We start from the raw sequence: 72,089 nt of genomic DNA on the forward strand, positions 1-72,089 counted from the left end.
CATTTAATCTGTCCTTCTTTCAACTCTATCACAAATTGACCGTATGGTTCCTTCCTTGTCATTTCATTTGCCTGCATGTTTAACTGCCTTGGAAGCAGCTGGTGTTAAGGAAGGATCAGACATTTTGAGAAGGCATGTGCATCAGAGAGGATTCAATGTTCGTGTATAAGTTCATTTATGTTGACATTATTTTATTGGAAAACACCATGTTCAATTAAAAATTTGGAAAACTAAACCTGGATTCTCTGAATCTGAAAGATCATTGGATAAACAATTATCTGTTTGAAAAAGCAGATAGCATACGACAGGGTGAACCCAGCTAACAGACTAACATGCCAAATTCAATACCGGCAGTCAATTTACTGAAGACCAACCAGTGGAGCAATTAGCCTCATCCCCTAATAAGTAATGCCATCCATTATCCAGAAACAGTCATGGAAATTTGGTTTTAATAGAAACATAACTCGTAATTCAATCTATTTGACGCATGTTTGCAGAACAGAGGAGTGCGATACGCGATTGTTGTCATCGAATTCTTGACAGAAAAATATTCTTCTGCTCTTCACTTCATCAGGAAGTTTTCAAAGGTAAAATTTCTAAATGTAATGACTGTGCTTTGGAAGCCACTGTTTGGTTTGACAATGGAACGCTTAACAGGTAGAAATCTGTGAAATAGCTCACACATCTACGCAAATGATCCCAACCAACTGCTGACTAAGCAATTACCTCTCTCACTACCTGACTATCTCCTAATGTCCCAAACGAATGCCCGACATTCCTAGTCATGGATTTGGAGACAGTGAGTTAAAAATCCCCACCATTGATTCCCACGTCTTCATGACTGTAGATGTTTCAGAAACAGTATTAATGAAGCATTTGTTGCAAACAAAACAATGACATTTTCAATCGGGACTAAATATGCTCAAAATATGTGGCTTCACTGCCTGAAATCTTCGCGAATCTCGTTAATATTTGTTTTGAAAATGTTGAACTTCGTCTAATTCCGTTCTCTTTTTGGCTAAAGAAATATTATCATTCAAAATGTTATCTTCATTGACACCATAAACGAATATGCACCCTCACCCTCTCCTTTTGAGTCCAGTAAAAAAGTAAGAATCATTCCATATCATTACGCAATCTTAGACTGCATTACTAGCCATATTTCTGCGTAATATCAATTTGTCGCTTAAACAATCAAAAGTTACCAACTGAAAATTCAATAAGTTTGCAGATATCCTCGTGAAACAATTTGGCAAATAAACCAATCTGAAACCATCGATTTCTAACTAAAGAATCACAGAAAATTGCTTGTTAGTGTTGACTTTGTACCTTCGCTGCCAATCTGCATGTAGTCCTTCCAAGTGTTCTAGTTTCCTCCCACAATCCAAAGGTACGCAGTTATGGTGAATCGGCCAAATTAAATTGTTCAAACTGTTCAGGCATGCGTATATGAAGTGCATTAGTCACTGGCAAATATGGAATAATAGGGTAGTGAACTGGGTCTGGATGGGTTACCCTACGGAGGGTCGGCATTGATATGCTTGGCCAAATTGTTTCTCACCATAGGCATTATATGACTTCTATGATTCTATGCATTTGTCATTACCAGGGCGCAAACAATTGATACTGACCTGTGAATATGTATCGAAAGAATCAGTTCTGGCATACATTGTAATAGTGATTGCAACATTGCAAAGGATAGAAACTGATATAACGTAAATGTCAAGACCATGTTAAGATACACATCTAAATTCAACTTTACTGCGTGGTTTTACTGACGACAACTAAAAGCACAAGCCTGCCTCATTTCGAATCAACACACACTGATCCTGAATCAACAATAATGAAGGAATAAGATTTTCAACTTGTCGCTGTGCTCTTTCAAACCAAGCAATTTAGCAGCTGTTAGGGATGTTTGTTATAAAATAAGTTTGGATAGATTGAGATATTTGCCGCTGGAACGTAGCGAATTAAGAGGTTAACTTAAAGGGGTTTATAATACCATGATGGATATAGATAGTATTAATAGTCGTTGTCTTTTCCATTATACTGGGCTTTCAAAACTAGAGAGCATATATGTAATGTGAGTCGAGAGAGGGATTGAAGAAAGACATGCTAGACTACTTATTTTGTACTGAGGCAGTTTCGCGCGTGGATTTCACCTTCTGATTATGTGGTTGATGTGGAAGAGCTGCACCTTTTACAAGAAACGAAGTTTAGTACGAAATGCTGAAGTGTTTGGATGGATATAGGGAAGAAGCCGGCCGCTGGGATTCGTGTAGGTTGGGATTCTGTTCGGCCAGACAATTTTGACTGAAGGGGCTGTTTCCATTCTGTATGACTCTGTGACATTACATCTGCGTATGTAGTAACATGGTGGCTTTGTTGGAAATTATTGGGCCTCTTAGAAGCATGAAATTAATCTTCTATTGTAGCTTCTTGGCATTTCTGCACGAGAACTGCTATTGGACAATTACATTCATCCATTCTTTCCAGATGTCCAATTCACAGACACAAAAATTTGAATTGTCAGAAAGGCAACTTCCCAATACTATCTTTCTGAAATGTAACTGAGAACGTAGCTCCTGACAATGTGAAGCAATTTCAAATATGATTTAGTTCTGTTTTCATATTAACATCATAATTCTTACATAAAGTTTTGTTACCTTCCTTTGTTTTCTTTTAAATGATGAGGTTTTTCTTTACCAATTATATCATCACCTTGATGACATGCATTCCAAATATTGTTTTTAAAAAAGGGGGCAAGAAGCGTATGCCATAATTGTTAGAGGAATTAACACAGTTAGCACTTCTTTCAGGTCAGCTCTGGGGATTCGGTCCAAAACGTCAAAAAAAGATTCAGCTGCAAGTATACAATATCTGAGCGGATTTAACAACTGCTGAGAATTGTGCAAATGTCAGTGGGCATATCGAATGCTTACCTTATGAAGAATGAAATTGATTTGATAAAGCTGATTACACATATCTCACACTCTCATGATCACCAATCCAGACATTGGAAAGACTGGGTGGATTTGTCCCTAGCATCAAACTCTACCTTGCTCGTGCTAGGTATGACATTTTCTGGAAGTTTAATTTTAACCTGATTCTCTATGACCTGCATTGCACGTGCACCTGTATTTGCGGCACTCAGTCAAATTGATCCTTATAGTGTCATAGATACTAAGAGATCTACAGCATGGGAACAGACCCTTCGGGTCCAACCCGTCCATGCTGACCAGATACTCTAACCCAATCTACTCCCACGAGCCAACACCTAGCCCATATCCCTCCAAACGCTTGCTATTCGTATTCCATCCAGATGTCTTTTAAATGTTGCAATTTTACCAGCCTATACCACTTCCTCTGAAAACTCATTCCATACATGTACCATCCTCTGCTTTAAAAAATGTTATCCCTTAGGACTTCTTTGCATCTTCCCCTTCTCACCTTAAAACTATACCCCCTAGTTCTGGACTCCCCCAACTCAGGGAAAAGACTCTATCTGTATTTTTCTATCCATGCCCCTCATAATTTTGTAAACATCTATAAGGTCACCCCTCAGCCTGCGACGCTCCAGGGAAAAAAGCCCCAGCCTGTTCAGCCTCTCCATATAGCTCAAGTCCTCCAACCCTGGCAACATCCTTGTAAATCTTTTCTGAATCATTTCAAGTTTCACAACATATTTCCATTAGGAAGGAGACCAGAATTGAAATATTCGAAAAGAAGCCTAACCAATGTCCTGTACAGCCGCAACATGACCTCCCAAATCCCTGTACTCAATACTCTGACCAATAAAGGAAAGCATACCAAACGCATTATTCACTATCCTATCTAGCTGCGACTCCACTTTCAAGCAGCTATGAACCCGCACTCCAAAATCTCTATGTTCAGCAACACTCCCTAGGACCTTACCATTAAGTGTATAAGTTCTGCTAAGATTTGCTTTCACATAATGCAGATCCTCCCATTTCTGAATTAAACTCCAAATGCCACTTTTCAGCCCATTGGCCCTTCATTCGAAATGAGTTATTCTCACTCTCTATATGTGGTTCACGCAGCCATATGTTTTCAAGAATTAATTAGCAAAGCAAAGGACACATTTCTGGACGGTAGAGTGGTTAGTCAGGTTGGCTTACATGGAATACAGGCAGAGTTGATAGTTGGTTACAAATTCGCTTGGAGATCGGGTGCAGATGACTGCGGTGGAGAGTTATTTTTCAGATTGGAGACCTGTGACCATAATATGCCACAGGTATCGCTACGACATCCACTGATTATTTGACATTTACATAACTGATTTTTTTTCTGAATATACGAAACTAATAAATATCCTTTGCAGAAAAGGGAGAAAGAGAGAGCTTTTGATCCATCAAATTGGAACCTGTAACGTTAAGGTCGAACAAAAATGAAATGGTTTAAAATTTATTACCTGAATCAAACAAAATTGAAGTGGAAGAGCAGAGAGTTGAACTTGCAAAATTAGCATTGAATTCTCTGATGATTATGACTTAGGTAAAAAAAATCACCGATTGGCTTCCGATATCAATATCAATCTGCGTTTTGTTGAAATTGGTCAAAAGATAAATCCTTGGAAAGGTAGGGAAAAGAAGATGTCTTTGAAAGTAGTAAGAATAATTGACCACAGATAAGAAATGAAACATCTGAGGCAGAATTCATTTTGGATGAATTCACTGGCTCATGTTAAGACACATTTCGTCGCTGTGTTGGTGGGAAGACGGATGTGGAAAACAGTGTAAGCCAATGAGTTTGCGAAAATGGTAAAGGAAAGTACAGTGATAGCTAGAAAGCTGAAAAAAGAATATACAGACTGTCCAAGCATTAGTTCAGATAGAAGTGTAATATCTCATTTCTGAAATTACAGGCCTGGCAAACGATTATTCAGTACCAGTAGGAGCATGTAATGTAAATAAGATTTTAAGAGATGCATGAGCAAGTCAATGTTTGATGGTGCAAAATTAGGGCACATGTAATTCAGAAGACATGTTGACGGAAAAGATGGTAACTTGCAGAATTCGTGGTTTGAAAAACAGCGTTTTATCATGTAAAGGAGATTGCAGACACCGGTGAAAAATGACGAATTAATGGTTCGAGTAGTGGAGAGATTCTCCATTCCAGAAACCAGTTTATCCTCGGTAATGATATAACTTTATCACAAGTGGGACAGATGCCTATTCTGCTTGAAAAATCCGTTAAAAAGCAGGCACCTGATGCATTACACATCTATGTCCTCGGCATTTTCCTGATGGTGTTGTATAAAGGTCACAAAACCATTGGTGGAAACAGGAGGAGAAATCAAAGAGTAAAGATAAATAATTTGAGGTTTAGTTATCAGAAACGATGGTTGATCAAATGGTTGAGAAGTAAAGGAGAACCGTTGGAACACAAGTCTATATTACTACTTCACAGAAAATACCTAAATTACAAAGGAAACATGCAAAACTAAAACCGTTGTATCATAAAGCATAAATGGAAGAAGAATCCGAGCATACCGTAGAATTTTGCGAACTTAAAAATGAAAGCTTGTTCGGATAATTTGAGACCATCACCAGTTTATGCACATGCAAACTTGGCGGACGTTCGTCAAACTCTTTGACTGGTGGTTTACAAAAAAGACGTTGCTGCGGATCCCTGGCTCTGTCAGAAAGAAGACAACAATAAAATCGTTTGGAACGTATTACTTCTGAATTATGTGCTACACTCATTTCCAGTAGAATGCTATAATCATTTCAGGTTCACATATCTCCACAGCTATTCTGTCAAAACTAGTCACACTTAAGCAAGAAGTTTTGAACATCTGTTGTAATGTTGCTACTTGAGCATAGACGTTCAATTCACACATTGATTACAATTGATTTCGGTGCTATCTTTGATCATGAAGGAAACCATTCCAAAATAGTGCAATATTCAAATGCGTCGTCATCCACCTGAAATAAATGGCAAACCAGAGCAAGATGCCATTAAGGTCACAAAAGCAAATGACGTTCAGGGAAGTTTGAAATGTACCATAAAGAACAATATGACAAATATGTTGCAAAGTGTCGATCAAACTGAAGATGAGGCTTTGCTGGCGAAACGTGCGAGTGTGAGGAAGACAGAGAGGTCTGTCGGGGCGAGAGACAAGGTTAAACAACAATAATCAGTGAGTTGTTAATATCTTGCACGGCAACAACTCTGCAGTTGTTTTCAACTTGCACAAGAACGAGTTCATTTCTTTTTTAATACGGCAGTAACATGGAAGAAATGGAAAGAAGGTATGCATTGCAGGAGTTGTTTAGATGTTGATGGCTAGTACTGCTCTTTTAAAAGAGAGTGAATAATGTTCTGAGCTGAGATCGTAGTAACACCTGCGTTGTAAGAATAGATGGCAGTCTCAGAGTGAACTGGAAATTTGGCTACATACAACATTTGGCTGTAAAATTTGTGGCTGAATTGGTTACTGTTTTGACAACAATTCGAATTTAAACAATCTGCTTAAATTATACATCGGGATGCGAAAACCATAGCGTGTTTCGACTTATTGTTTTGCTAACATTTAAAAAATGAGAGCACCTGATGTTGGGTATATCAAAATGGAGGCTTTTTGAAAATTGAGGACAGAGCAATTGACATCAACACTGATCCAAAACATTAAGAAACACTTTCAATAATTGGTGACTTATCATATGAAATATATTCGATTAGATTACAGTGTGGAAACAGGCCCTTTGGCCCAACAAGTCCACACTGACCCGCCGAAGCGCAACCCACCCATACCCCTACACTTACCCCTTACCTAACATTATGGGCAATTTAGCATGGCCAATTCATCTGGCCCGCACTTCTTTGGACTGTGGGAGGAAACCAGAGCACCCGGAGGAGAACGGGGAGAACGTGCAAACTCCACACAGTCAGTCGCCTGAGTCGGGAATTGAACCCGAGTCTCGGGTGCTGTGAAGAAGCAGTGCTAACCACTGTGCCACAGTGCCGCCCACAAATTCGTAGTAAGAAAGAAAGGAACGTCCCAGGGAGATCTACAGACGGAAGAAGAAAGACACCAACGACCACAGCCGCTTCAGTGTTTTTGAAATTAAGTGGATTGAATTTGAAGAGCATATTGTTACAGCTTTCGAGGAAGGTTCAGAGAAGTTAAGAGAAAGCGGGTATTGGAATTGTGAATGATTGTATTTCATATTCGCATTTAGAGTGAAAGAGTAAATTAGTATTGTTTTCTTTAAATAGTGGAATTTGGCAGTTTCCTGCAACTTATCTTTTAACAGAATTCAGGATATGGTGAGCTTTTCTGGGTTTTGAGTGAATTATCAGAGGGGTCCACTACTGTGTCGAAATAGTGCAGATCAACAAGTTTAGGAATACGTTGTGAGAGCACTCAGAATAGTAAAACATGGGAATTGTTCTTTCTATAGACAGAATCATTTTCAGCAGAAAGCAGGTGGAGGCAGGGACAGAAAAGAAATATCTGAAGGTGGAATACACGATCTATGAGAGGGAGATCTTAAGAAATAAAGGGGTCTAACATTGTTGCTAAGATAGTTTAAACATAAGTCTGGAAATGGTGAACAATGAACATGTATAGCGCAGCATCAGCAGCAAGTATATAACATTTGTAGAATGATTACAGAATGGATGCTATTTATTCAGGATCAGCGGATACTTGCAAAGATAAATGCTGAACAAAGAAATGGCAGTGGACACCAATGAGAACATCTATGCCTACCGGCGTCCTTACTGCCACACAGGCTTGCGTATCACTTGAAAAAATACAAAATATTTGACCCATTCATGCAAATTGTATTTGGCGCTGCAATGCGTCATGTCTCTTCAGTGATCCATTTTTCACTCAACGTTTGCAGTCATACTTGAACACAGCAACCTGACTAAAACGTTGAAGCGAGTAATTACTGATTCGCAGTTAACCTATTTTCCAGAAAAGTTAAGATTGTTAAAAAGGTTTTGGATTAAACCCGAATGTTCACTGAAACAACACAAGTTTGGCACTCAGAATATGAAGCACTATCAAGCATGGGGATTGTTTTGCGGTGCTGATATCTACTGATGGTACTAGGACACTGAATTCAAATGTCTGTCTCGTAGGAATGACTCAAATAAAATACGATCCTGTGAAAATGTCTACTACTATCAACTTTTTCGTGAATCATATGTCAATAGTAAACAATGAAACAAATTAATTCAAAGGCGACAGTTTCAAAGAGACATTATACATGCCAGGAAACAAAGTGCAGCTTACTGTATAGTCGTCCTTCAAATGATTATGCAAAACATTTAACTTGAAAGGAAACTTCGTTTTTTCATAAATTTGGTGAAAAGGATAACATACAGAATTTGAGAATCACAAACATGCAACACTAATTGCAATGAAGACTTAAGCAACATAAACGTCTGACTGATTAATACTTAAATCTGTATTGGAAACATTTCAAATGCTACTTAGAAAACTTGCAAAATCGTTTTTTTTTTACGTAGTAATACAAACCAAATACACACAGTTTACAATACACAGCAGGCGTCATGGATGAAAGACGTGTAACCTTGTTTGTAAGATGCCCCACAGATCCAAAGCCTTACAAGTGATACCAATAGCTGCGAGCACTGGGTAGTAAAATCTTTCTGTTTGAAAGATCAGTGGAAACTCCATTATCTGCATGAAATATCTACTTTCATGTGACTCGGTGATTCCAGTTGGAAAATTAACACGGCAGATTTAACACAGCCAATATATATATATATATATATAGTTGTGTCAACTCTCGTGATGTAATTATTCTCTTTCCCTCACAAATAATATCTATATTTCAAAAATCGTGAGGGAACCCTATCGTAAATGTCACAATCCGGACATGATTCAATCGAGTTTGAGAAACTTTGTGTCACGTTTTGAATTTTAATAAGGAGGGAGTACGGTGGAAAGGACAGACATAAATATGAGTAACATTTTAGATATCTCTGTTAATGACTTTGATCAGCCAGTGACTAGACAGTCAACTCCCCATCTTCCTGTTTATTGCAGAATGCCCCAATCCGATGGTTGAATCTCATTCTCCCTAATGTGACGACAATCCCTAAAACCAAAGCGTGCCCCCGACTGGTTATGTAAAGGCAGAGTGTGTGCGAAAGAGAAACTGTGATAGAGAGACAGAAAGACTGCATGTGAACAACGCTAAGTGAGAGACCGAGAGGCGGTGTGTGTGAGAGAGAGAGAGACACGCGTGTGTGCGTGGCAGAAAGTGAGTGAGAGACTGAGACACCGTGTGTGTGTGTCTGTGTGTGTCTGTGTGTGTCTGTGTGTGTGTTTGTGTGAAAGAGAGAGAGAGAGAGATACTGTGTGTGAGAGAGAGGGACTGTGTGCGACAAACAGAGTGACGGGGTGTGAGTGACAGAGAAAGTGTACGTATGTAAGAATCGGTGTGCATGAGATAGAGAGACTGTGTGAGAGTCAGTGTGTGAGACAGAAAAGCCAACGTGTGAGACCAAGAGACAGTGATTGAGAGTCGGTGTGTGTCAGAGGTAGAAACTGCGATGCAGTACAGAGATCGTGTGTGTGCGACAGAGAGTGTGTGTGAAGAGAGAGAGAGAGAGAGAGAGAGAGACTGTGTATGAAACATAAGTGAATATGAGAGCGAGCGAGAGAGAATGAATGTCAGAATCAGCGTGTGTGAGACACAGAGAGACAGTGCCAGGGAGACAGAGAGACTGTGTGTGGAAGTTAGCGTGAGGGAGCGACACAGCCTATGTTTGCGAGACGGAGCGAGACTGCATGAGAGAGACAGATGAACTGTGTGTGACAGATAGAGAGACTGCGTATGAGACAGAGAGACATTTAGAGACAGCATGTGTGTTTGTGTGTGCATGCGTCTGTGTCTGTGCGTGGATGTATGTGTGTGTGCGTGTTTGTGCGCATGCGTAGGTTAGAGAGAGAGTGTGCGTATGCGCATCAATATGTGTCAGTGAGTGTGAGAGTGCATGGTTGTATGCACGAGTGTATTTGTTAGTGTGTGCGTCAGACAGAGAACATGTATGTATATTTGAGTGTGTGTAAATATGTGTGCTTTTGTAGAAGAATGAGTATGCATCTGACAGATTGAGTGAGAGTGTATCTATATGTGTGTATGTGCAAGTGTGTGTATGAGGTGAGTCTGTACAATTGTGTGCGAGAGTGTGTGTTTACGCGCGCGTGTGTGCGTGTGGGAGACAGTCTCAATATTCATTTGTCAGTGAGTGTGTGGAAGAGAGTCTGTGTCAGTGTATCTGACCATGCATGTGTGTTTCTGTGCGAGTGCGAGTGAAGAATTCCTGAGTAAGTGTATGTGAGTGCTTAGGAAAAGAGTCTGTGTCAGTGTGTGTGAGTGTGTGTGTGTGAGTTAGGACTGTGTAGTGTACGTGAATGTGTGTTTGTGAGGGGCAGGGTCGGTGTAGGTGCGTGTCAGCGTGTGTGTGTGGGTGGACGATCTGTGTCTGTGTGTGAGTGTGTGTGTACATATGAATAAGTGTGAGATTGAGCCTATGGGAGCATGTTCTGTGTCAGTGTGTGCGATTATGTGTGTGTTGGGGGATTGGGTCTGTGTCAGTGTGTGTGAACGTGTGTCTAAATGTGAGTGTATGTCAGTGTGAGTCGGCGGGAGGAGGGTCAGTGTCACTCTCTATGATTGTGTGGGGGACAGGTTGTGTGTAAGTGTGTGTGCTTTATAGGAGTGTCTCTGTTAGTGTTTATGAGTGTGTGTGGATATGAGAGTTCGTGTCAGTGTGTGTGGAAGTTGGGTCTGTGTAAGTGTATGCGAATGTTTGTTGATATATATTAGTGGGTGTGAATGTGAGTGTGTGAATGAGGGTCTGTGTAAATGTAAGAGTACATGAGTATGTGTGATTGTGAGTGGGTGGGAGAAGGGTCTGTGTAAGAGTTTGTCAGTGTGTGGGTGAGATTCTGTGTAAGCATGTATGACAGTGTGTGCGTGCATGTATTGGTCTGTGTGTAGGAGTGTGGATGTATGTATATGTCTGTATTTGCAAGCGGACGTCACACAGTGTGTGTGAATGTGAGTGCTTGTTGCAAGGTCTATTTTAGCGTGTGTGAGCATGTGTGTATATATCTGAGTGTGCGTGAGTGCGAGTGCTTGGGAAAAGGGCGTATGTAAGTGTTTGTGCTAAAGTGTGTTGGAAGAAGAATCATGCAAAAGTGTGTGTGAGTGCAAGTGAGAGTGAGGAGGGTCTGTGTCAGCTGTGAATGAGCGTCTCTATGTGAGAGTGGGTGAGAATGTGAGTGTGTGGGAGAAGGGTATGTGTAAGTACATATGAGCATGTCTGTTGGAGGAGGGACCGTGTAAGTGCGGATGCGTGTGTGTATGCATATGTGAGTGTCAGCGGGCGTGAGTGAGATAGCATCTGTGCACATGTGCGTGATTGTCTTGGCATGGGAGGAAGGTCTCTGTCAGAGTGTGTTTGTGAGAGTGGAAATATGAGTGCATGTGAGTGTGTGTGTGTGCGTGTAGAAAGAGGATCTTTGTACGTTTGCATGAGCATTTGTGAGCTTGTGTGGCGGGAATGGTTCCATGTAAGCGTTTGTCAGTGTATGGGGGAAAGATTCCCTGTAAGCATGTGTGACTGTGTGTGCGTTTTTGTGTGTGGGGTAGGAGGGGTGTGTGTATGTGTGTACGGTGTTTATATGAGTGCATGTGTGTATTTGTGCATGAGTTTGAAATTGTGTGCGAGACTGTGTATTCATGTGTCTCTGAGTGTGTGTATGCGTGTGTTCAGGTGTTAAGAGTGCGTGTGAGAGAGTATCTGTGTGTGTGTATACATGTGTTTAAATGTGCACGTGCGTGTTTGTTCATGTGCGTGTGTAGGTGTGTTGGGCTGTGCGTGTGACTGTGTGTGGGGTTGCGTCTGTGTCAGTTTGTGTAAGTGTGAATGTATGTAGGAACAGTGTCTGTCAAATTGTATGTGACTGTGTGGGGGAGGATTTGTGTAATTGTATGCGACAGTGTGTGTGTGTCGGAGTTGGATCAGCGTGGTTGTATGTGAAAACGTGTGTGTGTGTGTATATATATATATATACACACACACACACATACATGCATATATATATGAGTGTGTGTGAGTTTCTGGAAGTGGATTTGTGTGTGTGTTTGTAAGTGTGTGTGAACGAGTCTATGTAAGTATGTAGGGGAGAATGGTCTGGTTCACTATGCGTGAGTATGGGTGAACAAGGGAGGAATTTCTGTCTTAAAGTGTGTGTGTTGGACAGTGTCTGTAAGTGTATGTGACTGTAGGTATGTGGGACAGCGTCTATGCAAGTGTGTGTGAACGAATCTGTGGGAGGCTGAAATGCATAAATACGTGTGTACATGTATGTGTGAATGTGAGAGTGTGCGAAATAGTCTTTGCAAGTGTGGGAGTGTGTGTGTGGCAGGATTGTCTGTGTCTTCGAGCTTGTGCATATATCTGAGTATTTGCGAGTGTGAGTGTGTGGGTGGTTAGACTGTGTATGTGCGTGTCACAGTTTGTGCATTGATTTGAGTGTGCGTGAGTGTGGGTTTGAATATTTATGCATCAGTGAGTGAGAATGTATGGGAGAGGAGCTTTGAACGTATGGGTGACTGTGTGTGGGAGAAGGGTCCGGGAAAGTGCGCTTAGGAGATGGTATGTGTGAGTGTACGTGTGTGTATGCGAGTGTGTGTGGAGGAGAGGGTTTGTGAAAGATGTTGAGTGAATGTATGGGAGAATGATTGATGTTGGTGTGTGTGGGAGAGGGTCTGTGTTAGTGGGTGTGAGTGTGTCAGTGTCAATGTAAGAAGACTGTCTATATAAGTCTGTGTGTGTGAAATTGCATGCAAGTTTGTGTGTGCGTAAGTGTGTGTACATATGTTAGTGTGCGTGTGAGTGAAAAGGAGAGAGTCTGTGTAAGTGTGTGTGAGTGTGAGTAGAGGGTCTGTGTAAGAGTGTGTATGAGTCTGTGAATGTGAGTGTGTGCATGTGGATATGTGAGCGTGTGAGAGTGTGTGAGTGTGGGAGGGGGTTCTGTGCAAGTGTGTGATTTAGTGAGTGTGTGTATATGAAAGGTCTGAGTAAGTGTATACGAATGTGTGAGTGTCTGTGTCAATCAGTGGGAGAGTGTCTATATAAGTGTGTGTGAGTGTGTGTGAGTATGTGTGAGCGTTTGTACGTGTGTGGGTTAAGGGTTGATGTAAGTGAATGTGTGGTAAATGTGAGGGTATTTGAGTGTATGTGAGAAAAAAGTCTGCATAAATGTGATGGAATACATTTAATTGTGTGTTTGTGTGTGTGTAGATGTGGGAAGGGTGATGTGGGTCTGTGTCGGTGCGGTTGTGTGCTTGAGTGTGGGAGGCAGTCTCTTTTGTTGTATGTATATGCATGAGAGTGTGTGTCTATGGGAGGAGGCATGTGCAGGTGGATGTGCATGTGCGTGAGTGTGTGGAATGATTGTCTGTGTAAATCTCATGAGTGTGTGAGTGCACGTGAGTGCCATTTTGTGGGAAAGGTTTTGAGTCAATGTGTGTGAGTGTGAATATTTGGGAGAAAGGTCTGTGTAAATACATGTGAGTACATCGCAGCAGCATCTGACTGAGTGTGTGCAAATGTGTGTCGGGGAGGAAGGTCTGTCCAAGTGTGTGTGATTGGGTGCGAGTGTGTGTGGAAGAGCACGTGTGAATTTGTGAAGGGGTGGGTCAATGTAAGTGTGCGTGAGTGTGCGTGTGTGTGAGTGGATGAGGAGGGTCTGCTTAGTGTGTGTGAATCTCTGTGAGTGTATGTATGGGAGGGGGCTTGCATAGATGTGTGATTGTGAGTGCCAGCGTGTGGTTGGAGATTCTGTGTAAGAGAAAGTGTGTGGGAGTGTGTGCTTGCATGCATGAGTGTGTGATAATGGGTGTGTGGGAAGGCATTGTCTGCAAGGGAATGTCACTGTGTCTGAATGTCTCTGTATAGGTGAATGGTCAGTACAAATGTGCATTAGGGTGTGCGTGTTTGTGTGGGAGACTGCATAATTATTCTCCCGCTACAAGCTGAAGAAGGGCTTATGCCCGAAACGTCGATTCTCCTGCTCCTTGGATGCTGCCTGACCTGCTGCGCATTTCCAGCAAAACATTTTTCAGCTCTGCATAATTATATGTGTGAGTGTGTGCGTGGGAGGAGAATCTGCGTATGTGTGTGGGTGTGCGAGTGAGGGAAGAGGGTCTGTATAACTGTGTGGGAGTGTATGTGTAGGACAGAACATGTACAGGTGCGTGATTGTATGTGGTTGAATGTGCGTGAAGGGTATGAACAGGTGTGAATATGTGAGTGTGTGGGGTGTACAATGCAAGCATATGTGAGTATGTGAGTGTCATTGAGTGGGGCGAGTGTCTGTGTAAAAGTGTGTGCTTATAATAGTGTGTGTGTGTGCGCCTTTGTGTATGAGACTGTGTGTGTAGTGTGTGAGGGAGTTTCTGCGTGAGAGTGTGTAACTGTTTTTGGGAGAGGGACAGGAAAAGTGTGTGTGAGTGCATGAGTGCAGCAGGGGGGCCTATATAAGTGTGAGTGAGGGTCTGATTGTTTAAGTGTGTGAATTTGGCAAGGAGTCTGCCGAAGTGTGTGTCTGCATGGCAGAGGGTCTGTGAAAGTTTGTCCAAGTTTATGTGTGTTAGTGTGTGTGAGAGAGAAAGGGAGAGGGTCTGTGTTAGTGGATGTGAGTGTGGGTACAAGGGAGGAAGGCAGGTCTGTCTAAATTTGAGATATTGTGTTTTGGAAAGGACCTGTATACGTGTGTGAAGGTGTGAAAGCATAGGTTCTGTGTAAGAGTGTGGATGACTGTGTGTGAGAGCGTGTGCATGTGCATATGCGAGTGTGTGAGAGTGTGTAAATACTGAAGGGGATCAGTGCATGTGGGTTAGTGAGCTTGTGCATGTGGAAGGTCTGAATGATATCGCGAGTGTGAATATTTGTGTCTACGTGGGCGAGAGTGCCTTTAAGAGTGTGCGTGTGTATGAGTGAGATAGAGAATCCGTGTGTGTGTGACTGTGTCATTGTGCATGAGTGTGTTTAAGTGTGTGTGAATATGTGTGACTGTGTGTAAGCGTGTGGGTTAAGGATCGATGTAAGTGAATGTGTGGTATATGTGAGTTCATTTGAGTGTGTGTATGTGGGAGAAGGTATGCATAAGCATACCTGCGTACATATGAGTACTTACGTACGGGATGAGAGTCTGTATAGATGTTTGAATGTATGTGAGAGGAAGGACAATGTAACTACGTATATATACATGAGACGGAGTGTATTGGTCCGGGGAATGTGCAAGTGTATGTGAGTGTTTGTGAGCATGTAGGATGAGGTTTTGTGAAAGTCTGTGTGAGTATGGGAGAGTTTGTGAGTGTGTGTGAGTGTCACTGTGTGGCATAAGTTCTGCATGTGTGAGAGAGTATGAGTATGTGGAAGAAAGGTCTCTGTAAGTATATGAGTGCGTGGGAGGAGAGTCTCTCTAACTGTGTGCGCGTGAGTGCGAGTTTGTATGCTAAAGAGTGTTTGTGTACTTGTGTTGCACGTGAGTGTAGGCGGAGAGTCTAAGTGTGTGGGAATCTCTGTGAGTGGGTGGGAGAGGACCTGAATGGGTGTTTCAGTGTAAATGTACGAGTGTGTTGGAGAGTCTGTGTAAGAGTGACTGCATGGGATTATCTTTGTGCATGCCTGAGTGTATGAGCGTGCCTGTGGGAAGGCATTTTGTGCAAGATTATGTGACTGTGTGTGAGTGCCAGTCTGTATGTAATGGGTCTGTATGAGTGAGTGTGGGGGAGGAGACATCTGTGCAAGTGTGTGTATGGGGGAGAGAATGCATAGACGTGTGAGTTTGTTTGTGAATGTGGGAGAAGAATATGTGCAACTGTCAGTATGTGTGGGGGCGCGGGTTACTGTGCGTGAGTGTGTGAGAATGAGTGTGAGTGTGAAGTAATGGGAGGAGGGTCTTTCCAAAGTTTCGTGAGTGTGTGAGTGTGTGCAAATGATGGAAGAAAGGCTGTCAAAGTTTGCTTGAGTGTGCATGTGGCAGAGAGCATGTATAGGTCTGTAAATGTGTGTGTGCATGTGGGTGGAGGGTATGTGTAATTGCGACTGCGTGTATAAGTGTATGTGCGTTTGTGTGAAAAATAAGAGTGCGAGAGTGTGTGTGGGATGACGGTCTGTGTAGTGTGTAAGTGTGTGTGTGGGAGAGGAAACATGAACGTGCACATAAGTGTTAGTTGGGAGGAATGTTTGTATGGGTCTGTGTGATTGTGCTAGTGCGGGACGAGTGCCTGTGTACGTGTGTGATTGTGTGAGCGTCAGAGTCGTGTTTGTGTAAGTGTGTGTATATCAATGTGAGTACGTGTGAGAGTGTGAATGGTGCAATAAAGTCTTTGTAATTGTTTGTGACTGTGTGCATTTGGGAGGAGTGCATGCCTACGTGTGTGCGACTGCGTGTACACGACGGGAGGCGGCTTGTGCCAGTGTACATGAGTGTAAATGTGTTGGAGGAAGATCGATACAAGTATGCGTTAGTATGTGAGCGTGATAGGGTCAGGGAGAGAGAATGTGTAAGTTTGTGAGAGTTTGCTTGGTTCTGAGTAGGAGGAGAGTCTCTTTATGTATCCATGATAGCGTGTTTGTGAATGACCGTGAGTGAGTATAAGTGAGCGTGAGTGAGTGTGCAGGTCAGGTGGAGTGTCTGTGAACCTATGTGTATATATGTGAGTTTTTCTGTGTGCGTAGGATAGCATCTGTGTAAGAATGCGTGCGTATGTGGGGGAGGAGGGTCTATATAATTGAGTGTGTGTAAGTACCTGTATCAGTGTTTAGGAGTATAGATGTAAGAGGCAGGAGTGACTGTGTAAGTGGGTGTGATTGCATGGAAGAGGCTCTGTACCTGATTGTAAGTGTGTACACAAGAGAGGAAGGAAGGTCTCCTTAAATGTGTGTTTTTTTAGTTTAGATTAGATAGCTTACAGTGTGGAAACAGGCCCTTCGGTGCAACAACTCTACACTGACCCGCCGAAGAGCAACCCAACCAGACCCATTCCCTTACATGTACCCTTTAATCTAACAGTACGGACAAATTAGCATGGCCAATTCACCTAACCTGCACATTTTTGGACGGTGGGAGGACACCGGAGCACCCGGAAAAAACACAAGCAGACACGGGGCGAATGTGCAAACTCTACACAGACAGTCGACTGAGGCGGGAGTTGAAACCGGGTCTCTGATGCTGTGAGGCAGTCGTGTAAACCACTGTGCCACGGTGCTGCCTGTGTGTGTGAGTGCTAGAATGTGTTTGATGAGGGCCTGCATAAGTGTGTGAGTGTGAATATGACAGTATTGTTAGAGGGTCTGTGCAATTGTGAGTGTGCGTAACTGCTTCTGTGTGAGTTTATGTGCATGTCAGTGTGAGACATATGTATGTGTGGGAGGGAGGTCTGTAAGTATATATGAGTGTGTATGTGCGAGCGGGTGCGTGTCCATGGAGGGTCTGTGCAATTGCAAGCAAGCGTGCTTGTGTCCGTGAGTGTGTATGAGTGCCAGCGCAATGTAGAGCGTGTAAGCATGTGTGAGTGTGTGTGAGTGCGAGTGTGCCTGTTTATATGAGATTGTAAGTGAATATGAGTGTGTGGGAAAGATTCTGTTTAAGTGTGTATGCGAGAGTGTGTGCACAGGTGGGTGTGCGTGAGTGTGTATATGACTTTGTGTTTGTGTTTGTGCATGTGAGAAGTTCTGTGTGAGCATATGGGAGGGGGTCTATGTAAGTGTGCGTCTGTGTTTGTGTTTGTGATTGTGTGAGAGTGTGTCTTTGTTGGAGTATATCTGAGTGTGTAAGTGTGTGTACATGTGAGTAGGTCTGTGCGAGTGTGTGGCTGTGTGTGTGTTTATGATTGTATGAGAGTTTGTGTTTGTGGGAGAATACCTGTTTGGTTGCCTTGGACAGTGTGAATGTGAGTTTGTAAAAACAATGACTGCAGATGCTGAAAACCAGTGTCCAGATTGTAGTGGTGCTGGAAAAGCACAACAGTTCAGGCAGCATCAAAGCAGCAGTAAAATCGACGTTTCGGGCAAAAGATCCTCATTACGAACACCGACAGAGAGCCGGAAGGATGGAGAGATAAGTGAGAGGAGAATAGGGTGGGGAAAAAGTCGCATAGAGCACAATAGGTGCGTGGGGGAAGGGATGAAGGTGATAGGTCCGGGGGGAGGGTGCATTGGATAGGTGGAAAGGAAGATAGGCAGGTAGGACAAGTCATGGGACAGTTCTGAGCTGGAAGTTTGGAACTGAAGTGAAGTGGGGAAGGGGAAATTCGGAAACGGTTAAAGTCCACATTGATGCCCCGGGGTTGAAGCGTTCTGAGGTGGAATATGAGGCGTTCTTCCTCCACGCGTCTAGTGGTGTCCCAATCAACCACACCGCCATGTGGAACAACATTTCAATTCCCCCTCCCACTCTGCATGGAGGACATGGAAGTCCTGGGCCTCTTTCACTGCCGCACTGTCACCACCAGACGCCTGGGAGAAGAACGCCTCATCTTCCGCCTCGGAGCACTTCAACCCCAGGGCTTCCATGTGGACTTCAACAGTTTCCTAATTTCCCCTTCCCCTCTTCGCCCCTGTGCTTTTCCAGAACCACTCAAATCTAGAATGTGAGTTTGTGACTGTGTTTGTGTGAGGATGTGTGTCTCTGTGTGAGGGTATGAGCGAGTGTGTCGAAGAATGGTCTGTGTAAATATATATGAGCGTTTATGAGGAGGTCTCCGTCAGTGTGATTGTGATTGGGTGATTATTCGTGCGTATGTGCAAGCGACACGGTAAGTGTTGAACATGTCGGTATGCGAGAAGAGGGTCTATGTGAGTGTGTGCGCAAATGTCTGAGTGGGTGTATGTGTGACAGTGTGCCTGTTTGGTGTGAATGCAACAGCGTGTATGTTGGAGGAATTCGTGCTTTTGGCGTTACCTGTAATGTGACATGTACCAAGATCATTGTTGAGGACATCCTGATTGGTGGGGAACTGAGCTACAGCATCTCCTGAATACCATGTGTGACTATTATCCACAGGAAACTGATTCCATCTGATCAACAGCGGGGTGTTGTGTGTGTGTGAGGTGTGTGTGAGTGTGTGTGCGTGTGGATGGGTATGGATGTACGTGTATGTGTGTGGATGGATGTGCAGTGGTGTGTGCCTGTGTGTTCGTATGTGTGTGTGGGAAGGCGTGTGTGTGAGTATGTTTCTGGGTCCGTCTTTGTCTGTGTTTGGATGAGTGTGTGGAGTGAGTGTGCATTTGTGTGTGTAGGGTGGGATGTGTGTATATCTGTGTGTGTATTTGTGTATGAGTGTGGATGTGGGGTGTTGTATTTGAATATTTATGTGTCTGGGTGTGTGAGTGACTGTGTGCGTGTGGGCGGTTGTGTAGGAGTGTGTGCATGTGAGTTGTGTTTTTGTGTGTCTCGATGTGTGTCTGTGTGTGTTTGAGAGATTGTGGTCGTGAACTGTGTCTGTGTGTCTCGGGATATGTGTGTGTGTTTCTGTGTGAGGTGCATGTGTTTGTGAACGGTGGTGTGTGTCTCAGTGTGTATCTGTGTGGATGTGGTTGTGTGGTGCTTTGTTTCTGTGTATATGTCTCCGTCTGTGTGTGTATGTGTGTGTGTATCTATCCTGTGTGCCTGTGTGTCTGCGTGACTGTATGTGTGTGTGTGTGCATGCGCATCTGTGCGTATTTGATTTTGTGTGCTTTTTGCGTTAATATTGGTGCATACATGTGTGATGATTAACCGGAGCAGACTCTCTGAGTCCATATAAACAACAGCAGTGTACCAGCCTGCTCATTGTAGCTTGGACCAATGAGCCCGATGATGTGGACATCTCCAATATTGCTTCTTGTTGCCTTGGTGCTTGCGCAGTCCAACACTGCTCACTGGGAACTGCGAGGCGGCATTTATTTTGGAGGCCAGTACAAATTGCAGGGGGCAGGAGAAAAACTGAGTCTGCCATTCTGCCCGTTCAGCCTGTGCTGCCTTTTATTTGGGTCAGAACTGCTTCGGCTTTTTTCTGCAGCATCTCAGGTCGGTTCTGTTAAGGTGAAGATGTGCAGCGCAATCAAATCCTTCGGAGCTCTCTTTTTGTGTGTCACCATGTGTTCCGTTTCTTAGCAGCATTTGAACAACTAGAAAGCTCAATGAATCGGTAAAGGAGACAGGAATCCAGAATGCTGAAGGAAATCTTCCCGCACTAAGGGGTTTCGGGAATGAGCATCCTGCCCTTTGGGGAGCTGGGGAGGTCGAACAAGAAGCGATTATTTGGAAAGGAATGAGGAAAAGGCAGCAGAATGACACTGGATGAACTGCCCACTTGCAGAGCTGGCAAGGACAAGAGGGCCGAACGGCCTCCCTCTGTATTGTGTGTGATTCCGTGACATTGTAATTTTATCTCCTTTCTGACCTCCTTCCCCCTCCCCCTACCACCAGAGGCGTTGCTGTGAATATTGCCTTTCTAAGATCGTAACGTGAAGAGACTACAAGTGGGCTGCTTGATCCATCTATGCTGCTCTGCTGTTGAAGGAAGTCATGGCTGATCAGATCGTACTCAACTCCACCCTCAGGACTTTCTCCCATACCTCGGATTCATTTCCTTAATACATATCTCCATGTCGCAGACATTTCGACACAGTGAATGACGGTAAGCGTGAAGTGCTGTACATTTGGGGAGAGTCAAATTTTAAGGACACGTATACAGGGACCTGAACAGCATTGATATATGGGGGGATCTTGGGATTCAAGTCAATAGCTCCCTGAAAGTAGACATGCCAGTAGGTAAGTTCTTTCAGAAGGAGTATGGCATGCTTGGCTTAATTGTTCAAATATTTGAACAATTGGCAGGATGCTATGTTGTACCTTTACAAGAGTTTGCTTGAGCCACACTTAGAGTGTTGCGTTCAATGTGGATCAGAACAATTACAGGAAACATATGAAGGCAATGGCGAATGTGCAGAAGAGGATTACCCAGATGCTGCCTCGATTAGAGGGAATGAACTTTAAAGGAGAGGACAGGAAAACTCAGTTAAATATCACACAACTACAGGTTATACTCCAACATATTTACTTGGAAGTACTTTGATCTTTTATGATACCTTCTGTGTCCAATGATCCTGCCCCACTAGCGAACTGACAAAGAAGCAGTGTTTCGAAATCAAAGCTTTTTAATAAATCTTTTGAACTCTAATCTGATACTGTGCGGTTTTTAATTTTGTCCACTCCAACACTAGCAACTCCACAATATAGAAAAATGATTTCCCTGGAGCGGCGGAGTCTAAAGGTCGACTTGGTCGAAGTCTATAAAGTCATGAGATGCAAAGATAGAGTTAAGAGTAGAATCGTTTTCACCAGAGTTGAAATATCTAATACCAAAGGCTATGCATTTAAGTTGAGAGGGGGCAGTAGAATGAAAACTTGCTCCGTAAATTTAATTTGAACTGTCCATCTTTCATCTCTCTCTCTCACACACACACAGTTTTTTTCTCTCTTTTAATCTCTCTCTTTCTCTGTCATTTTCTCTCCGACTCTCTCAGTCTCTCCGTTTGTGTCTATCTCTATCACCATCTCTCTCTCTCTGTTACTCCTTATGATCTATATATCTCTCCATCACTATCCCTGTCTCCGTGTCTGGGTCTCTGCATTTTCTCTCTCTTTTTCTCCCTATCTCCATACCGATCTCTCTTTTCTTCTTTTTTTATAATCTTTGTTTCCCTCTGTCACTGTCTCTGTTTCAGCTTCTCGATCTGTCTGTCTCTCTCTGCCTATGTCTCCCACTCTCTATGTCTCTCGCCGTCTACTTCTCACTCTCTATCTCTCTGCCTTGAAGACACTTCTTGTAACAAAATAATTTTGAGGCAAATCCTGGTGTGCTGTAGCAGCATTTTTGTTTAGTGGTTCTGTCACGCACCATGGGAGATTTCGTGAACTCACTGGTGCAACATGAGCTGGTCCGTTCTCCCAGAAATTTTTCCCAATCGTTTGAACTCACTCGGAGAAATGTGCACAGCTCTGATCTCCAAATTGAAATGATCGCAGCCTGTGGTCATACAGGAAAAGTAAGGTCCCACACTGAAACTTGATTGTTAAGCCAGAGGTGTCAGATTGTTTTGTTTCTGCTATCAGTGAGGCTAATCAATGGACGTATTCAGAAGCGTTTCGAAGTATAAAATTAATACGAAGGAATGGACATTTCAAAAATAGACTGACAGCTTTATCAAACAGCACAAGGATTGTTGGGAACGGGCAATTTCAAAGTTTAGTAAGAACGGTTCATACTTTTCGAAGCCGCAATAACAGACGGTTTATCACATCTCAGGTAACATTCCATCCATCTCGAAACTGAATCTTCCAATTCAACTGATTGACAAATTGTTTTCCATTTCGCATAACGGTGCATATCCACTTCATGAATCCGTGATGATAGCCTTAGAACAAGCTGCGCATTTCTGCTCCGAATATCCCTCAGTTACACCATACAGAAAACAACATGCACAATTGTTTTCTCAATGTCCCTCAATTACACCACATATAATGCACAGTGCAGAATTCTGCTCTCAATATTTCTCAGTTGCATCGCACATAAAGAACTATGCACAATTCTGCTCTCGATATCCCTCCATTACACCACACATTAAGCACAGTGCACAGTTATGTGTTCACTATTGGCTCAAAAACACATTGAGCACTCTGGATAGTTCTTCATTCTGTATCCCTCTGTTAAACTACACTGCACAGTGCGGTTCTCTGTATCACTGGGTTCCATCCTACTTGTAGTACTGTTTGTTGATAATAATGAAGTCGCGTTTTCTGTTCCCCAGGTTTCTTCATCGATTGTATGATTTTGGGTGCAACTTGAAAACAAATGCACTGTGACAACAGTGAGACTACTCTCAATGGGATATGTGCCAGGAACAACTTCTGCTGTAGGAAAGACTGCGGAGGGGTAAAACGAATGAGTAACAGAAAGAGGCATGACTGAGTTTGAACTCGTGCTGTCTGCCCGTTCTGAACTTCGGGTTCATCCCAGTTATGTAGATATGATAACTTCTGACCCACCGTTTTATGAAACAAGGGAATAAAGCACACTGCATTGATCACTGGGTATTTTCTGTCTCTCATTACTCACAGGGATCATAATGTGCTCAAACTGACCAGGAGTTAGGGGACGTGAGTGGGGTATCGTTGGGACAGGAATGCCAGAAAATGGAGGAAGCACGCTGATATTTTATAGTTTCTACCTCGTGACAATGCCAATGTCATCGCGACGTGGCAAAACGCCACGTTTACCCATTGCGTAGCCTGTTCAGCTCCAACTAGAAGCACAGGCTGGAGAAAATCATTACGAGGACTGGATGTGACCAGTCCTGTTAGAGATCAGTGTTTAGGCATCTACTCACTGCTGACGCACTCAGGACTTGCAGAGGAACAGTGCTGAGGGAGCGGACTCCATCAGAGTGTCAGTGCTGAGGTAGCACAGCACTGTCAAAAGGTCTTTACTGAGGAATCACAGCACTACCAGAGGGTAAGTGCTGAGGACGTGGGCTCTATTAATGGGTCAGCGCAGACGGAGACTTCTCTGTCAGACATTCAGTTTTGAGGAAGTAATCTCCCTTCGAGGCTCAGTGCTGGGGAAAAGGCTCAGTCAGATGGTCTGTCCTGCGCATTACAGCACTGTCGAAGGATCAGTGCTGACGACATGGGCTCAGTTAGAAGGTCAGTGGTGAGGCAGAGGGTCAGTCCTTATACGAAGTGTATTGTTTGAAGGTTCGTTCTACAGAAGCACTGTACTTTGTTACCACTGTGTTGGTGCTTTGTCAACACTGCACTGTCGGAGGGTCAGTGCTGAGGAAGTGGGCATTGATGGAGGGACACTGTTGAGGGAGAAGCCAGTATTGATTGGGCAGCGGTGTGAGTGGTTCAGCGCTATGGTAGTGTCACACTGTTGGAGGACCAACGCTGAGACTGTGGGCACTGTTGGATGGCCAGTGCTGGTGGATCCGGAAGAGTTGGAGGGTCAGCATTGATGGAGCTCCGCACTGCTGAGAGCCAGTGCTGACTGGGTGCCACACTGTCGGAGAGTCCGTGCGGAAGGAATGGAGACGGTCAGAACTTCACTACTGATGGAGTGCAGCACTGTCGGAGGGACAGTGCTGGGTGAGTGCCGCTTATTGAGAGGATCAGTTCTCAGGGTGCTTCGCATTGACGAAGTGTTGGTTCTAAGGGACTGATTCAATGTTGGAGACTCAGTATTAAGGGAGTGCCACACTGTCAGAGATACAGTGCTGGGGGATATCTCCAAAGTCGGAGGCTCAGTGCAGAGGGAATGCCACTTTGTCGGAGAGTAAGTGCTGAAAGAGCAGGAACATTCCAAAAGTCAGTGTGGAGGAGGCTCGCACTGTCAGAAGGTCAGGCGGAGGAAGTGTCAAACTGTGAAAGGCTCAGTGCTGAGGGAACCAGTAATGTCAGAGTGTCGCACTGTTGGAGGGTGAGAGCAGAGGAAATGCTGCACTGTCGAAACATCAGTGCTTCCACACTGTTGGATGGACAGTGCTGAAGCGAATATCCCACAGTCGTACGTACAGTGCTAAAGGAGCGCCGCTATGTCAGAGGTTCAGTGTTATGGGAGTGCAGCATTGTGCGAGTGCCACACAGTCGACTACTCAGTTATAAGCGTTCTCAGCACTGTCGGAGTATCAGTGTTCAGGGACTAGGCACTTTCATGCTGAGGGAATGTGGCGCTCTCAAAGGGAACATCCCGAAGGGGATGCCACACTGTTTACCGTCTATGGTGAGGGAAATCCACAAGGTCAAAAGGTCAGTGCTGAGGGAGCGCCATACTATTGGAGGATCTGTGCTCAGGAAGTGTGGCACTGTTAAATGGTCAGCCTGAGGGGATGCCACTCTGATGGAGGGTAAGTGTTGAGGGCGTGCCGCACTGTTGGAAAATCAGTGGTGAGGGAGTGCCACATAGTTTGATGATCAGTGCTGAGGGAGGTCCACACTGTCATCAGGTCAGCGTTGATGGAGTCAGCATTGTCGGAGGGTGACCACTGACGGATTGTCCTACAGTTGGAGGTTCAGTGCTGATTGAGCTCCACATGCTTGGAGGGGAAGTGCTGAGGAACGTTAGCACTCACAGAGGGTCAGTGCTGATGGCGTGCCGCACTGTTCGAGCGTCAGTGCTGACAGCGTGCCACATTGTCAAAGACTCAGCGGTGAGCGAGCCACACGCTATCGGAGTTTCAGAGTTGAGGGATCTCCACACTATTTGAGGGTACTTGCTATCCGAATTCCATACTGTCCGGGTGTCAGGGCTGAATGAGTCTGGCACTGTCGCAAAGTCAGTGCTGAAGGACCGCTGCAGTGTTGGAGAATTAGGGCTCTGGGAGTGTCACACTTTCGATGTTGCAGTGCCGAGAGAGCTCTTCACTTTCAGACTGCCAGTGCTGAGGGACAGAGGCACTGTCATAGGTTTAGTGCTGAGGAAGCTCCGAAGTTTTGATGGGTCAGTGCAGGGCGAGCTCCACACTGTCGGAACGTCGATGCTGAGGGAGTGCAGCACTGTTGTATGGTCAGTGTTGCGTGAGTTGGCACTCTTGAGCACTCAGTGACGTGGTTGTGGTCTCTTTCGGACATTCCATGCAGACGAAGTGGGCACTTTAAGAGGGTCACTCCTGAGGGCGTGTCCCACTGTTGGTTGGTCAGTGTTGAGGAAATGTCACTGTCAGGGGGTCAGTGCTGAGTGATTTCCACAATGCCGAAGAGAGAGTACTGAGGGAACTCTGCACTGTTGGATTGTTGCTGCTTAATGATCTCCACAACATCAGAGATTCAGTGCTGCGGGATGTCCTCACCATTAGAGGGTCAGTACTGGGAAAGGACTGGTCAGTGCTGAGAGAGTGCTGCACTGTCAGCGAATCAGTGCTGAGGGACTGGGCACTGTTGGAGAGTCAGTGCTGAGAGATTGTGTGCATTCAGTGCGTCATTGTTGATGGGTTCCCATAATGTAAGGGGAAGTGCTGATAGAGCTCTGCATTGTCAGATGGTCAGTGCTGAGGCAGGTCCCCACTATCAGAAGGTCGATGCTGAGGTAGTGTGGCATTGTTAGAGCATAAGTGTTGACGGAATTCCTCACTGCTTGAGTTTCAGTGTTGAGGGATCACCGCACGCTCGGAATCTCAGTGTTGAGCGACACGGCACTGTCAGAAGTTCAATGCTGAGGCAGTGGGCACTATCGGAGGGTCCGCGATGAGGGAATAGGCACTGTTGGATGGTCAGCACTGAGGATGTAAGTACTATCAGAGGGTCAGTGCTGTGGGACCTCCACAATATTGGAGGGACTGTGCTCCGGGAGGTGGGTGAAACTATTTAGTTCTTCGCCACAGAGTGCTGATGATGCTGGGTTATTCAATATACTGAAGACTGAGAAAGAGAGTGGGACTCGTAATGAGTGAGGGAATTATGGGATTATGGGGGAAGACAAGAAAGGCGCAGGAGAGGTTCGTCAGATCAGCTGTGGTCCCATTATATGGCGCAGCAAATGTGATGTTCTGAATGGCCTACTTCAGCTCCTGTTGTGAGAGATATTCTCTGGATCTCTGTCTACCAAGAATGCGTGTTGCAATTTCACTCAGTGGTTAGCACTACTACCTCGCAGTGCCAGTCATACAGGTTCGATTCCACCCTTTGCTGACTAGCAGTGCAGAATCTGTACATTCTCTCACTGTGTCAGCATTGGTTTCCTCTGAGTGCTGCTGTTTCCTCCCACAGTTCAACGATGCGCAGGCTCAGGTGGACTGGCTATGAGAGATTTCTCCGCAATGTGACAAGGATGTGCAGGCTGGTAGATTAGTTCTGCAAAAAATACAGGGCAGAATGCTGCTTAGAGTGTCGGTGTGAACTCGATCGGCCGAATGGCCAAAAGACATAGGCGGAGAAGTTAGGTCATTCAGCCCATCAAGTCTGGTCCACCATGCACTCTTTGCCGATAGGTTTATCTATCACATTCTCCAGCTTTCTCCCCGTAATCCTTGTGCCCTTGATACTCCGAACCGAATTATATCTGTAAAAAAAATACTAAATGATCTGACGTTCACAATCGTCGGTGGCAATAAATTCCTGAAATTCACAAATCTCTTGTTGAAAACAATTCTCATTATCTTCGTTATAAAAGGTCCTCCCTTTACTCTAATGCTAAGTCCTCGGATCCTCTTCTTTGCTAACAATGAAAATTTTTTCCCAACATCCACTCAATCAACACTATTCAGTATTCTGCTTCTCCACCAGAGAGATTCTGAACAGAAATATTTGAATAGTCTTTTCTCTGACACACTGCGGGATTGAGGAAAATGATTAGCATTTTGATTCAGTGAAGAATGTGGTGAAATTTGGACAGATTCTCTGAAATTCGATGCAGTGAGGTGGAGCAATCCCAGGTTGTATCGAAGGGTGAGTACACATGTTAATGATTTCAAGCGATCACGGATTCATCCTGTTGAGTTTCTTCCAAGGAAGGAGGGCACTCCAATCAACTTGTTGTCGTGCTGTTCGATTCAGAACGGTTCAATCCTGTGGAACTGGGCGGGTAAATCGTGTAAGATCCTCTCTGCCCTCTCCAGACTCCGAGAAGCTGACCAGAAGATGAAGGGATTATTCCTCTTCCTCCTCCTTGAACTCCTGGCCTTGTCTCTGCCTGGGGCCGGCCTTGTGCCACGGAAGAAGTTCCTCTCCCAAGGTGAGTCGCTACTGTGTGGGGGCATGTCGGTGGGAGGTTGTCGAAAGGCTGGCTCTCGGATTGAAAGGACACTGCTGCCTTAAACTGATTTCACACAGCCCCACTGGGCCAAGGCACACTCCATTCCCTGTCAATCCACCCTCTGACAGTGCCTCCTCTTTGCTTGGCACCGTGGCTTTTTGACCCATGGAATCAAAAAATAGACGCACAGCCATAGAGAAACACAAACACACACACACACACAAAATGAGAACTAGAAATATATGACCTCAGAGCAGGAGTTGGCCGATTCCGTACCTCAGTCTGCTGAAAGGTGATCCTCTCACTCAACGTCAATTTCCTATTTGCAACCCACAATCCTTGATACCTTTAAAACTATAAAATAGAACCTCTTTCTCTTGCGAATTAGCACTTGTCTCTGTGACACTCAAGGAACCACCCACACATGCTGCCAGATTCTACCGCTCAGGCGCAGCCCGTGAGAATAGATAGCAAACATTAAATTCGATATCCGCATTGACGCTGGAGAATAGATTAATTTGGAGACACATTTTTTTTCAGATGCTCTGTGGAGCAGGTTTCGGGGTTTATTTATGGGAGTGGTTGCAGACACCAAATGCCTTGCATCCACACTCTGTCCGAAGGTAGAAAAAAAGATGCATTTTCAAAAAATTTTCATGGGTGCTTGTTTGCATAAACGAAAGTCTCAACTGCGCTAGACCGCTGACCCTATTCTGTCCCACTCCCAAAAGTTCAGGTTTCACCATCGGTTATCCTGACGTGGTGGGAGACTGAGCTGAGAGGAACCCTAGCTAATCCTCGATCTCGCTGGTTTTGTTCGCAGAGACTGGAGCCACATGTGGGGTTTCGGGAGGCCTGTGCCAAGAGCAGCCCTGCCGAGGGGATGAACTGAAGATCAGAGCCAAGTGCTCCCGGGGCACCTATTGTTGCCGGTCGAAGGAGTTGGTAAAGTTGGATCTGCTGATGGCCCAGACGCTCTCCATCTTTCATGTGTGACAACGGAATGACATGGTTATGGTGGGAACGGGGAGATGGCAGTCCCAGCTCCCAACCCTTTCCTTTTTACACAGCTTAACTTGGCACTCAAAACTTTGACAACCTTATCACCCTGCCCTCTGTCATACTGTCAATAAATATTGAGGACAGTGCCTGTCAATTGATCACTCCATCTTCCTCGGTGTCTTTTTGATCCATGCTGAATGCTCAGAGGTGGGGAAGGATTGGATATGAGCATATAGGCAGACACAGAGACACACACAGATATGCAGACACGCAACACACACCCACACGCACAGATGCACACCTGCAAACACCACACACACACACTCTCACAAGACACACAGACACACATCCATTCACGCAACCACACACCGTGACACACCCACCCACATCCGCACCCAACCAACAGACATACATACACTCATGCTTCAACACACACGCCCACAAGCACACACTCGTGCCCATATACACATGAATCCTCATTCACACACACGCACACACCTACATGCACATCCATTCACACTAACACTCACAAACACACACTCTCACACCCACACACATACTCACACAGGCACCCACACACATCCCACACTCACACATAGACATTCGCACAAACATTCTCCTATACTTCCAAACACACCCACATGCACACAGACACAAATGCACACACCAACGCACATGTTCTTGCACAGACAATCCCACTCCACAGAGACTCATTCACACTCACACGCGCACCCACACACGTGCACTCAAACATACACAGACACACCTATCCACCCAGATGCAGACACACACCGACAAGTGCACGCACATCCACCCAGAGACACAAACACCAAAAAGAGCTTGCACACATACTCAAACACACACCCACAGACACACGACTGCACACTCACACACGCACATCCCCCTACATGCAAACAAACAAACCCACGCTCCCACACACCTCCACACCCAATGACTAACACGACCGCATATCCACTCACTCACCGACACACAACCACACAACTACAGATACACACATTCTTATCCACTCATCCCAGCCATTCATGCACACACACGTACCACACACCCACACACTCCACACAGACATACAACACGAAACGCCCATACAACACCAAACACCCATGCACACACCCACCCACATACAAACACACAAAGCTGCTCACGCACACACACCCCATGTATACAACACAGTCATTCTCACACACCTACTGAACTCACACCCTCTCGCACCCACGCATATAACCCCACAAACTTAGTCAGACACTCTCACACGACCACAGAAATCCACATGAACCGACTCATATCCTTTCACATACACCCACACATGCCCACAGCCGTTCTCTCTCATACACACCACAACTATACGCACCTACACAGTTGTAACCGTGGTGTAGAATTGATGGAAAGCATCCCCCAAATGCTACCTGTTGGAGGAAAGATACAATGGGACTAGGGATACATCAGTGGCGTCAGTCAATTTTGCTACTCTGTTGAAAATGATCCTCTAAATTATATTGTCAAAATACTTAACAATCTGACTGATAGTTGTCTGTCTGGAAAGGTTTTGATTTTCACAAATCCTGAACCTGCGATTTGGTCATGGTACGACAACACAGATCAACCATGTTCCTTTTACATATCAGTACAGGTTAGACAGGCTCAATGGACACCCCCAGGCCAACCAGTATTTTAGCAGACTCTTCAATTAGAGATGTATCCGGCAAAGGAAAAATATGATATTTTCTGTTGGTAACAAAAGTTTACAGCGGCATATGGTTGCAAGGTTGAAGAGCAGTGTTTACCCCACCTTACACTGTGCTTCTCGAACGAGCCCTTTATATGAGATTTCAGATGATTCTATAATGTATTGACCCACAGGGCCTCTGCGGATTGGGCTCCAACTGTGTTCATATGTATGAAACAGCCCACTTTTTTGCTTTAAACTACTGAGATCAGAATCATTCTGCCTTGATGCGAAATATTCAGCTCACCATGTGACAAATTTTTACCGATACCAACACAATGTCTTATTTCTTACGGATTGGCCCATGCCTAGTGATGCAGTCACAGATCTCTCACTGTTATCTTGGCACCAGTAGTTACAGTGTCAGCAGCAAAATGAGCTCAGTTCTTCCACTTATTACAGTTCCGATGTTTGTGGGAGCTTTCCGTGTACAAATTCTTTGCCATGAACAGTGAAAGTGGTTTGTAAATAGTTTTGTTGCTCAGTACTATGTGATGTCTTAGATATCAAGTGAAACTCTATATTCTCTTCCCCTTCCCTTTTCATGGTTATTTCTGTCCCTCTTTCCCTCTCTAATTCTTTCTCTCATATTCACTTTCTCTTCATTTTCTTCACCCTCTCACTCTCGATACTGTTCCTCTCTATTTCCAATCGTTCCCGTTCTCCATCACATTTCTCAATTCCCTCCACCCCCTCCACTCACCAAATATATAATATCTCTCCTTCTGCATTCACTGTCTTCCTTGATTTCTCAATTTGCTTTCCTCATTCCTTCGCTTCCATCTCCTATTTTCTCTCAAGTTTTCACTCTGTACTCGGTGTGGGCTTTGTGTATGAGCGTAAACGTATGTCTGTGCGAGAATTTGTACTTGCATGCTGCTTTTTCTTGCCATGAGGACACATAACGTTTCACAACAAGTAATAGATTGAACCTTGTGAGTGCAATTTGAGATAGAAAGGATAGTGAGGGTTGTGTTTGGAATTCCTGCATCAGTGCATTGAGTACAGCAGTTGGGAGGTCACGGACACTTGTGTCAAGCCATTGTCTCGGACACATTTGGAAGATGATTCGCAATTCTCTTCTGCTCCTTATCAGAGGAATGTTGTGAATCTGAAAGTGTTCAGAAAAGATTTACAAAAAAAATGTTACTAAGATTGGAGTGTTTGAGGTAAAGGGCGAGGTTGAATCGACTCGGACTATTATTCCTGGTGAGTCAGGAACTGAGGGTTGAGCGTAAAAATGTCTGTAAAATTAAATGAGCATAGATAGGGTAAATAGGCAATGCCCTTTCTCCAGAACGGGGAGTCCAAACAAGCGAGCGTAGGTTTAACGTGAGAGTAATAACATTTAAAATGGACCCTTTTACACATGGGGTTGGTGCATGTTTGGAATGAGCTGCCAAAGGAAGATTTTTACCGAAGGGTCTGTTTACATGCTGTACATCTCTATGACTTTGTGATTCTATGAACCCATTATATTTAACGCAGTAGCTTATCAAGAGCAAATGAACTGTCCATATCCACCACTGATGCACAGTCCCTGTAAACAGACAATGAGTGATTGGTGCATACTCAGCACCAGCTCACACGTTTGAACTTCACTGAAGCGTGTCATACATAATGGTAGCTTACAGCAGGACAATTTCACTTCCGGGATAAATATTTAACAAATCGGCAATGACTGTTAGACGAGTACTCTGTTCTGAAAACTTGCAGGGAATCTTTGCGTCATACAATTGCCAGGCAATGGTCATCTTAATAAGACACTGTAGAATCACCACCTTTTGATAGTCAATGGCGTTACCATTCCTGATTCCGCCCGCCACCCCCTCCCCACACCCCATCCCCCCGCCCCACAACCCATCTATCCATATCCTGGGGATTAGCATTGAGAGCAAATCGCCTGATTGTCTCGTGTCACTCAATGGTATTGCCATCATCAAATTATCGAATTTCCTGACGATTAACATGCTGGTGCTTATCATTGAAAGAGCAGCTAATCATTGGCCTTTGAAGTTCAATGACGTCACTATCACTAAATCCTGCCAGCCCCACCACATCTTGGCTCTTTCCCATCAGAGGGTATTACCAGCATTGCAATCCCTCCAGATTAAAACCTGGCTGGGGTGCGGGGGGGGGGGGGGGGGTGGTGGGGTGGTTGCCATTGACCAGAAATTGAAGTGGAGTCAACAAATCAGTAGAGTCACTATAAGGGAGTCTTGCAGCGATTAACTCACCACCTGTTGGAGGGAATCATGAAAGAGAGGATGCACAAGTACTTGGAAAGGCAAGAACTGATAGTCAACATGACTTTAAGCGTGGAAACCATGTCACACAAACGTAATCGAGTCGTTTGAAAAAGGAACAAGCAAGATTGATGACGCCAGAGCGTTAGATGTGATCTCTATGGACTTCAGTGAGAACGTCAACAAGGTTACACATTGGATATTGATTAGCAAGACTAAATCTCCTGGAAGAAAGGAATAAAGAACTGGCTCAAAGGGAGCAGAAAGAGACCGTTAGTGGAGGGGTTTTTTCAAACTGGAGGCCTGTCACTATTGACGTGCGACAGGAATCGGTGCTGTGTCCGCTACTGTTCGTCATTTACAGAAATGATTTGGATGTAAGCACAGGAGGCATAGTTAGTAAATTTGCAGATGACACCAAAACAGCAGATCTAATGGACAGTGAAGAAGGTTACCTCGGATTAAAACGGGATCAAAATCAAATGGGCACATGGGCCGAGAGATGGCAGATGGAGTTGAACTGAAATAAATGCGATGGGCTTCATTTTTGGAAAGCAGATCTTAGGAGAATTTACACGATTAATGCTAAGGTCCTAGAGTGTGTTGCTGAGTAAAGAGACCTTGGACTGGAAGTTTAAAGCTCCTTGAAAATGGAGTCAGAGGTAGATAGGATGATGAAGAAGGTGTTTGGTATGATTTCCTTTATTGGTCAGAGTATTGAATACAAGAGTTGGGAGGTCATGTTGCGTCATTAAATGACATCGATGAGGCCTCTTCTGGAATATTGCAGTCAGTTCTGGTCTTCCTATGGCGGGGAATTTGTGAAACTTGAAAGCGTTAAGAAAAGACGCACAAAGTTGTTACCAGGGTTGGAGTTTTTTGAACCATGGGGAAAGTTTGAATGGATTAGAGCAGTTATCGCTGGTGTTTCGGAGGGCTTTAATCGTTAAAAAAATTATCGGGGCATGGACATGGCAAATAGACAAAGTAATTTCCTTGAGGTGGGGGAGTCCTGAACTGGAGGGCGTAGGTTGAGCTTGAAAAACGAAAAATATAAAGAAGTCATAAGCACAACATTTCCACGTTCTGGGCAGACATGAATGGAATGAGCTGCCAGAGGAAGTGGTGGTGGCTCACGCATTTGCAACATTTAATAGGAACCCGGATGGGTATATGTATAGGAAGGCTTTTGATTGATATGGGCCAGGTGACTGCGGAGGAGGCTACATTGGATTGGGATATCTGATCAGCATGGAAGAGCTGGACCGAAGTGTCAGTTTCCATGCTGTACATCATTATGACTGTATGATTCTATTTAAGCAACTACAGCATTCTGATACATCAGGGAAACAGAGAAAGAGAGAGATTTTGAGAGATGTAAAATGGGAAAACAGAGAGAAAACCTACTCATGAAACGTCACGATAGAGAAAAAGAGATACAATGACAAAAGAAACAGATAGGAAAAGATGTGGAAGGGGAAGAAAGGAGGAGAGGGAGAGAAATTCTGGGACAGTTCTGTGAGAAGATGTACAGATAGGTATGGAGAGCGATAGTGATCGTTAGGGAGACAAAGAGAGTTGCAAACAGATGGTGAATGAGTGAACAGGGAGGCCAGGAACAATGAGACAACAGAGAACAAGGTAATGAAAGGTGGACATTTCTTAGTGTGACTTGGAGTAGCAATAAATTGTCGATGTGAGATTGTTGAAGCGGTGGAAGAAATAAATACACAGCAAGATCAAACAATCAACATCCGGTAGTGATGTGCAAAATCTGTTGCACTGATGCCGTTCTGTGTGTAAATGTTAAATGTCGGCTGAAATAAATACGGAGAATCAGTAAAGGAGCAGGATGTTCTACAATTGATGCAACTTGAGGTTAAGGTTGCCTCGTCTGGTTTGTTCTGAGAACTTTTGACGATCTGTGAAAGTCAGACTCTATAAAACTCTTCCTGTAATTGCTTGCTACATCTGATAGCACAACTCAAAGTGCAGGTTTGAAGATAATTTTGAAATGTAAAAATGAAGCGAAATCTGTCTGAATTCACAAAGGTTGCTTTCTGCCTAATTAAATGAAAGGACGGGGAAGGGAATTATCTTTCTGTTCTGGCTGGCCAACTAACTGGAGTGCTTTATCTCAGAGTCTCGTCGTTATTCAGTGAGTGACTGATGGCTCTTGGTGGGGTTCAACATTTTTGACTGGGCATCGTGAATGGCAACAGTAAAACACAAAGTGAAACATGTGGAGCTGTGTGTACCTTCGTGGTCAGAGCTTCATAGCTGAGAGTACACAACATTTGCCTTTCACTCCTGCAGCCTCAAAGAACCTTCTCCCTTCTTGTTGGATGGGAAGGTTATCGGGAAATGCAGAGTCGTATTGCCATTAATCTCAGCATTTGGACTGGAGATTGCTTCCCTTCCTGTAGCTGGGGAAGGTTCTCAATTACCCTTTGGACCACAAACACAACCCCAGAGATAGATGCCTTTCACGATGGCGTGGGATTGTGGGAGGAGAGACTGCCATTGCTCTATCCATTGCATCAGCTCGATTCGTTGGAACTTACCTTAAAATCAGTTAAGTTTGAAATCGGGCGTATTGGCTCTGATATTAACAGAATGGGAAATTGTTGGAGAAACTCAGCAGTTCTGGCAGCAACTTTATATATAAAAATCCCACATATGAGTGGTTTCATTCCGATGTTCTGGTTTGCTTCCACAGTCAAAGATGCGCAATTTAGGTGAATTGGCCATGCTGAATTGCCAATGCATTGTGGGATCATATAGGTTAAGTGCATCATTCATGCGAAACGTAAATCGTAGGCTAATGGATTGTTTTCGGAATGGATACTGATCAGAGATTTGGTGTGGGCTCGGTGGCTCTAATTTTCTTCGACACTGTAGGCTTTCTATAAAAACAGAATTAAAGCTTCAGAGACACATTCAAAAAAGATCTGCTCCCACACCACGGACGTTCAGAGCAACAATGTGTACCACACGCACGATGAATTGCACAGACGTTCGGAAATTCTTAGGCGATCTCTTGACAAGACCAAGGTGAGATGAATTGCAGAGGTCTGTCAGGTGATGATCCTAGGGGATTATGCATTAGGAATATACTATGCAATGTTTTAAGAGATTAAATTGATTCCACTGGCGCCACCTGGCTGCCCAGACGGGCGACTCCAGATATGTCCAGAATCTTCAGCATTTGACAAATTAACTGTACCCAATAACAGAACTGTATCCTCAGTGTGGCGGTATTATGTCATCTTCGCCAGGACTGTGTGGTCTTCATTTCGAACAATGGCGGTGTAGACAGATATGTGCGTGGCAGGAAAATTTTTTAAGAAGGAAGGCAAGGACATTATTTCCCTTTCTACTGGTTCCCTCGCCAAGAACTGCAGGCAGAGTGTGGCTTGCGAACCTCGATCAATTCGACGAGTCATTGGAGAACCCAAGACTTTCACGGTCAAAGCGGTTCAAATCCGAAAGCCCGAATGGAATCGGGTGCTGAATCCTCTCCAACAGTTTATTTCTGTTGTTTTACGTTGTGGAGGTCAAGACCAACAGATGAGGATGACACAGTTGCAAATGCAAGATATGAAAGACCATGCCTGGGTTTTTGTCACCTCCCCTCTCTCCGATCAAATGACTGAAAGACTAAGGCTTGGACAATGGGCATTACAACGAATTTTATTGATGCAAATTACTAAGCAATAAGTCAAGGTTATTGGATCCACATAATGGAACACAGTGATCTACAGAAGTAACAGTTTGCATGAGACGGTGCCTCAGACTGGTCTCACCTCAGATTTATTTCCTGTACATCCATTTTCTCATGCAGCAGTATAGCCCAATTTCACAAATCCCACTGTAAGGAAGTTTTTGTGGAAGACAAGCGGATCACGTTCAAATTCCTCTCTGGAGTGCACAAGAGTTGAAGAAACCTGTAAAACAGAAAGGTATATATAAATGACGTCTCCAGCTGGGACAATTTACCCTCCGTGTGTCATCATACCAGGAAACATAGCGAGAATAAATGTATCCAGTACTGCCAGTGTGATCCAGTCAAGGAGATGGACGCCAGAACTGTGCACAGTACACCCAATGTGGGCTTACCAATGGATGTAAAGATGAAAACAATGCCCAGTGCTCTCGGTGATGTAGAATCAAGGGAGACAGAGACGAGAACTGTCTGCACCTCCCATTCGGTCTCAGTGAGTTAGTATTCGAAGGATTGGTGTGGACTTCTTGGGTCGAAGTGCGTGTTTCCACACAGTTAGGGTTCCATTAAAAGAATGTTGTCACTGGGAAATATTGAGACAGGGACTGTGCACTGTGCTCCTACTGTCGTCGAACTGAGGGATATGACGTCGAGATCTATGTACAGTGTTGTCTTATCAAGGAACGTTGAGACCATATCAATGTTCAGTGAACAAAGTATAGTCTAATTAAGGGATATGGCGTCAAAGACAGTGCAAAGTGCTTCTAATTTGGACTAAGTTAGGGATATAGAGACTTTCTCGTACGCATTGCTTCGAATGTGACTAAACGAAGGGGCATCCAGTTCATTTTTTTGTGCACGCTGCAGTCAGTGTGGTGTAACTGAGGGATAAGGAGCCAATTGCGGTTTAACGTGTAATAATGTTGTCTTACCAAGGGAAATCACAAGTTTCGCTACACACGGTCTTCGAAGTCGTGTCACACTGAACGATATAGGGATCAGACTGTCCACGGTGATCCTAATATGAGTTAACCAATGGAAATGTCGATCAGCTCTGTGCACTGTCTTTTCTTTCGTATGGAAATAAAAAAAAGACAGAAGGAGATATACGAGTACGTTACCAGAAAACATTTTTTAAAATGATTGATTTCAAGGAAACTTTGAGATAATTGATTGTATTTATACGGAGCGCATTCCACAGCTCTGTGCTCAGGCAACTGAATAAAATCCGAAAAAAATGCCATACCATCTGATCTCTTGGATTGATCAGAATTAGATGAGTTCTGTTTTCACAATTAAAGTGATGTCAGTGTCAGGTAATGGTGTCGATACTGAAGCATATTGCAGAGATCGGGGTGGGGTGGGTCAAAAAGACATTTGAAAACGTGACTCTCTTCAAAGTGTAAACGATGCACTAAGGACATCTCCTTGTTGGATAGCTTCTGAGGGTAAATAATTAGCAAAATAATTCGAACAGTTCCTCGAAAATAATTCAAAATGATACCGTAACATCATTTCAAAGCCGGGAGGAATGGGGATCTGGGCTGATTGGAAGAAGACATGAAAACAGTCAAATTCCAATGCAAATCAGCAAATACTTGAGGAGCTGATGGTGCAACAATTATTTTACATAGAATGTGCTAACCAGGAAGGAAGAATCTTGCTCTCGATTCTCCATCCGCAGTGATGGGTTCAACAAGCACCAGAACGATGAGGAGCTAAAGCAGTGATTGCATCTTTCTCGAGAGAGTCTTTCAGAGTCACTGGAACACCGAGGCTCTTTATAACAAATGAGTGACTACACTGTAGTAAATAATCACAGTTCAAAATTGAAGATTGGATCCACGATGTGCTCATGACAAAGACATTTCACTGATACCAAATGTAGCTGGAATCCAAAATCTTCTGTCAATCAGTTACTTCTCATTGAACAGAGAACCCTAAATGTTTACAAATTGACGTGGTGAAGGTTCACAGCAAACGTTCACACTGGATATATACGTATTGTTTATTTTAGTTCAGGGGAATATTTGGCCGATCATTCATCTGCTGGCTCTTTCAGTTCTCCCACAAAGAACTAACAGTGACATTTTGCGAGGAATGGCGCGAGTTCCTGTGTATTTAAATGCATTAATCTCGTCACAACTTTAAACGTTATTGCTTAATGCGACATAGCAGCACTGCATGCTGATGCATGAGTGAAAAATGTCATGTTACATTGAACACAAATAGAATGAAGTGGATCAAGCCACAATTTTGCCTGATATTTGACTTATTCCTGTACAAAGATCAGCTACGAGTGTGATATTATTAAAGAACAGAGTGGGAGCTCACGTTTAGTCCTTGTTCCCTCTTACTGCTGTTCTTAATAATTGAACTGTCCCTTCAACTGTTCCAATGTAAGCTCAAACTCAATCAGCCTGAGGTCAGTATAAACCACAGTGTGTTCTGCCCGTTAATAATGAACTTCTATTCTCCAGGAAGTCACTGTGTCTGTGAGAGGAAAGAATGAGGTCGGTGCTGCCTTTTCTCTGGGTGCCTGGACCTGGCGTTGGTACAGACTTTAATTGTTGCTGGCGTTGTGCCCTTGCTTGATTTTGCGGGGTATGATTTTATCTCAGTGTGCACTACTGGTCGGAACTTGCTGGGAAAGAGAATCACTGTTTATCCACTCATGTCTCATGTGACTTGAGCCAAGCACACAGGGAGAATTGTTCATCTTTCTTCGGTTTCCCCAAATTTGATAGTCCCAAGAGGAGCACTGTGAACTTCTGTGATTCCATTCTACCTTACGCAGACCACACTGGGAGCAGTGTGCTCTCCTCGGGTCCCAATCGACATTGGTCAGACCAAACTTGGAGCCTTGCGTAATCGTCACGCACCAATCTATATTGAACAAATCACACTGTGAACACTATGCAATACTGAGATCCCGACCTAATTTGAGCCTATATCAAGTCTATATCGAACTGGCCACAATGGGAGCACTGTGTAATCTTGAGTTCCCAAATTACATTTCGAAGAGCACACTGTGAGCAGTATATGATTCTTAGATCCTTATCTACCTTGGACAGATCGCACTGGGAGCACTGTGCAATCCTCAAGTCCCAATCTACATTGAGCAGGCCACGCTGTGTAATCGTCATGCACCAAAGTAGATGGAGTAAACCACACTGTGAGCACTGTGCGATTCTGAGGTCCAAGCCGACTTTGAGCAAACTACACTGGGAGCATTGCGTAATCCCCACGTCCCAATCAGCATTGGACAGGCCACAATGGGAGCATTCTGCATTCCTCAGGTTCCAAAATACATTTTGCAGACCACACTGGGAGTACTGCGAATTTTTCAGGTCCCAACAGATGTTGGACAGAACACAGTAGGAACACGATGCACTCGCGAGATCTCAGGCCCTAATCTACATCTGAAAGAAAACACTGGGTGCACAGTACACTGCTCACGTTCCAAAATCCATTGAGCAATTGTATCCCTCAGGACGATGGTGTTCCGTCACAACCAACGGTGGATAATAAACCAAATTATTTGTGTGTTAGAATCGTGACCATTGCTGCACCAAGTAATGAATGGCGCAACACAGAATGTGCCAAACCTCCCACCCCGCCACCCGCCCCCCAACTCAGTGTGATCGCTTTAATCCTCTCAGTTATGGTGATATCAATGTCTGCCATTCAGGCATTTAGAGATCAGGTGGAACCGCAACCTCTTGCTCCATTGATTTTAGGATAAGTTGAATAATGCTTACTGCATTAAATAATGTCTCTTGATTCTCTTTACTTACTGAATCACCATCTTTTTGTATGAACAGGAGAGGGGAAGCACAGAGATTCTGAGGGCCCCTTTGAAATGTAGTCGCTTTAATAATTCCCGTAGCGGAATCATATTTTACACCCAATGCATCGGCCTCGTCCGTCACCACCTTGGGGATGTTCTGTTTCTTAGCACAGTTCCCACAGAACACTATTCAACTCACTCCCTCAACTGAGGAAGATCCACATTTCCTTTGCGTTAATTGATTGCAGATCTCCGTGACTGAACTGTCCCTTTAAAAGATTCGCATTGGAGCTCACCTTCTGCGTATATATCTGTGTGCGTTTGTCTTTGTGTGTGCATGTATGTGTATTTGTGTGTGTTTGCGCATGGGCACGCTTGTGGTTGTCTGTTTATGTGTATGTTATGGAAAGAATGATCATGAATGACTGAAAATAAAGAGCTTCTGCCTCCCAGTGAACACAACTGGTACCGAAGAGCTCAACAGAAAGCGACAAAAGCCTTGCTTTTTCTCCTTTGATCCTTGTTATCGATGCAACCCATTTCAGCTGAATTAGTGCAAGAAACTTTACTGAATCTGAGTGTATCTCTTTACCTACAGGGACTTTCAAGAATGAAGAAGTGGAGAACATGCAACACCCCCATATACTGTGGTAACATTCAAGTAAATTGAGGTTAAATGTGTGCCCTAAACTGACAAACAATCTCAGTTCAGTAACATACAAAACTCAAGCCTCATGCAAGTTCCCAATTGTGGAGTTGAAATTTCCAAAATATTTGTTTAATCATCCAGCCGCACTTCATTTCCACCAAGAGGTTTCATGTGTCTGTCTAATATCTGTTGCTGCTCTTCCTTGAGCAAGGTTACATTTTTCTTGTTTTCATTTTTCAAGAGGGTTTTAAAAGGCAGAGGGTACAATTTGTCTGGTTTGGGTCTTTGCTAATGGCTCTCAGATACTACTCAAATCATCCATCAGGGAAAACTTTTTCAGGTGTATTTCAAATACTTGTCCATGAAAGATTAGTGGATAATTCTTCAAGCTCATGGGTGCTTGGCTTTGGATTAGGTTTTAGCTGGGAATCCATAGAAAAGCTACAGTGAAAAGAATTTCAATACTGATTTTCTCTCTGACAGCTTTCCTGAAAGGACCTGTGTTTGAGTTTAACTTCTTGCCAATGTGCTATGTTATGGGGATATTGCAGGAATTTGGAACTTTAATATTAAGCTGCGTTAGATTCGGTTATGTTTCCACATAGGTTAAAATATCCCATATTCTGTTATTTTATCTTTCGTGTTTCATTCCGTATTTTGTATCGTTTTGTTTAAAAATGTGTGATTTGCCGACCTGTATCACTCCTTCTGTGATGACCGCAAATTCCCCTCTGATGTGGTAGATGATTCACTGCAGCTCAGCCCTCAAACTCCAACCATCCAATTGCACCAAGGAAAGAATCCGCTGATCCTCACCTTCCAACCGACCAAAGTCTGTATCCATCACGTCATCCTCCACCCTTTCTGTCCCTATACAAACGGATGCCACCAACAGACTTTTTTTTCCGCACGACCCTTTGCCGCTTTCTATAAAGAGTGTTGCCTCCGAGATTCCTTCATTATTTCCAAGCCCCAACCTCCTGGCACCTTCTGCTGCTACCGCAATTTTTGCAAAACCTGCGCCCAAAACTCTCCGCTCATCTCCGTGCATGCTCCAAAGGAGCCTTTGGCATCCATCAAAGTTACACTTGTTCTTCCGCACTTGTTACTTACTGTATCTATTGCTCCAGATGCGGTCTCCTCTGCATTGGCGAGACAGGGTGCCTCGTCGCAAAGCCATTCAGAGAACACCTCTGCAGCACCCATAACAACCAACCCCACTGCACTGTAGTTAAACAGTTCATTTCCCCCTGCACGCCGTCAAGGACATGCAGATCATAGGAATCCACCATCCCCACACTCGAACCTCTTGACTTGTGGATGAAGAATGCCTCATCTTCCGCCTGGGGACCCTCCAACTCCACGGCATAAGTATGGACTTCACAGGTTTCCTCATTTCCCCGGCCACACATTATCCAAGATCCATGCTTCCAACACTGCACTTCCTCATATCCAGACTACCTGTTCATCTTCCCACTTACCTATCCTTTCTACCCTCACCACTGAGCTATCACCATGATCCCCATCTCAATTCACCTTTGCACTCTCAAACCCAAACACCTCCCATTCATCTCTCTGCCCGCGAGGTTCCCAGCCTCATTCATGATGATGGATCTTTGCCCGAAACGTTGACTCTCTTTCTCCTCGGATGTTGCCTTACTTGCTGTGCTTTTCCAGCACCACACCCACGACTGTAATCTCCAACATCTGCAGCCACCACTTTCACTCCTGTGATAGGTTTGGACTACCTTCCTGATGTGTACCTTCAAAAAACCGACGTTGCAAATTTGACTTCAGGGCTGAACGAAGTACTAACAAATGTTGAAGACTGAATTTTCACTCTTTTTGTGTTTCTTTGCCAAGTGGAAAATGATCCGTGGTGCAGATGTCATAGTCGGTCAGTCAATGTGCTCACCTATCCTCGCTGAAGATGTGTAAGGATGTCGTTGTCAAGACAAATGAAGAGCTTATACTCCTCAACACATATCAATATAACAACGCAGCATGATTTGATCTTATTCCTTCACGGATGCGGGTGTTACCGGCTGGAAACAACATAAGTTGGCCCTCTTTTACTGCTCCTTCTGAAAGTGATGCTGAGATGCCTTTTTGAGCAGTTTCAGTCCATGTGGTGTAGGGAATATGTCATGGCGGAGACAGTTGCAGTGCATTTTCTACCACCACTGAAGGATCTGCGATATGTTTCCAAGTTGGAATGGTGCATGACTTGAAGGGGAACTTACAGTTGGAGGTATTGATCTGTATCTGGCATTCTTATCATTCGATATAGCTGTGGTCGTGGTTTTGGAAGATGTCATCTGAACATCTTTGGTGAATTTGTTGCTGAGACTGAGCGTTGGTTGTGTAGGGAAAGGATGCTTATGAATGTGTTTCCCAAACACTTGGGTTGCTTTGACCCGAACACTAACAAGCTTCTTGTGTGTTATTGGAGCTTCACTCATCCAGGCAACTGGGGAGTATTCCATCATACTCCTTACTTGAGTGTTGTTGACAGGCAGTACCTGAGTGACTGTAGGATTCTGTATTTTCAACTTTCTCTTTTTCCCACGCTACTTATATTGCACGTTTAGTTTGTTCAGACTGCTGCTACTGAGCGCATATATGTGTTTAAAATCAGACTATCCACGACGTTACTGAACTGCATAGCAGGCTCGTTATGATCTTTATTGAAAGGGTCGCCTCCTCTGCACATCGGTGGAGAAGTTTTAGACAGATGATTGAGAAAGTATAAATTACCGGCACGCGCAAAATAAGGGATAACAACATTTGATTTGCGGCAATGGAACACATGGAGAGGTACGTTTGTGAATGAGAGGATCCGGAGAAAAGTGATACCATGTTGTGATCATGGCGTGGCTATAAAATGTGTACTGTATCGTGGTTCCTGCATAGAAGTAGATTGAAATCAGAGGCGCAGAGCTGTCCGTGGTGGTGTAATATTTTTGTAAACCCTTGGTTTCAAAATATAGCTGAAACAACACAAGTAGCCTGGATGGGTGTTTCCTTTTCTCACAGGTCAGGATTTATACATTGTGTTTAGGTCTTAAATTCAACAGGAGTAGTAGAGATCTTTCACCCGCTCAGGTGTCCAGCCAGAAGCTGGCATTTCTCCTTCGGCTGCAGAAATTGGATGTGAGGAAATCAGACTTCTAAATGTGCAATTTTTGCGAAGGGGTGTGTTTGTGGCATGTTACGACATCGGGTCAGTTCATCGATAAGATCTATTGTACCCAATATCCTGTTAATTGTGTTTTGCTTAATGTTGAGTTATTTGACCATTAAAGTCGTTTCTGGAACACGGCACCTTTTATTTGCCTTAAAATACGCAAACCACCCTATTTATCCATCAATCAAACTACTTTGAGATGGTCTGGTATGATCCAGACCATAACAATTCCTTTCGGAGAAGACCATAATTTACCCGACATCAGCCGGATGCTCGGCCAGATAAAAGCCACTATTTCAAATCTATTATCCGCCATCATTCCTCTAACTACTGGATTGACTCGGAATTTGTGTAAGATAACGGAATCTCTCCCATATCGTCAAACAAAACATCAGAATGCGTGGAGGTCTTGCCGATTATCACAAACTAGGGGAGTTGAAGAAACCCTGCACTGAGAATTATGCAAACCGCACCTGGAAGACAGCATTGACCTCAATATTCCAATCGCTCCCATGTTGACAAAATTAACAATCAACCAACTGATTATTGTTCAACAGTTTTCTTTGGAATAAACGTTTTGCGTTATAAGCTCGTGTTTTGTTTTTATTCATAACGTGGTCCATTTCCACTTCATGTTTTCAATGTTCGCTGTTGTAGAAAACAAAGGTTCCAATTATACTTCCTACATCAGGGGAAGTGTCGTTTGTTTCAATCGCAACGGTGTGCTTTACAATGGACATCACAGAGATGGAAGACTTGTCCAGCAGAGAAATTGGGCACAGTTCAATTAAAGTTAAGATGAAATTCTAGACCAATGATTCAAGGAAACATGAAATTTGGAAAAATTGGGAATCATTCAGAGCCACGGAATTTGTGAAATCGCACAGTCAGTGGTATATAGGTGGATTTGATGCAAAAGTTAAGCATATACACCGAAATTGCCGATGCTAACTGTCGGGTCATGAATAAAACTAGTGTGGAACTCTTGTGTCATCTCAGAGATTTGAAATAAGTATGTCAGAGAACGGATTAGACTTCTGCAAACAAATTCAGTCGAAAATGCATGGATTATTGATTTCAGCTCCAGATCATAGTATGTTATATTATCTCCGGTCTCTGAAAGTCCAATAAAAGTTATTGGCGAGATAAAAACTAACCTCATGGTTCCGTGCAATAAAGCACAGTTACATATGAACACAAGAAATGAGGGGTACGGTGAATTCTTCAAGCACATTCCATCATTCACAGACATAGGGGTTGCCTCTTTTGCTGAACTCTGCATTCCTGCTTTTTGCACATTATCACTAGTCTCTTTGGACCACAAAAATCTGACAACTCATCCAGAAGTCACTCTTGTTTTTGCAAGATAGTTTCAAACTTCCATGGGCAGAAGTGTTTCCCAACATCTTTGGCTGTACATGTCATCCAAAGCCCACTACGTCCAGAATATCCAAACCGCAAAGTAAGTTGAAGTTCATGCACCCTACCCCTTCCCCTATCCCGACCCAATTGACAGCATGAAGATTTTTATCACATCTTAACCTCTCTAAATCTAGAGACAAAATGCTTCATTTGTCTAATCCTCATATCGTAATCTTGAAGAACATATATCATTTCTGGAATCCGGTATCGTGCTCGCTTTGTCGCCAACATACCCTTCCTACGCTTGAAAACAAAATCCTATGTTGTGCTTGCCTTCATTGGAAGGGGCGAAGAATATAAGGATAGACAAGTTATGCTGCAATCTTATGGACCTTTGGTTGGGTCACACTTCTAATATTGCGACATTTCTTTTCACCAGACTGCCAGAATGCTTTGGCGAGTGTACAGTAACTTTTTAGGGGTTTTTCCACAGTATGGGCACTTTTAGCTGTGAAGAATGTTTGCATATAATGGCTTTGTTTTCTGTGGAATGGATGAGGTTGAAGGGCGACGTCATAGATGCTTATAAAATTGTGAATTGATGGATCGTGTGGAATTTATGACACTTTTGTTGAAAGGTTGGAGAGTTCATTTACTAAAGGACTCAGATGCTAGGCGTTGGGTCAGGTGGAGGACTGTGCTGAGGGAATTAGTTTTGGGGCTGTTCGCAGATTTGAAAAAGATTTGCAAGGCGAGTGTTTGACGCAAATGGTGTTGAGTGCCTGGAACACGCGGCCAGACGTGGTGGTGGAAGCAGACACAACAGCAGCATTCAAGACGCATTGGAAAATACATGATTAGGAAGGGAAAGGAGGAATACAGAACCTGCAAGTGAAGACAACGTATAATGTGGCGCCACAGGCTTGGGAGCGGAGGGGCTGTTCCTATTCTGCATTGTTCTTTGCTATTGGATAAAATTGGTTGTTGAGACAGAAGAGGGTGAGAGAGAAGATGAGAGAGCGATGGAGATATGGAGAGATAGCGAGTTGGTGAACAATGATGGAGAGGAAGACAGGAAGGAAGAAGAGATACAGATGTCAAGAGGAATAAACGAATATAGAGAGTCAAGCAAATTGGAGAGCAGATGAATTCTAGTGAGTCAGAGTGTGCACGATGGCAGGCCTATCGAATGGAGCCCTCTTTTGTGTTTTGAACCCAGAGCCGGCAGACTGATTGAGAGGTGCCAAATAACCTGTGCTGGAAGATTGAACAAGCCAGTAGTACCTTTAGAGATTTTATACAACAACAAACAACGTCATTGCCGCAAATTTGGTTTAAAGTTGCAGGTTTCTGCATTTAATTATTAAATTAGTGATTTTTGATCTTTTGATTGAATTGAAGATACTCAGCAAAATCTTCAGCTGCTGTCTGAACGTAGTCTGGGTCACAGCATACCTCACAGGCTCTGTTCAGCAGCTGAGGATCTGAGGAGAAGCCTTATTCTAGCAATAATTAATGACATTGACTGACATTCCGAACTATACACCTGGTACCAGAAGGTATCACTGTCAATGTAGACCGTGTCAGGTCAAAATTATCCACAATTATAAACAGGAAGTTTGTTTTATTCTTGGGATTACACTTCAATTTCTCTCTGACTCTCTTCATTGTCGTAAGACCATACACTCCTCCTCCTTTTACTGGTCATCAAACTGTTTCTCATGTTTAAAAAATGCGAAACATAAACGGGAGAGATGTAGCTTTGGAGTTAGAATGTGATGGAGATACTCAACTGTGAACCAACTCGAGAATACTTAATACCAATTGTTTTGCCGTGAAACCAGAGGGTTTGTGAAATTGAGTGAATGGACTTCCGAAATACAGTACTTTAACATTTTCAATCTAACAATCTCCCACATGGAACTCCCTCAGATTATTTCGCGTCACTTACCCACTCATGACTAAAACACCTATCAGCAAAACTGATTGACCAGCGCGTGGACCAGTTTCTTCCTGAAGCTTACTGCACATGCTCCTCAATGTCAGCAAGCGCAGCGAATGAAAGGGAACCCAAAAGAAACAGTATCAAGGTTCCTACGTCAGCCCCGTCCACGGGAGCTACAACGACAGAATTGCAAGACTAAACAGATCAAACACTGGCAGCATCTTCATTTATACATGGGGAAAGAGGAGTATTTAGACACGAAATCTCTGTTTGCAATTGGCAGAGTATTATTGGTGCCCTTTCGTCTGAATTGCTTACATAAATGCTCTTACTGCAGATGACAGTAAATTAGAAATTTCGAAAACTGTAACAAACCAAGAAAACATATTTTTTTCAACTTGCTGCCTCAGGAAGTTATTTGCCTGTATATCTTCATTGATTCTCTTCGTTAACGCATTTGATGTACTTCTAAACTGTGGTTTAGAACCGCTTTCGTGATCTGAATAGAATAGATATATAATTGATTTTGCACATGTGTAAGGCCAGCACAAAGATGAATGATCTCACTGCAACACAGTGAGAGTATTCTCTGTGTTACAGAATGAGGCAGAACTTCGACAGAATTCGCAGCATCTGTGGTGAGATATTAATATTTTATATCCAGTTACCCTACCTTAGCACAATTCTCATTGGCGAATTTGAACTCAGTTCAGCAGAGGTGAAACGTGGGGTCGGGGTCGGGGATGAGGAGAGTAAATGTCTTGAATTAAGGACCATTGTTGAAAAATAAAACGTTGGTTTCTCCTATCCTTTGTGGAAACTTCTCTGCTTGTGATTTCAGACGCACAGCAGATTGGTTAACTCTTAACGTCCCTCCGACAATTTGGCCAACAAAGTCTGGTCCAGACAGTGAAACTAATTTACGTAAAAGCTTTCTTCTGATAATTGTGTCGTCACTGGATTGTCTGTATTGCTCTAAGGAACAGATTTACAGACTTCAATTGCCTGCTTATAGTTGGAATGGAGTGAATGGTTCCACATATCTTGTCCTAATATATATTCGTTACCCTTCTCTTCAAATCATGTGCAAAATTTTATTTAGTGCAGTATTTAGCTGTCAATAAGTATTTGTGTACGACCGTTTGGGGAAGCTTGCTATTTCTCTTTATTTCTTTGAGAATTTTCTTCAGTCATTTTGTACACCCGTTATCATCCATTTCTAAGGAGAGTGGAGAATTGATCACTTTTCACTCCCTCAACACTTTTCTCAATTTTCAGGAAGCATGTTCACATTCAACCCAGTTTTAACTCTGTGTTACAGATCATCGTTTGCCGTTACACAAAGTCTTTAAAAACCTCTGTGTCGATCTATGACTGCACAGTGGAGTATGGATCCAAATTGGTTTTGCCATTGAGAACTGGTTTTCTCGTGGCTCCTCATCAACTCTTCACACTGATATTTTAGCTGAAAATGTGTTGCTGGTTAAAGCACAGCAGGTTAGGCAGCATCCAAGGAATAGGAAATTCGACGTTTCGGGCATAAGCCCTTCATCAGGAACGAGGAGAGTGTGCCAAGCAGGCTAAGATAAAAGGTAGGGAGGAGGGACTTGGGAGAGGGGTCCCTCCTCCCTACCTTTTATCTTAGCCTGCTTGGCACACTCTCCTCATTCCTGATGAAGGGCTTATGCCCGAAACGTCGAATTTCCTATTCCTTGGATGCTGCCTAACCTGATGTGCTTTAACCTGCAACACATTTTCAGCTGTGATCTCCAGCATCTGCAGACCTCATTTTTTACACTGATATTTTAAGCAAGCGTTCTTTAAGTAGACACTGAACTGATTTCTGCTTTTATTACAAAATGTGGTTTATGGTGATAGGATAATTGGATTTCAGTAGTTTGCTGGTCATACATTATCCAGGACATGTCCATTGTCACACATTCTCTTTTTCCGATATTCTTGACAAGGAATGATTACCTAGGATAACATTGTATTTTGTAAAGCTGCATGTCATTTTTAAGTTGTAACTTAAGCGCCTGAGAGGCAAAAAAAACCAACATTTCCCCCCCAGAATGGGAGTGAACACCGCTGAAGAAAAGTAATTCGCCTCAAAAACTTCCATATATCTCTGCCTATCCAGCAGGAACTATTTAAATAGTCTAATACTTTCTGTTTTAATGACTAAATAAGTAATATCAGTTCCACTTTTATCTAAATTATTTTTGATGTCCGTTTTTGTTGCAGTTATTTTACATCAAACAGACGTTTTAATATCACTATGCGAAAAGTCTCATTTCGTGCTTTTTTAAGATTACTTACAGTGTGGAAACGGGCCTTTTGGCCCAACAAGTCCACACAGACAAGCAAACCACCCCTTCATTTCCGCCTTCACCAGACATTACGGGCAACTTCGCATGGCTAATTCACCCAATCTGTTCATCTTTGTGACTGTGGGAGGAAACCAGAGCACTTGGAGGAAACCCACACAGACACGGGGAGAATGTGCAAACGCCACACAGACAGTCGCCTGAGGCGGGAATTGAACCCGGGTCTCTGGCGCTATGAGGCAGCAATACTAACCGCTGTGTCACCCTGTTGCCCACTGATATTTTGATATCATTTCTTTCACAACTTACGCAAAGAAAACACTATATGTTACGCAACCATTCTAAATAAGGGTCACTTTTCTTTGAAATGTTCCAGATATTTTATCTCCTCACAGAAGTTCAAGACACGTGGATTTTGTCCATTATTTAAATTTTTTTTAATGTCACTGAAGATGGCACTGTACCAATCACAATTCGTGAGAGACTGCAGTTCGAGTGAATGCGATACTCCAAGTGCAAAATTATCCAAGACCAAATAAGTGATGTGAAACGTCAATGGGCTGTGCGTGGACTGTTTTCTACAAACGCCTTTAGTCATGTGAAAATTGTCTTGCCAATTCTTTTCATTGATACACTCTCTCCAATATTGTGCACACACCTTACAATATTCTTACGCGGTGACCGAGTGAATTTTCAAGGCAGGTCGATATAAATTACTGAAGTTTATGATTCAATGAGATGGGATTGATGGTTTCAATCGATTTCAATGGCTCAATGGAATCCTGTGTTTCTCATTGGATTCTCAAATTCATTAACATCATGTTACCTTAGGTCTCTCACTGCGCGATCTGTTGTATTACTGTAAGAGATTGTCTTTACTCAATAAATTATTGGGAAACCGGAAAACAATATCCACAGCAAAGGTGCTCTGTTATATCCAATAAAGATGAATGGAGAAATGAATCACGTTTCATTTTACTTGAAGCAATTATGTTTTCTGATTAAAAAAGACGTTCAAGTAAAACATTGTTGGCTAAAACATTTCTCTACTGAATTCGGTTTGACGACCTCAATCAAACTTATCTCCGAATTAATACCCACGGAGATTTTGCCATATTTTTCAACTCTGCTCTGAATTTGCTCTGTGTCGCTGCATAAATACAGGGGGTTAGAACGCAAATAACTACTTCAAGATGCTTCCCCTTCACTCGTGATTAATTTAGAGTTTGTGAACTTTGCTGTATAGCGAACGGAGATTGTTAGTTTGGTCAGATATAAACTCATGGCATTTGTCAACCAGAGCAAAAGAAAGCTTACTGACATTGAGAAAGATAAAATGATAGATATTCTGTGATTCTCCATTCTTGGGTAAATCTCTTGATGCTCTGGAGTTCAGTGTGGATTCGATTCGCCAACACAATATTTTTGACGGTTAATGAATTACAGAAGGCAATCAGAGCGAAGGGAATCTAAATGACATGGGCGCTGAAAAGCCGACATAACCTACACCTGCAGAAGAGGGGAAAAATGCTGCGCATGACCGGCAACCCCACTGCACAATGCTATTATTTTTCAGGTTCATAAGCAATCGAAACTGACACTTCTTTCAGCAGGTCCACTGCTGTGATAGTTACGAACAGAGTGACCGCAGGTCGCTTTGTGAAATGTTTTCTTTGAGATTTCCGACAGTGGATGACGACAATCTCTCATGTCTGAAAGAAACAATGGACCAAACAGATAAATCGGGAGTGACAGCGTACATGTACGGAATGACTCTGCAAACAGGAGTATGGGGCAGTAATGACAAAGGAATGTGGTAACTGAAGATGTAGCAGAGTATTATGTTATTGATCAGGATCAGAATATCTGTCGTTACCATGGCCAACATCTAAACACTGACACACTTGGCAAGACAACATTTTCTTTTTGAGAGAATCCAAATTCTGGTCAAGCTGGTGAAGAAAAGAAAAACAACAATGCCTGATTTCTGCAAATTCGTTATAATCAAAACTTAGCAGCAAAGAAATTAGTCAGTTGCCTCAATATACGTCGAAAGAGAGATGATCGGGTTCAACACAGAGAGATTATATCAACTCACGAGGCTGTCTGGCGGGACGGAGGCAGTGCTCGTTCCCTCTGGAATGAGAAACGCGGGCTCATGCCCCGCCTGCTTCGTAGGTTTCTAAAACTACCTTTGAACGAGTTGATTAGGAATAAAATGTGAGACATATTAACTCCCCAGGGATAGCTACTGCTGCAAGTAGCAGGTAATATATGCCTTTCAGCAGCAGAATTTCCAGGCATCCCCATTTTTGTGTGAGCGTGAACGATTTTGGAGACTCTGTAGTACTCTGTGTACTCACAGTCATGGCAATGGAAGGGAATCCATATTTATACATGCAGCATTTCTACATTGCATTAATCACAGTTATTTCACAAATAAAGTCAGGGAAGTTTTTTTTGCCTGAAAGAAGCAATAATTACAAATGCAAAAAAAATCTCTTGTTATTTCCGATTGAAGCAGCAATAGGAATTTTTCTCAATTGAATTACACTGTCAATATCTGTGGCAAACGTCTGGTGCCCTAACCCCATCTGACCGTCATTATATCTCTTTTTATCTGTTTCAGGCCGAAACCATCTGAGCTATCTAAGCTGTTCCTTTCCTGTATCATATAATCTCTCACTTCGGTTGCCATTCTTATCTGACTCCGAAACTTCCTGTGCCCCTACGTTCACTCAGTCAAGTCGGTCTCATTATTTCCAGAAAGCTGATGGTATTACAGATCTCTGCACTATATCACCTTCTCCTGTGCATCAGGAACACTTTACGTATCGTCATCAAACGTTTTGTGTTTTGGTTTTGCCAATTAACTAACAAATGAGTTTTTAAAATACAGGGTGACTCACCGCTTCTGATAGTTGCTCAGGGCCTAAAAGTTTACAATCAGTGTTAATGCTGAAAATGTGTTGCTGGGAAAGCGCAGTAGGTCAGGCCCTTGTAGAGGGAGGAAGAGAGCTTCTTCCAGGAATGCATCCTTGCAAGAGCATTCGCATTTTCAGCTCTGATTTCTCCATCATCTGCAGTCATCACTTTCTCCAATCAGTGTTAATGGTTGAGTGAATATATTCTGATGCTTTGTTATGCATTTTAAAAAAAATTGTCGCTGTCTCCCCATCTCGGTTATCACTTTGCCAATTCATTGCAGCTTCCTAAGCAAAATGTGTTGAATGAGCAGTTGGTACAGGGGGCTTTATAATGCTGTAACAAACATCAATTATTTTTACCATTATATCTCTACTTTCTGAATCTGAACCACACTCCGTGTAGTGCAGACTATACCTCAGAGAAGTACACGAATGCACGAAGTGAACTCTTTGCAAGATCTCCCCACACTTAATTTGATGTGAGCTCACAGCCTGTCTGGTCGTTGTCGTGGCAATTACATCGACTCGACTCAAACGCTCCCAAGAGCAAAGACAAAGTTTATTTCACCACTGAAGGGGAAACCAATACATTTGGCAAAACGTCTCACGTAAGGGGGCCTGAACAGCTTTCACGCATTGTCTTCATACTATACTTCGCTCAGCCTTATCACACCGCTAAAGGACAAGAGCAGGGAACATTCGAGTTCCTTTCCACTTATGGAGTTGCTTTTTCACATTCCATTGCGGTTGATATTATTGATTACTGCCCTTGTATTTTCCCTGACTCTGCTGAATTGACTGCTTGCAAAACTTTGCAAGGACAGGCTGTCTGCCTGCAAATGCTCAATCAATCGCTTGCAAGACTTTGAAAGCGAGGCTGTCTGCATGCAAAATGCAGAAAAGTCAGGCTGTCTACTTACAAAATTTAGCAAACTACAAGATTTCGCAAAGCATTCTCTTTTAGATTTCACAGTAAATGTTAATTTTGTTAATTTTCCATTTCACCTCCCGCCTCCCCCGCTACCCCCCCCCCCCCCATCCCCATCTTTTTGGCATTTTATGACGACAATGACAAAAACAACAATAAATGTACAGAGTCAGATAGCTATACATCAAATTGCTTAGGGAACACCAGGCCTTTCTTCAGATAATAACTACCTGTAATACAGCTTTGTGGTGGTATCATCACTTGCTCTGGTGTGCCCTGAATATAGCCCATTATCATACATCACACTTTTCAACGTCACGGTAGGGCGGATCACGCAATCTTATCTTCCTGCTGTGGGGCCACTGATAGTATTACCGTTTGGTGTCCCGCTGCATTCATAAGCAAACACCTTAGGCAGTTACACAAGCAGGGTCCTATACAAAGCACTATTAGTAAGGCCATTCCTACAACTAGCAGAACATGTCAGAACCAGTACCCCCGTCTTCACTAAAGGGAGGTGAGCCATCGGAACCAGGAGTCATCTGCTGGGGGAGGCTGTCGTATCACCGTCTTCATATGATTTATTACACTTCTGATATGTAGGGACTCATCAGAAATATTAAAACAGCATGAGGTACCTAACATTTTGCAGGCGCCCCCTCTCTCGGCCGTCAGTTTGTCGAATACTAATCGATTTTATATCACTGCTCCCTTTACTGCCGTTAACTCAGTACTAATGAGCGGTAGCCCTTCCTACGGCTCATATGCTAACAGTAATACCCTATATGCGAGGCCATTAATCTTGTTTATTGCCACCGTTGTCCCTGCTCCCAAGAGAATTGAACACCCAATTTCGCTACTGGCATAGTCCAAGGGTCTCCGAGTGTGTACCTATTCCAATGCTGTGGGATGTCCCTTCAGGTTCACCCGGCACTAGCATTTGGGATGGACACTGTTGTGCCAATGGACAGTATCGCGGTGTAGCAGCACCCTTTCTCTCCTAGGGGAAGGTGGTGGTACCGTTTCTCTCCACAGGCTCATATTATACCCGTCATCATAGTGTGGTTATTGAAAAAGGAACAAGTATTTTTGATGACCGTACCATTTGTGTAGGTTGTTGAGCAAGAGTCATTGTTCAAATAAAGTGTCAAATACAGGTCCACAAAAGTTGTCTCCCCTGATTTGTGCAAATTTGTTTCTCACCTGCCTTCGGATGGTGGCGTGAGATTTGCCCTAATTGCTCCCCTTATCAGGGTCAGGGTAGTCGCTTCTCAGGGAAGCAGGCAGCTAGCATTTCTTGCCAGACTTTCTGTTATTGGGCTCCGTGCAAACGTGTCCAACAAGGGGAGCTAACCTCTAATCTCCGGTATTGTATTCGTGCCAACACACATGCTCTGTTCCCTGCACTTCGAGCGTTCGTCCTTCACACCTCCCAACCTACTGGCGTCGCATTTGCGCCATTTATCTCCTGCAGGGCTAATTCCATTACAGGGATGGGATCGCTCTAGAGCCCTGGCCGATTCCCTCCATGTTCGAGCGTGACAATAATGCGCTCTGCCCTGCTTGGGGTTAGGTCCACGATTTGGTTTGTATGGTTGCCATGACCCCGTGTTAATTTCTTCTGTATCTTGGGGGTGACTGTACCACTATATTCACCTGCCTATACATGTCAGAGAAAGATTTATCTATTCTAAACCACTTGACTCCCTCATCGCTCTTCTGGGTCTTGAATATTTTCACCTGTGCCCTGGCATTTCTTTCCTTGATGATTGAATACCTATTTCCAGAATCAGGTGTCCCTGCAACTACTACTACTCAGTACCAATCTCTGGGATAACAAGGATCCGTGCATAAGTATTTATTGTTCCATTTATAGTCGTCCTTGGTACTAAACTGCCATGGGTCGTATGTAAAGATCCACTAAGCACCCTCAGCTAAGCACAATGTTTAGCACTGCTGCCTCTCAGTGCCTGAGACCCGGGTTCAATTCCCGACTCAGGCGACTGACTGTGTTGAGTTTGCACGTTCTCCCCGTGTCTGCGTAGGTTTCCTCCGGGTGCTCGGGTTTCCTCCCACAGTCACAAAGATGTGCGGGTCAGGTGAATTGGCCATGCTGAATTGCCCGTAGTGTTAGGTAAGGGGTAAATGTAGGGGTACGGGTGGGTTGGGCTTCGGCGGGTCGGTGTGGACTTGTTGGGCCGAAGGGCCAGTTTCCACACTGTAAGTAATCTAATCTAATAACTATCTGCGGCTGCATCCCAGGCACCCCTGACTTGATGAATAGTTCTGCCGGGGCACTCGCGAGCAGTGTGAGCTGGGGCAGCCCCTTATTTGTACGAGACTTCTCATCACTACTTGCACTTATTAGTTTCCAGTATTCTCCGATGCCTCCTTAAGTCCAGCTATACGTTTTCAATGGCCGGCGTGTATCCACGTGGCTCCTTCTGCGATCTTAACAGCTGTCTGTGCTGTAAGGAATCCTCGAAACGGCCACAACCACCTCGTCACCTTCCAGATTTTCCTCCTGATGTCTTTCACCACTATCCAGTCTCCAGGTTCTAGATCGTGCACCTTCCCTTCTGCTGGTTGGGATAGTGCTGCATTCACTTGATTCTCTATTTGAGACAAAAGTGTAGAGACTTTTATACAGTTACACAACATCTCATTCTCACTGTGGTCTCTGAGCTGCTTTACCTTAGGTCTTGCGACAATTCCTGGGTTGGCTGGCCTACCAAACACAGTATCAAACGGGCTAATATTGGCTCTTCCTCTCCTAGATCTCATGTACATTAGCACAATCGGAAGTGCCTTTGTCCATGTCACCTCGAGTTACACTTTTTCATTTTTTTTAAGTAGCATTTTCTCTCTCCACTGCCCCACCGCTCGCTGGGTGGAAAGCAGAGTGTTATTTCATAGTTATTCCAAAATAATTACTGACCTGCTGGCGGGCCTTGTTGACAAATTTTGTCCCATTGTCGCTACTAAGTCTTTCAGGGATACCCCATCTCAGAATCATCTCAGTTAGCAAAATCTTGGCTACTGCACTGGCATCCTGTTTAGACGTGAGGAATGCTTCGATCCATTTGGAAAACTTATTAGTATTCCCAGACAATACCATTTACCTTCGTTTGGTGTTAGTTCGATAAAATCCATGTGGAAATGTTGACAGTGTCTTTGGGGTCGGGGTGTGCTTCCTGACTCATCTGTATTCCCCTCCACACATTGTTAGTGACACAGATAGCACATCATTCGCAATATTTCTGGGAGTAATGAGTAAATACGTTTGTGTACCAGTGTGCGGAAATACTGTTGTAAATCCCCACGTTTAAAGCATGGTCCTTACCGTGTGTCACTTTGGTATAGAAGGGGAATAACAATCGCGGTAGACAGGGTTTACCATTGGGGACAAACTATACCACTTCCCTCATGCCTCTTCCTGCCCTTGTCCACTCGAGCTTTTCTTGTGGTGGAACTCCCATAAGTCTGCTGTTGGGATTAAACTTTTTGTCATACACATGTCAAACTGATCACTTGGCGGCTGCTGGGCTGCCGTGCTTGCCGCTGGGTCCACCTTTGTATTGCCTTGAGAGATGGAATCGTTATCTTTCGTGTGGGGTTCACATTTATGTTCTATGTTCTATGTTCTATTTACACACAGCGATTCATTTGGTCAGTAGGATCACTTCCAGGAGATCAGCAATCAGTGCATGATGCGCTTTCCGGTGGAGGTCAAATAGCCCCTGTGTTTCTCCAGCGTGCCGAAATCATGCACAACCCCGAATGAGTATCCACTATCGATGCAAATATTCACCGTCCTACTCTTAGTCAAATTGAATGTCTCAGTTAAGGCAATCAGCTCCGCTGCTTGCGCTGACAGATGTTAAGTGAGTGAGCCAGTTTTGACTAACTCGTAGATAGTCACCACAGCATGCCCAAAACAATTCTGGCCTGCCTTTTTGCTCCTGAATGCTGACCTATCCTGAAAATCTTCCCAGGCAAAAGTGAGGACTGCAGATGCTGGAAACCAGGGTTTGGATAAGAGTAGTGCTGCAAATGCACAGCAGGCCAGGCAGCATCCGAGGAGCAGAAAAATCGACGTTATGGGTAAAAGCCTTTCATCACGAATAGAGGCAAGAAGCCTCCAGGGTGGAGAGATAAATGGCGATGCAGAAGGTAGGAAAGAGTACAATCGGTGAATCTCTCTTTTCCCACAACAGCTCCCTCCAACGGCTGGGCGACCATTTGCATCAGAGCAAGGTGAGCTTTATGTGCTTACTGTTCCATTTTAGTTTCCGCTTATCATTCTCTTGGGCCAGCAACACTTTCAACATGTATTGCGTGTTGACCTATCACACTCAGCTTTTCCGTGTCCCAGGTAATTCATGAATCTTTTACACTGAGATGGCGGCCGCTGACGTGGAATCTTCTCCAGACGGATCTCGTGGGTGAGCTGTTGTTCTCGGAGGGCAGCCATGAGGATCTGAAACAGACTTCAGAAACTGCACAGCTTCATTCGATTGTTCTCTGTGTGTGTCTGCTTGAGCGCTTTTGTTTGTACACGTATTTGATGTATCTTTTAATTGAGATTTCCATTCTCTGATATCAGCCGCAGCATTCCACATGCGATAAGCACTCCAATTCACAATTTCTATATTTCCGTTCCATCACTCCTCTCTCCTCTCTCTCCTCCAACCGCGACCTCAGTATTTCCAATTGCCTTTTACTCAAATGTCCGCCCTCCGGAAAAACACATTCCTTAATTCACAATTAATTAACATGTATTGTATTTTGGTTGACCATTTGAAGTCCTCTGTGGAACCTCTTTTTGTTTGCACTTGCTGCAGCCCATTCTCAGCGTTGTTTGAAAAGTGTTCAGCTCTCTCTCGCGCGGTACTGTTATCTTGTTTACCAATATGACCTGCTTTTACATCTGGAGGTCCAGTCTCATTGCCACGTCCGCCTCAATGCCTTGGTGGTTGTAAACCAAGAAACCATGTGCCTGGTACGTCTTTGGAGAGTCCACATCAGCCAGTCTTGGTTCCAAGTGTAAAACCACCCTGAGACTTTCTGTCTGTTAAAAGCTCTAGAGACGCCAATTCATTCCTTTGAGATTTGGTCAAATACCAGGCAAGAGTTCACTGGACCCTTCTGATTTATTTATTCTCTTAAAAAGAGTTTCTATGTTGTGTTAATTAAGCCACTACTCTTGGCCGGACCCTATTCCTTTTGGGAGACGGCGCCGGGGCGATCCAGAGATTGCCAGCTGTCTCACGCAATGGGATCAACTTTGCTCTCGAGATGAAGTGTAAGACCTTCATTGTGCTGCCGCCTACGCCTCCTGGGTATCTTAAGAAACGTCCCGAGTCTCGGGGTTACAGAAAAGCCCCCAGGTTTACTATCGTGGAAATTAAATCGAATCGACCCAAATGCTGGCAAGAGCGAAGAAAAACGTTTATTTTACACCTCTGCAAAGGAACCCGATATATATGAACGACGCCTCATGTAAAGGGCGCCTGATTGCTTTCACATATTCTCTTTATACTGTAATTCCCTTCTTCTTCGAGTTCTTTTCCAGATATTGAGTTGCTTTTCTCATTCCTTGACTGTTGATATGGCAGTGTAATTGGCCTTGTACGTTTGTTGTATAACTTTTCATTGTTTTCTGTTTCTCTGCAATATCTGCCCCATTTTTCACAATTATTTCACAATAAATGTTAATTGTCCATTACAAATAGACTGGAATGTTCCATCGGATAAGAATCTGAGAACGTTAGACTTGATATTTTCAGCAATGAATCGGAATCTGAGAACATCAGACTGGAATGTTTCAAAAATGGTCAGCTGTTTATCTTTTGGTCTTTAGTAACTTTCTCATGATTGGGCATGGTTAGAGTTGTGGATAGGAGCCACACTGATGATTATTCTGAAATTTAGCATCCCATCCTCGCGATTCTACAAGCGATGGTGAAGATCTTTGATGCTTCAGTTATTTATATTTTGCAAATATACAAACTGTTGGCTTCAGATTTGGTCACAAACTACACTTCATTTCCATGAATTACAGACTCCTCACTCAAAAACTTTCACCCTGAACTGTTTTATGTCTACGTATTCCCTCTGTCATTAAACTTGCCTACACCCACCTCTATAACACCCACAGACTTCACTTCTCCTCAGAGCTGTTGCCGTCATTTACCCCTTTGTTACGTTCAGATTATATGGATCCAGTTCTCATCCGATCTGCCTTCCCGGTTACAACATTTTGACCACAAAAATATTTTTGTCTCTACATTACTTCACAAAAGAGATTCTGCATCAGAGTAAAAATGTCGCTGGACTTGTAATTCGGAGGCACAGATTATGACTTTGGAAGTATTGTTTCAAATTCTACCACATCCGATGACTGAACTTAAATTCGAATGAAACAAATTGGAATGAAACCTCCTAGATTGTCATTATTATTTACTGATAGCCTTTCGTAAATAAACTTAACATTAGTGCCCAGTGGACACAGTGTGACCCCACACTCACAACAATGTGGCTGGCTCCATACTGTCTGGACACATTCTCTCGCGGTAACAAGCAAATATGATGGACAACAAATGCTTCCGTTGTCAGTAATGCTGCCATCCAGAGAAACAACACTATTAAATGTGAAATAAACCAAGACACTGTGAATGATAACGATAAGTATGTTTATATATATATATACACACACTAGCGTCTGAACGTTTGGAGAATCTCAGCAGGTAAGGCAGAGAAATAGAGAAATACGGATAACAATTCGAGTCCAGTGACCCTACATCAAAACTGAGAGGAAGTGGGAATAATATTACTTATATCAGGGATGGTTGGAAGGTTAAGCGGTAGGTTTGAGTTGAATGGCTGTAGAAATGTCCATGGAAAGAGAGAGAGCGCAGTCGAGAGAGAGAGAGAGAGAGAAAGAGAGAGAGAGAGAGAGAGAGAGTTAGGCACAGAAAAGTAAAAGCAAGAAAAGGGCTTGCTGTTGATGAACGGGAAAGAAAATAGAATGTGACGTTTTTAACATTTGCCCTTTTTCCATTTTCCTGGAGGTTGTGTCCATTTTCGATGTTCCTGTTGAAAGTGAGTTCTGTTCCCTCTGACTCTCTTCTCTGAATGTGGTGATCCACTCCAGTGGCAATACTGATGTTACTGTTGCAGTTGATGAGATTCAGAGAAAGGTAATGTTACATTGCAAACTGCTTCTTTACAGGGAGGAATTGCTTCTGTGGGACTTTGCAGAGATGCAACGGCTTTCTCAGCCCAGAAGGGAAACTGATGAGTCGGATGTATTTTCAAAACTGAATGGGTGAACCAACTGTGTGAGGAATTGACTTGCTGCTGTGATTGGAAAGTCAGTGGCGTTTCCATGGATGGTTTTCTAAGGGTTTTGTGTTGTCACCTGGTGGGTTCATTCAGGGAGACCGTGGGTCTGATGACTCCACTCTGGACACTGCATTTACAGCGCATCTGGGTCCATCGTGAAGAAAGAAAGGAGATGAGATTAAACAGAATGGGTGCTCTGTAAACAGGGATGGGCAAGGCAAGGCACTATCCTCCCTGAGATTTCCAGGAACAGTTCACTAAGCTCGAACAATTTTAGGTGTAAAGTGTGAAACCAGTTTGTTTGAAAAATGGGGTGGTCACTGAGCTGTGTCCCTCCTTCAGTATAATCTGTAGCCTCACACCAGGGACAGGACTCACACCCGCCATGCAGTGAGATGTTTCAATCTGGAACTTACTACCCAGGAGTAGGTAACATATCCATCATCTCTGGAGTGCAGTTCTTAGATTTATTCACAATCTGACAGAGGGCATTTGCCCGCTGAGAGGGTTGCATTGATTATAACTCCACAGTTGAAGGGACAGAAAAAAATATCCTGAAATACTATGGAACAGAGTGATTGGTGAAAATGAGAAACTGCTTTTTAGTGAAGGAGCTCAGCAGGGGGATGGGAACCGGAACGTGAGAGTAGGAAGGACAGAGGCAGAATTTCAGGGTCACAGGAAAGTGCTAGCAGGCAGAAAACTGGTTTGGCAGGACTTATACACTCAATAGTAAAGTCGTAGGGTGTGTTGCTGAACAAAGAGATCTTGGATTGCAGGTTCATATCTGCTTGAAAGTGGAGTAGCAGGTAGACAGGATAGTGAAGAAGGCGTTTGATATGCTTTCCTCTATTTGTCAGAGTATTGAGTACAGGAGTCGGGAGGTCATGTTTCGCTTATACAGGACATTGGTTCGGCCACTGTTGGAATATTGCGTGCAATTGTGGTTTCCTTCCTATCGGAAAGATGTTGTGAAACTAGAAAGGGTTCAGCAAAGATGTACAAGGATGTTTCCAGGGTTGGAGAATCTGAGCTACAGGAAGAGGTTGAGCAGGCTGGGGCTGCTTTCCCTGGAGCGTCGGAGACTGTGTGGTGACCTTACTGAGGTTTACAAAATTATGAGGGACACAGATAGGATAAATAGACAAAGTCTTTTCCCTTTGTCTGGGAGTCCAGAACTACCGGGCAAAAGTTTAGAATGAGCGGGAAAGACATAAAAGAGATCTAAGGGGCAAACTTTCCACGCAGAGGGTGGTACGTTTATGGAATGAGCTGCCAGAGAATGTGGTGGAGGCTGGTACATTTGCAATTTTTAGGAGGCATTTCGATGGGTATATGAATAGGAAGGGTTTGGAGGGATAGGGGCCTGGTGTTGGCAGGTGGGACTAGATTGAGTTGGGATGTCTAGTCGGCATGGACGGATTGGACCGAATGGTGATTTCCATACTGTACGTATCTATGCCTGTATGACTCTAAGTATGTCTACTTCAATGCCAGAAGTATCTGAAATAAGGTTGGTTAGCTTACAGCATGGATAGGTACCTGGGACCACGATGTTGTGGCCATTTCAACGACATGGATAGAGCAGGGTGATGAATTAATGTTGCAGGTTACAGGGTTTAGATCTTTCATTAAGAACAGGCAAGGCAGTAAAAGAGGGGGAAGTGTGGCCTTGTTAGTCAATGATAATATAACGGTAGCTGAGATAACTTTGTATGAGGACTCGTCTACTGACGTAGAGCGTGCTGAGGATAGAAAGAGGAGAGGAGAGGACACTGCTTGGAGCTTTTTAGAGGCCTCCACAGAGTTCCAGGGAGGTGGAAAAGACGAGTATCAAAATTATTCTTGGTATGAGTGGAAGGAACAGGGTGGCCATTATGGTGGCTTTAACTTACCCAACATTGACAGCAAATTCTATAACTCTAGAACTTCGGATGGATCAGTTTTTGTCCAATGTAAACTGGAGGGTTTTCTGACACAGTATGTCGAAGGGCCGACAAGAGAAGAGGACACACTGGATTTACTGCTTGGTCATGAACCAGGCCAGGTGTTTGATTTAGTTACAGGCAAGCACTTTGGAGAGACTGACAATATTTCAGTTAAGTTTAGTTTAGCGTTGAAAAGGGATAGCAAAATGACACAGATCAAGAGTTATGGATGGGGCAAGGGCAATTTTATTGCGATTAGGCAAGAATTAGGATGATAGAATGGGGTAGCAAAATGCAGGGAATGCAGACAATGGAAATGTGGAAAGCGCAGTAGGTCAGGCCCTTGTAGAGGGAGGAAGAGAGCTTCTTCCAGGAATGCATCCTTGCAAGAGCATTCGCATTTTCAGCTCTGACTTCTCCAGCATCTGCAGTCATCACTTTCTCCAATCAGTGTTAATGGTTGAGTGAATATATTCTGATGCTTTGTTATGCATTTTTAAAAAAATTGTCGCTGTCTCCCCATCTCGGTTATCACTTTGCCAATTCATTGCAGCTTCCTAAGCAAAATGTGTTGAATGAGCAGTTGGTACAGGGGGCTTTATAATGCTGTAACAAACATCAATTATTTTTACCATTATATCTCTACTTTCTGAATCTGAACCACACTCCGTGTAGTGCAGACTATACCTCAGAGAAGTACACGAATGCACGAAGTGAACTCTTTGCAAGATCTCCCCACACTTAATTTGATGTGAGCTCACAGCCTGTCTGGTCGTTGTCGTGGCAATTACATCGACTCGACTCAAACGCTCCCAAGAGCAAAGACAAAGTTTATTTCACCACTGAAGGGGAAACCAATACATTTGGCAAAACGTCTCACGTAAGGGGGCCTGAACAGCTTTCACGCATTGTCTTCATACTAAACTTCGCTCAGCCTTATCACACCGCTAAAGGACAAGAGCAGGGAACATTCGAGTTCCTTTCCACTTATGGAGTTGCTTTTTCACATTCCATTGCGGTTGATATTATTGATTACTGCCCTTGTATTTTCCCTGACTCTGCTGAATTGACTGCTTGCAAAACTTTGCAAGGACAGGCTGTCTGCCTGCAAATGCTCAATCAATCGCTTGCAAGACTTTGAAAGCGAGGCTGTCTGCATGCAAAATGCAGAAAAGTCAGGCTGTCTACTTACAAAATTTAGCAAACTACAAGATTTCGCAAAGCATTCTCTTTTAGATTTCACAGTAAATGTTAATTTTGTTAATTTTCCATTTCACCTCCCGCCTCCCCCGCTACCCCCCCCCCCCCCCATCCCCATCTTTTTGGCATTTTATGACGACAATGACAAAAACAACAATAAATGTACAGAGTCAGATAGCTATACATCAAATTGCTTAGGGAACACCAGGCCTTTCTTCAGATAATAACTACCTGTAATACAGCTTTGTGGTGGTATCATCACTTGCTCTGGTGTGCCCTGAATATAGCCCATTATCATACATCACACTTTTCAACGTCACGGTAGGGCGGATCACGCAATCTTATCTTCCTGCTGTGGGGCCACTGATAGTATTACCGTTTGGTGTCCCGCTGCATTCATAAGCAAACACCTTAGGCAGTTACACAAGCAGGGTCCTATACAAAGCACTATTAGTAAGGCCATTCCTACAACTAGCAGAACATGTCAGAACCATGGGGTAGCAAAATGCAGGGAATGCAGACAATGGAAATGTGGAGCTAGTTTAAGGAAGAAATATTGCATTCCCTTGTTCGGTATGTCCCTGTTAGGCGGGGAGGAAGTAAAAAGGTAAGGGAACCGTTGTTTACTACAGAAATTGCATCCCTATTAAGAAGAAGAAAGAGTCTTATTTGTTGATGAGGCAAGATGGCTCGGATGAGGAGATGGAGAGTTCCAGATCATCTAGGAAGGATTTAAAGAGAGAATTCAGAAGAGCAAAGAGAGAACGCGAGCAGTCTTTAGCAAATAGAATGATGGAGAACCCCAAAGCTTTCAATAGGTATGTGAGGAATAAAGGGATGACTAGGGTACGAATCGGCCCGTCAAAATAGAAGTGGGACATTGAGTGTTGACCCTATGGAGATGGAAGTGGTGCGAAACGAACATTTCTCTTCGAGTTTCTATCAGGAATCGGAGAATATTGCAGAGAAGAATCAGGTATGTGATATTAGACTAGGAAGGATCGAGGTGAGGTACGAACATGTGTTATCAATTCCAGAAGGAGTGAAAGTAGACAAGTCTGCTGGACTGGATGAGATCTATCCAAGGGTTCTCTGGGAAGGAAGGGAAGAGATAGCAGAGCATTTGGCTTTGATATTTGACTCATCGTTGTCTCCAGGTTTAGCACCAGTGGACTGAAGGATTGCAAATGTTGTGCCCTTGTTCAGAAGGGGCAGTAGAGATGGCCCAGGTAATTATAGACCAGTGAGCCTTACTTCTGTTGTAGGAAAGATTTTGGAAAGGGTTATAAGAGATGAGATTTATAATCATTTGGCAAGAAACGATTTGATTTCAGATAGTCAACATGATTTCATCAAGGGCGTGTCGTGTCTCACAAACATCATTGAATTGTTTGACAAGGTGACTAAGCACGTAGACGAGGGTAGGGCATTTGACGTGATATACATCGAATTAGTAAAAACTTTGATACGATTCCACATGGTAGGCTGTATCAGAATAGGCACAGGCATGGATTTGTGGGTGATTTCGCAGTTTGGCTTAAAAACTGGCTTTTTGAAAGAAATCAGTGAGTGGTGATTGATGGAAAATATTCCGCCTGGAGTCCAGTTACTAATGGTGTGCCACAATGACCTGTTTTGGGACCACTGCTCTTTGCCATTTTAATAAATGACTTAGACGCAGACATAGATGAATGGATTAGCAAATTTGCAGACGAAACTGAAGTCGGTGCAGTAGTGGACAGTTTGGAAGAATGTAACAGGTTGCAGGTGAAATTCGATGACCTGGAGAGTTGCGCTGAGAGGTGGAAATGGTGTTCAACGCAGCTAAATGTGAGATGATGCACTTTGAGAAGAATAACAGAAAGGCAGAGTGCTGGATCAATGGAAATATTCTTGGGATATACTCTTGTGGATGCGCAGAGAGATCTTGGAGTCCATGTACATTGATCCCTGAACGTTGCACCCTAGATGGATAGAGCTGTTAAGAAGAAATACGGGGTGTTAGGTTTTATTTGTACATTGCAACGAGAAAACCAACTGGTGCGGCCGCACTTGGAATATTTTGTACAGCTCTGGTCCACATATTTCAGGAAGGATGTGGAAGCACTGGAAAAAAAGGGTTCAGAGCAGAGTAACCAGGATGTGGCCTGGTCTGGAGGGAAGGTCTTATGAGGAAAGGCTGAGTGACTTGGACCTGTTCTCTTTGGTAAGAAGAATGCTAAGAAGGGATTTGATAGAGACAAACAAGATGATCAGAGGATGAGTTAGGGTGGACAGTGAAAGTGTTTTTCCTAGGATTCTGACGTCAGATTGTACGAGAGGGCGTAATTACAGATTGAGCAGTGATAGATTTAAGACATATGTCAGAAGCAGGTACTTTACCACACTGTCTCTAACCCTGAAGTCTATGTACTTCGATCCCACTCTCTCTCCCTCCCCACTTCCATTCTCTCCATCAACTCCTCTCCACTCTCCAACCTCCTACTCTTTCTATGTCTACCCCTCCCAGTCTCGCTGTACATCCATCTCACTCCTTCTCTCTCTACACCCTCCCACTCTCCATCTTACCGTCCCACTCTTTCTATCACCTTCCAACTCTCTCTCACTCCCAGTCTCTTCCTACCCCATACCACTACTGATCTCCAGTCCACTCTCTCCCTCTCTTTCTATTGTCCACTCGCACTCACTCCTACACAATCCACCCACTCTCTCTAGCGAAAACCCTCTCTATTCTTTCTTCTACCTCCCATTCTCTCTTCTCTCTCTATTTGTTTCCACACCTTCTAATTGTCTCTTTCACTCCCTCTCTCTTTCTTACTCCTCCTAATCTCTCTGTCTACCCCCTCTCGCACTATTCCATCTCTCCCTTTGTCACTACTCCTCCCACTATCTATCATTGCTCCTCCCACTATCTTTCTCCTCCAATCCGACGGTGTCCCTCCAAATGTCTCTATGCGCCCTCTCTCTATCTAGATATAGATCTAACACAATCCCCCCTCTCTCTAACCCCTACCACTCTCCCTCTCTCTACTCCCTCCCATTCTCTATCCTTGTCTCATGCAACCTCCTTTCCACGAACTCCAACTCTCTATTTTCCCCTCTCACACTTTCTGTCTGATGTGTTTATACTCACTCTCTCTACACCCCCACACTCTCTCTAACCCTCCTCTCTCTCTATCCCCTCACTCCCTCTCGCTACTCCCTTCCCAGCATCTATCTCTTTCCTCCCCTCTCACTCTCTCTTTCCCATACCACTCGCTGTCTACTCCACACTCTTTCACTGTCTTTCCTTCTCACCCACTCCCTCTCTCTTTCTCTCCATCCAATCCCTCTCTTTCTCTCTTCCCAGAACGATCTGTCCCTCTGCCGCATTTCCGCTCTCTCTCTCTCTCTCTTTCTCTTGATCCACCACTCGCTCTCTCTTCCCTTCCACTCTGTCTGTCAACCGATCTCGGTGTCTCTCTCTTCTTCCCTCCAACCCTGTGCCTCTCTAACCCCCACCCCCTCTCTCTTTCTCCAGCTCAGTTTATCCCACTACTCCGAATCCCGTCCCTCTATTTAGACCTCCTTCCGTATGTCTCGCAACACCCTCACACTCGCTCTCGCTCTGTCCCAATCAATTTCTCTCTCTAATCCCTGCCACGGTCTCTCTCTACGCTCCCTTTTCTCTCTTATCCACTCTCACTCTATCTCTCTACATCCTCCCACACTCCCTAACCTCGTCCCACACTAACTCTCCACCCCCCTTTCTCTACCCCCTCCAATTATCTCTTTATCTTCCCCTCCGACACTCTCTCTATCCCCTCCATCACTTTCTCCTTCGTTCTCTTTCTGCCCCCATCTCTGGCTGTCTCCATTGACTCCCTCTGCATCTCTCTTTACCCACCTCCCTCTCTCTCTCTTCCGCTCCCACTCTTTCTCTCTTTAACTCTATTGCCTCCCAATCTCTTCCGCTCTCACTCCTCTCTCTTTCTAAACCCGTCCGACTTTCTCTACCATCTCTCATACTCTATCTCTCAAACATCTCCCAATCACTCTTTCCACTCCCCCCACCGCACTGCCTCTCTCTCTACTCCTGTACAGTCTAGACACCGTCCCTCTCTATCTATCCCACTCTCCCTCTCTACTCCAATCCCACTCTCACTCTAACCCCTTGCACTCTCTCTCTGCCACACTCCCTCCCACTCTGTCTCGCTCTCTCCCTCCCACTGTCTCTTTCTACATCTCCCCCACTCTCTCTTTATTCCTCTCCCACTCTCTCTACATCCATCCCTCTCTCTCTAAACACTTGCTTTCTCTGCCTGCCTCTTCTCTCTCTGTAAACCCCTTCAACTTGAACTCTCTCTATCTATCCCTCCCACTCACTCTGTCCACCCTCCTCCACTCCGTCTACTTCACTCTCCCTTCAGCTACCCCGCTCCCACTCTCTCTACACCCTACCCTCTCCGACTTCCTCATTCCCCACTACGTTTCCTCTCTCTCTCTCGAGCCCCGAACTCTATCTCTACTTCTCTCTCACACTCTCTCTGTCAACCAAACTCGCACCCTCTTTCTCTCACTCCCCTCCAACATCGTGTCTCTCTAACGCCATCCCACTCTCTGTTCCCCTCCTCTGCCTCTTTTTCTGTCACCCTTGCATTCAAACTCTCTCTACCCTGTCTCTTTCTCTCTAGCCGTTCCTTATCTCTCGACCCACTCCCACTCTCTCTCTGTCCCACTCCCTCTCCCTCTCAGCCTTCCCACACTCTCTTTCTAATCCCTGATACTCTCTCTCCACTCCCCATTTCTTTCTTGCACAGTCCCACTATCTCTTTACCCTCCACTCTCGCTACCCTTTACCCAGTCTTTCTTTCCCAACTCCACCCTTTCTCTACCCTCTACACTACCTCTCTCCCGCATTGCTCTATTTCCCATCATCCCTCTCTCCATACCCCTCCCATACTTTGACATTTCCACTATCTCCACCACAATTCCTCTCTTTTTCTCCCCCCTCCGACTATCTATCTCTCTTACCGCAACTGGCTCTCTACCCACTCCAACACTCTCCCTCATTCTGTCTTCTGCCCCACACTGTCTCCAACCCATTCCTCCACATCTCACTCTACCCAACGCCAACCCTCTCTCCACTCCTCCCTTTCTAACTCCTCCTATCATCTCTCTCAGCCCCTCCCTCAAACAATCTCCTCCCACTCTCTTCCAATCCCCTTCCCTCTCTCTACCACCACATAATCTGTCCCCTGCTCCCTCTGCATCTACAACACTCCCGCTCTCTACCCCAATCCCACTCTTTCTCTACATCCTTGCACACTCTCTCTGCCACACTACCTCCCACTCTGTCTCTCACACTGACCTCTCTCTCTCTACCTGTCTCCCACTCTCTCTACATACGCTTCCCAAAATCTCTCTCTACCCCCTTGCATTCTTCTATTTTTCAACGCTCCTCCTATTTTCTCTCTTTCTATCCCTCTTCCACTCTCACTCACATCCTCTCACTCACTGTCTCCACCGTCCCACTCTCTATCTGCCCCACTCTCTCTCTCGACCCCACTCCCAATCTCTCCATACACCTTCCAATTTTTATCTGACACACTCCCTCTCACTCTGTCTGTATCGCTATCTTTCTATCCCCAACTAACTTTAACTCTCTCCAACCAATTCACTCTACCTCTCCCGCTCTCTCTCTACCCCTCTTCACTGTCTCACAACCCACACTTTCTCTCTCTGCGCCCTCTACTGAGTCTCTGCCTCTACACCCCCGCCTCTCCCTCTCTCTCTACTATATCCCACGCTATCTCTCATCCTCCCACTATCTCTGACAGACTTGCACTTTCTCAATAACACGCTCCCATTCTCTTTCTACCTACTCACATTATCTCAATCTCTCCACTCCACTCCCTCACTCTCTCATTCTCTCTTCCACTCCCAATCATTCCCTCTCAACACAAGCAGTTCCTGTAGCGCACTCCCTCTCTCTGTCTCTTCCCCACGAACACTTGCTCTTGTCTCTCCACCCCTCCCCTCTTATCCCCTCCCCCCTCTCTGTTCCCCCTCCCACTCTCGCTCTTCCCACTTCCACTCTCGCTGTAACCCTCTCATTCTCTCTCTAACTCCCCCACACTTTAACTCAGTATACACCCCTCTCTCCCTCGCTCTCTACCTCCCTCCCACTCTCTCTCTAACCTCTCTCTCTACCCCACTCCCATCTTTCTTCCACTCTCACTCGCTCTATAATCCCTACTCTCACTATATGCTGCCAAAATCTTTCTCTACCCCATGCTCTCTCTTCCTCCCTACACCACTTCATCTCTCGCTCCTTCCCTCTTCCCCAATGCCTCTCTTCCACACATTCCCTCTCATTTCATTCCCCCTCAGCCGCTACCTCTATCTGACCCCCACTCAATCACTTTCCCTCCCTCCTTCTCTGTCCACCCGCTTGCGCTCTCTCCCTCTTCTCCTCTCTTACACTCTCTCCAAACTCTCCCACACTGACTTTACCCCTCCCCTCTCTTCACCTCCTTCGCTTTTTGTGTCTAATCCCCTAGCACTATCGTTCTCTCTCATCATCAAAACTCTTTCCTACAGCCCCCCTTCTAGCCCACTCCCTCCCTCTCTTTCTCTCTCTCTACCAATTTCCCATCTATCTTTTTCTCTATTGCCTTCTGTCTTTCTCTCTACTCTCATCCTCTCTCTCTCCACGAACTCACTCCCTTTCTATCTCCTCTCCTCCGACGATATCTCACTTTCTATCTCTTCTCTCTCCCCCTTTACCTCCCTCCATTTCTCTCTCTTTTTCCTTCCTCTTCTATCCCTTCCTCACTCCATCTTTCGCTCTCTTAGACTCCCACTCTCTGTCTTGCCTTCCACTATCTCTCTTTGACACTTGATTTCTCTCCATACACGACTCCCACTGTCTATACTCTCCGACTCACTCTATCCCCTTCCAATATATTTCACCTACACCACTCTTTCTATATTCCCCTCCCACTCCCTCTCCCCCTCCGCAATCTACCCTACGACCTCTCTCTACGCCCCTCCCAAACTCTCCCTTAACTCCACGCCCTTCTCATCTTTCATTCTACCCCTTTCATACTCTGTCTCTACCTTCCTCCCACTGTCTTTCTCTCTAACCCCCTCCAACTCAGTCTCTCTCTATCCCTCTCCCTCCCTCTATCCCCTCTGATTCTCTCTCTACCGCTCTCCCTTTTTATCTCCCTCTCGCCCCCTCACGCTCTTCCTCTAACAGCTCCCACTATCTCTTTCGCTCTTCCCCATTCTCTCTTTTTCTCTTTCTCGCTACCCATTTCCCTCTCTTTGTCTCTTGCACCTCCGACACTGTCTCTTCCTCTGCTACTCTCACTCTGTCTACCCGCTCTGACAATGTCTCTCTTTTTCTGGCCTCCCTGTCTCTCTCTCTCTTCCACATCCCACTGCCTCAATCACTAAACACTCCCATTCTCTCTCTATAATCCTCTCACACAATACACCCACTCTGTGTCTCTTTCCCTCTCCACACCACTCATCCTCTCTCACGAATCTGCTCACACCCTCGCCCTCTTACCACTCCCAGACCTCTTTTCTTTTCTCACTATTGAACACCCCCTCTTTCACCCTTTCTCTTTTCCCTCCTCCCACTCATGGTCTTCCACGCCACACGCTATTTTCTCACCTAATCCCTCCCACTCTTTCTCTCTTTACCGCTTCCCACAGTCACTTTTTTAAACCCATCTCTCTCTCTACCACTCCCACTTTCACTTTATCTCCCCTCTATCTCTATCTTATTCAAATCTCTCTATACACCCCACCCACTCTCTAACACCTCCTACAATCTCTCTACCCATCCCCAAATCACTCACTGCGCCACTCCCTCTCTATTCACAATTTCCATTCTCTCTCTCTACCTCCCCGACTCGCTCTTTTCCCCACTCCCTCCCAGTCTCTCAGTCTGCACTCAGACTCTGT

This window comes from Hemiscyllium ocellatum (assembly GCF_020745735.1).
Source record: "Hemiscyllium ocellatum isolate sHemOce1 chromosome 41 unlocalized genomic scaffold, sHemOce1.pat.X.cur. SUPER_41_unloc_4, whole genome shotgun sequence".
NCBI classification, from domain to species: Eukaryota; Metazoa; Chordata; class Chondrichthyes; order Orectolobiformes; family Hemiscylliidae; genus Hemiscyllium; species Hemiscyllium ocellatum.